The 72,089-nt window shown below is 44.0% G+C and overlaps 1 protein-coding gene across 1 annotated transcript; it reads right to left on the bottom strand.

Moving 5' to 3' along the window:
• Positions 1-49,401: 49,401 nt before the first annotated feature.
• Positions 49,402-60,261, bottom strand: LOC125520187. Its single transcript, XM_048685026.1, has 12 exons — positions 59,171-60,261; positions 58,557-58,841; positions 58,141-58,458; positions 57,747-57,974; positions 55,039-55,139; positions 54,838-54,925; positions 53,980-54,438; positions 53,526-53,722; positions 50,787-52,595; positions 50,039-50,647; positions 49,802-49,946; positions 49,402-49,711 (listed from the first exon to the last, which is right to left on the bottom strand). Exons 1-9 carry the CDS (start codon positions 59,717-59,719, stop codon positions 50,837-50,839), a joined length of 3,984 nt encoding a protein of 1,327 aa, XP_048540983.1. The 5' UTR covers positions 59,720-60,261; the 3' UTR covers positions 49,402-49,711; positions 49,802-49,946; positions 50,039-50,647; positions 50,787-50,836.
• Between the last annotated feature and the right edge of the window lie 11,828 nt (positions 60,262-72,089).

Raw genomic sequence — 72,089 nt, 5'->3', positions numbered from 1 at the left:
ACTCAAGTAGAACAAGTACTTAAGGCTCAAAAAGAAGTGCTTGATGAAATGAATGGTAAGAAAAATGATTATGTTGTTAGAGTGGCTACTAGAACTGGTAGAATGACTTAGGAACCTTTGTATCCTGAAGGCCACCCTAAGAGAATCGAGCAAGATTCTCAAAGAAATAATATTGATGTTCCTAGTTCTTCTAAAAAGAAGAAGAAGAATATGATAGAACTGTGCAAACTTCTAGTGAACCTATTGTTGAACCACCTGATAATCCAAATGATATATCTATGTCTGATGCTGAAACACAATCTGGTAATGAACATGAACCTAATGAAAATATTAATGATGATATTCATGATGATGCTCAACCTAGTAATGACAATGATGTAGAAATTGAACCTGATGTTGATCTTGATAACCCACAATCAAAGAATCAACGTTATGATAAAAGAGACTTTGTTGCTAGGAAACGTGGTAAATAAAGGGAACCTTGGGTTCAGAAACCCATGCCTTTTCCTCCGAAACCATCCAAGAAAAAGGATGATGAGGATTTTGAGCGCTTTGCTGAAATGATTAGGCCTATCTTTTTGCGTATGTGATTAACTGATGTGCTCAAAACAAATCCCTATGCTAAATATATGAAGGATATCATTACTAATAAAAGAAAGATACCGGAAGCTGAGATTTCCACCATGCTTGCTAATTATACTTTTAAGGGTGGAATACCAAAGAAACTTGGAGATCCCAGAGTACCTACTATACCTTGCTCCCTTAAAAGAAATTATATTAAAACTGCTTTATGTGATCTTGGAGCCAGTGTTACTGTTATGCCTCTCTCTTTATATCGTAGACTTGACTTGAATAAGTTGACACCTACTGAAATATCTTTGCAAATGGCTGATAAATCAACTGCTATACCTGTCGGTATTTGTGAGGATGTGCCTGTTGTGGTTGCAAACGTTACTATTTTAACGGACTTTGTTATTCTTGATATTCCCGAGGATGATAGTATGTCTATTATTCTTGGAAGACCTTTTCTTAATACTGCAGGGGCTGTTATTGATTGCAACAAAGGCAATGTCACTTTTCATGTTAATGGTAATGAGCATATGGTACACTTTCCGAGGAAACAACCTCAAGTTCATAGTATCAATTCTATCGAAAAATTTCCATCGATTATATTTGGAGGTTTTGAATTTCCTCTCCCTACTGTCAAGAAGAAATATGATATACTTATTATTGGGGATGTGCATATCCCTGTTGAGGTAACTTAGTGTTATTCGAAATTTCTCCGGTTTCATGATTATCGGAATGAGTTTGTTAACAAGACTTGATCAACCTTGTTAGTGGATTCTTTTTGATGAGCATGAGATGGATGAAACTAGAAGCACAAACTTCTGTACCCTCTCTATACTTTCTGTTAATTAGTAGAAATAAAGTAAAAATAGTATTTTTCTGTCTGTTTCCTGGCTTATCCGTGCAATATAAAAATATCCCGAAAATAAAAGTCCTCAGAATGACATGCCAATTTAATATGATTTTTTCGGGAATATTTGAGGATTTACTGTGCAAAAATTACCGCGGGAGGAGCTGCCACCTAGCCACCAGGGTGGTGGGTGCCCCCCTAGGGCGTGCCCCCTGCCTCGTGGGCCCACGGTGGCCCTCCTCCACTTATCCCAGCACCCATCTTCTTCCTCTGTCTCACACAAACCCGAAAAACCAACTCAAGCATGAGTTCCAGCCACTTTTGCTGTAATTTTCGATCTCCTTGCTCAAAGCACCTCTCGCAAAACTGCTTGGGGAGATTGTTCCTTGGTATGTGACTCCTCCATTGGTCCAATTTGTTTTTGTTCTAGTGCTTTATTCTTTGCAAATTTGTGCTGCATAGGTGACCATGTTCTTGAGCTTGCATGTCAAATTTGTATGGTTCCAAGTAGTTCTAATGCTTGATATAGGCTCTAGGCACTTGTAGGAGTAGTTGCTATCGGTTTTATTGAAGTTGGTTCACTTTTGTTTGAAGTTACTAAAAATTTCAAAAAAATTCAGAGAAAAACAATATGCTTAGGAAGATGTTCCAAGGTGGTTCTTCTAAGAAGCAAGGACCCAGGATTGCTATGCGCGATGCTGACGAGGATCCACCAAGAGACGCTCCAGTACGGCCTTGCGAATGGCCGTCAGAAAATTTTATGGACCGTGCGGGAATAAAGAAGAATTCAAAGCATATTTGCGCAATGCCGGTCTTGAGGATTTTGAGGCTAACAAATGCCCCCAGTATCATGATCTCACAAGTTCCTTTGTGAGGAGGTTTGAGTATTCATCTTCGCGTAATTCTCCTTCAGTCATGTTTGATCTCTACGACAAATCTTATACCATGGACTTAGAGGATTTCACTTCTGCTTGCAAACTTCCATCATGGGGTAGTGTTAAGGATCCCCCTAAATCTGAATTTAGAAACTTTCTTGCTAGTATAACTATGGGGGAATCTAGAGATATAACGCAGGCTACCATAGGGAGCATTCACTTTCCTGCTATACATTATTTTGCTCTCTTCATCGGTAGATGCATAAATGCTAAAGATGAAGCATGTCACATGTGTGTCCCTGATCTGAGCATTCTTAGGAGTGCTGTGTTTGGAGACCAATCTTATCATATGGGAGCCATTGTAGCTCGTAGATTGCATCATAATAGACTTAATGGAGATTTCTTTGGAGGAATTTATGCAACCCGCTTAGCTCATTTTCTTGAGATAGACATTCATGAGGGTGATACGGAGTTGCCTCCTGCATATTTAGATTATAACTCTATGGCTTCGCACCAGTTTGTCGAGAGGCCTGAATCACCTCTCTTATATCGTTTAATTTTTGATAAACGACGTGTTTTCCATATTACTCTCCCTGCTCCTGCCTTGTTTGATTCACAGACAAAAATAATATATGTTATTACCAGAGAGGAGGCAGAAGAGTACGAGAGGAGAGCGGAGGCAGCTCGACTCCACGCTGCAGCTCAGCAGGCGATAACCGCTGCACATCAGTATGATCCCAACTATTCTTCATCGCAGTACGACCCCAGCTACACTTACGGGTATCCGCCAGGCTATCCCTAGCAATAAACCAACTTAGGCCAAAAGCCTAAGCTTGGGGGAGTACGTATTTCTCACCTACATTACATTTATGCTCACACACACTCATTACTAGATGTCGGTGCTCATACTCTTTCACTGTAATATCCATGCTAGTTTATTTTCTTTTTCTTGCTTTCTTCTTGTGTGTTTGTTAAACGTTAAGAAAAACAAAAAAAATTAGTTGTAGTTTACTTTTCTGCTGTAGTAGTAGTAATAATTAAAAAGAAAACCCAAAAATATTTCCCGTTCTTCTTTTGCTTGTTGGGAGCTTTCCCGTGTAAATAGTTTTATTTCTTTTCTTTTCTTTGGGGGTCAGCAGGAGAAGACCATAATTAAATTGTTGAAGTGGCTCTTATATGCATTATTGTTGATTTAACCAAGAGCCCATATTGCCTTGTCTTCTCCTGTTTATTGAATGCTCGCAGATTCCAGCTTAGTCCAATGCACGTGCACTCTTATTATTATTCACATCGTTCGGTCGTGCAAGTGAAAGGCAATTATGATGATATATGATGGGCTGACTGAGATAAGAAAAGCTGGTATGAACTCAAACTCTTTTGTTTTTGTAAATATGATGAGTCCCTCGTTCTTGATTCAGCTTATTATGAATAAACATGTTTGCAATGACAATTAGAGATCATAGTTGCTTGTGCCATGCTTGATTAGCTATGAGTTATAATGATTTACCTTGTGTGCCAACATGCTATTGAGATGATTATGATGTGGTATGATGGGGTGGTATCCTCCTTTGAATGATTTAAGTGACTTGACTTGGCGCATGTTCACGCATGTAGTTGAAACAAAATCAACATAGCCTTCACGATATTTATGTTCATGGTGGATTATATCCTACTAATGCTTGCATCCAATGTTTATTAATTTTAATGCATATACATTGTTGTTGTCACTCTCTAGTTGGTCGCTTCCCAGTCTTTTGGTAGCCTTCACTTGTACTAAGCAGGAATATTGCTTGTGCATCCAATCCCTTAAACCCCAAAGTTATTCCAGATGAGTCCACTATACCTTCCTATATGCGGTATCTACCTGCCGTTCCAAGTAAATTTGTATGTGCCAAACTCTAAACCTTCAAATAAACATTCTGTTTTGTATGCTCGAATAGCTCATGTATCAAACAAGGATGTCCTTATCTTCCGTGTTAGGAGGGTTATTCTCAAGAGGAGTGGACTCCGCTCCTCACTCACGAGAAAATGGCTGGTAACCAGGATACCCAGTCCCATGCTTTATGCAAACTAAATCAAAATTAATTGCAAACAAAACTCCCCCTGGGACCTGATGTATGTTGGAGACACTCGTTGTTTCGAGCAAGTCATGGATTGATGCTTGTTGGTGGAGGGGGAGTATAAACTTTACCATTCTATTTGGGAACCGCCTATAATGTGTTTAGCATGGAAGATATTGCCATCTCTTAGTTGTTACGTAGACAATGAAAGTATACCGCTCAAAATACAATTTACCTCTATTTCAAAACCGAGCTCTGGCACCTCTACAAATCCCTGCTTCCCTCTGTGAAGGGCCTATCCATTTACTTTTATGTTGAGTCATCACCCTCTTATTAAAAAGCACTAGCTGGAGAGCACAGCTGTCATTTGCATTCATCACTATTAATCTATGTTGGGTGTGACTATGATTGGATCTCTTTTACCATGAGTTACAATGTCTAGTCAATCCTTGATCTTTAAAGGTGCTCTGCATTTATGTTTTGCGGTCTCAGAAAGGGCTAGCGAGATACCATCTTATTATATCATATTATGATTGTTTTGAGAAAGTGTTGTCATCCGAGATTTATTATTATGACTTGCTAGTTGATTATGCTATTGATATGAGTAATTATGAGACCTGAGAATTATTGCAAATGTGGTTAGTTATGATCTATGCTGAAAACTTGAATACTGGCTTGACATAGTTACAACAACAAGAGCAAACGGAGTTTGTAAAAGTTTTTCTTTCTTTCTTTCAGTTTGTCAACTGAATTGCTTGAGGACAAGCAAGGGTTTAAGCTTGGGGGAGTTGATACGTCTTCGTCGTATCTACTTTTCCAAACACTTTTGCCCTTGTTTTGGACTCTAACTTGTATGATTTGAATGAACTAACCCGGACTGACGTTGTTTTCAGCAGAATTCCCATTGTGTTGTTTTATGTGCAGAAAACAAATATTCTCGGAATGACCTGAAACTCCACGGAACATCTTAGAAAAAATAATAAAAAATCATCGCCAAAGATGAAGACTAGGGGGCCCACACCCTGTCCACGAGGGTGGGCCCCCCCCCTCTAGGGCGCACCCCCCTACCTCGTGGGCCCCCTGGATGCCCTCCGACGCCAACTCCAACTCTATATATTTGCTTTCGGAGAGAAAAAAAATCAGAGAGAAGAAATCATTGCGTTTTACGATACGGAGCCGCCGCCAAGCCCTAAAACCTCTTGGGAGGGCTGATCTGGAGTCCGTTTGGGGCTCCGGAGAGGGGGATTCGTCGCCATTGTCATCATCAACCATACTCCATCACAAATTTCATGATGCTCACCGCCGTGTGTGAGTAATTCCATTGTAGGCTTACTGGACGATGATGGGTTGGATGAGATTTATCATGTAATCGAGTTAGTTTTGTTAGGGTTTGATCCCTAGTATCCACTTTGTTCTGAGATTGATGTTGCTATGACTTTGCTATGCTTAATGCTTGTCACTAGGGCCCGAGTGCCATGATTTCAGATCTGAACCTATTATGTTTTCATGAATATATGTGAGTTCTTGATCCTATCTTGCAAGTCTATGGCCACCTACTATGTGTTATGATCCGGCAACCCCGAAGTGACAATAATCGGGACCACTCCCGGTGATGACCATAGTTTGAGGAGTTCATGTATTCACTATGTGCTAATGCTTTGTTCCAGTTCTCTATTAAAAGGAGGCCTTAATATCCCTTAGTTTCCAATAGGACCCCGCTGCCACGGGAGGGTAGGACAAAAGATGGCATGCAAGTTCTTTTCCATAAGCACATATGACTATATACGGAATACATGCCTACATTACATTGACGAATTGGAGCTAGTTCTGTGTCACCCTACGTTATGACTAATACATAATGAACCGCATCCGGCATAATTATCCATCACTGATCCGGTGCCTACGAGTTTTCCATATACTGGTTCTCGCTTATTTACTTTCCCGCTGCTACTGTTACAATCACTACAAAATACCAAAAACATTACTTTTGTTGTCTTTACTTTTGTTGCCGCTACCACCACTATCATATTACTTTGCTACTAAACACTTTGCTGCAGATACTAAGTTTCCAGGTGTGGTTGAATTAACAACTCAGCTGCTAATACTTGAGAATATTCTTTGGCTCCCCTTGTGTCGATCAATAAATTTGGGTTGAATACTCTACCCTCGAAAGCTGTTGTGATCCCTATACTTGTGGGTTATCAGCATGCATCTAGAGTATTAAGTTAAAAACAGAGTAACGCCTTAAGCAAGATGACATGATGTAGAGGGATAGACTCATGCAATATGAAGAAAACCCCATCTTGTTATCCTCGATGGCAACAATACAATACGTGCCTTGCTGCCCTTACTGTCACCGGGAAAGGACACCGCAAGATTGAACCCAAAGCTAAGCACTTCTCCCATTGCAAGAAAGATCAATCTAGTAGGCCAAACCAAACTGATAATTCGAAGAGACTTGCAAAGATAACCAATCATACATAAAAGAATTTAGAGAAGATTCAAATATTATTCATAGATAGACTTGATCATAAACCCACAATTCATCGGTCTCAACAAACACACCGCAAAAAGAAGATTACATCGAATAGTTCTCTACAAGAGAGGGGGAGAACATTGTATTGAGATCCAAAAAGTGAGAAGAAGCCATCTAGCTACTAACTATGGACCCGTAGGTCTGAGTTAAACTACTCACACTTCATCGGAGATGCTATGGTGCTGATGTAGAAGCCCTCTGTGATCGATGCCCCCTCCGGTGGAGCTCCGGAACAGGCCCCAAGATGGGATCTCGTGGATACAAAAAGTTACGGCGGTGGAATTAGGGTTTTGGCTCCGTCTCTGATCGTTTGGGGGTACATGGATATATATAGGAGGAAGGAGTACGTCGGTGGAGCAACAACGGGGCCACGAGGGTGGAGGGCACGCCTGGTGGGGGTGGGCGCGCCCCCCTACCTCGTGGCCTCCTGTTTTATTTCTTGACGTAGGGTCCAAGTCTCTCTGGTCTTATTCGTTGAGAAAATCACGTTCCCGACGGTTTCATTCTGTTTGGATTCCGTTTGATATTCCTTTTCTTCGAAACCCTAAAACAGGCAAAAAACAACAATTCTGGGTTGGGCCTCCGGTTAATAGGTTAGTCCCAAAAAAAATATAAAAGTGGATAATAAAGCCCAATAATGTCCAAAACAGTAGATAATATAGCATGGAGCAATCAAAAATTATAGATACGTTGGAGACGTATCAAGCATCCCCTAGCTTAATTCCTGCTCGTCCTCGAGTAGGTAAATGATAAAAACAGAATTTTTGATGCAGAGTGCTACTTGGCGTAATTTTAATGTAATTCTTCTTAATTGTGGTATGAATATTCACATCCGAAAGATTCAAGACAAAAGTTCATATTGATATAAAAATAATAATACTTCAAGCATACTAATAAAGCAATTATGTCTTCTCAAAATAACATGGCTAAAGAAAGTTATCCCTACAAAATCATATAGCCTGGCTATGCTCTATCTTCACCACACAAAATATTTAAATCATGCACAACCCCGATGACAAGCCAAGCAATTGTTTCATACTTTTGACATTCTCAAAACTTTTTCAATCTTCACGAAATACATGAGTGTGAGCCATGGATATAGCACTATAGGTGGAATAGAGAGGTGGTTGTGGAGAAGACAAAAAGGGAGAAGATAGTCTCACATCAACTAGGCGTATCAACGGGCTATGGAGATGCCCACCAATAGATATCAATGTGAGTGAGTAGGGATTGCCATGCAACGGATGCACTAGAGCTATAAGTATATGAAAGCTCAAAAAGAAACTACGTGGGTGTGCATCCAACTTGCTTGCTCATGAAGACCTAGGGCAATTTGAGGAAGCCCATCATTGGAATATACAAGCCAAGTTCTATAATGAAAGATTCCCACTAGTATATGGAAGTGATAACATGAGAGACTCTCTACTATGAAGATCATGGTGCTACTTTGAAGCACAAGTGTGGTAAAAGGATAGTAACATTGTCCCTTCTCTCTTTTTCTCTCATTTTTTCTTTTTTTTATTTTTTTTATTTGGGCCTTTTCTCTTTTTTTATGGCCTCTTTTCTTTCTTTCTTTTATTTTTCGTCCGGAGTCTCATCCCGACTTGTGGGGGAATCATAGTCTCCATCATCCTTTCCTCACTGGGACAATGCTCTAATAATGATGATCATCACACTTTTATTTTTCTTACAACTCAACAATTACAAGTCGATACTTAGAACAAAATATGACTCTATATGAATGCCTCCGCCGGTGTACCGGGATATGCAATGACTTATGAGTGACATGTATGAAAGAATTATGAATGGTGGCTTTGCCACAAATACGATGTCAACTACATGATCATGCTAAGCAATATGACAATGATGGAATGTGTCATAATAAATGGAACGGTGGAAAGTTGCATGGCAATATATCTCGAAATGGCTATGGAAATGCCATAATAGGTAGGTATGGTGGCTGTTTTGAGGAAGGTATATGGTGGGTGTATGATACCGGCGAAAGGTGCGTGGTATTAGAGAGGCTAGCAAAGGTGGAAGGGTGAGAAAGGTGCGTATAATCCATGGACTCAACATTAGTCATAAATAACTCATATACTTATTGCAAAACTCTACAAGTTATCAAAGCAAATTATTACGCGCATGCTCCTAGGGGGATAGATTGGTAGGAAAAGACCATCGCTCGTCCCCGACCGCCAATCATAAGGAAGGCAATCAAAAAATAAATCATGCTCCGACTTCATCACATAACGGTTCACCATACGTGCATGCTATGGGAATGTGAAAGCACAAGTGCTCCCTGGGTGGTTTTGGTAATTAATGTCAACATATCTCTTGTTGGACTAACACTTTTACCTAGTATGTTTCACATAAGTTCAACAATGGAGTGGCATGGACTAGAGGATGTGGACCCCCTTCAAGATGCTAAGGACAAAGGATTGGCTCAAGCTTCAAGATCAAGATTCTACATTTTCTATTTTAGTGATCCAAGATCACATTGAGTCTATAGGAAAAGCCAATACTATCAAGAGGGGATGAGGTGTTGCTTAACGGCTTGCTTGCTCAAAGTGCTTAGTGATATGCTCCAAAACCCTCAACTACCTTCCCACATCCACATATGACCTAAACCAAAAGTAAAACTCGGCCCCACCGATTCTTTCTATCCGGCGCCATCGAGTTTCAAATGTCATAGCCACTGCCACAAACCCTAGGAAAATCGGTCTCACCGATAGGGATCTCGGTCTCACCGAGATGGGATTGTAATCTCTCTGTTTCCATTCCTAACGTTTCGGTCTTACCGAGATGAGCGATCGGTCCCACCAAGATTGCAATGTAAACTCTCTGTTTCCCTTTTGTAACATTTCGATCTCACCGAGATGAGCGAATCGGTCCCACCGAGTTTACCTGACCAACTCTCTGGTTATCTTATTACCAAAATCGGTCCCACCGAGTTTGTGTAATCGGTCACACCGAGATTACGTTATGCCCTAACCCTAACCATATCGGTCGTACCGAGTTGCATCTCAGTCCCACCGAAAATCCTAACGGTCACTAGGTTTGCTGAATCGGTCCGACCGAGTTTAACCATTCTGTCCCACCGAGTTTGGCAAATTGTGTGTAACGGTTAGATTTTGTGTGGAGGCTACATATACCCCTCCACCCACTCTTCATTTGTGGAGAGAGCCATCAGAACATACCTACACTTCCAATACACATTTTCTGAGAGAGAACCACCTACACTTGTGTTGAGGTCAAGATATTCCATTCCAACCATATGAATCTTGATCTCTAGCCTTCCCCGAGTTGCTTTCCACTCAAATCTTCTTTCCACCAAATCCAAATCATGTGAGAGAGAGTTGAGTGTTGGGGAAACTATCATTTGAAGCACAAGAGCAAGGAGTTCATCATCAACACACCATTTGTTACTTCTTGGAGAGTGGTGTCTCCTAGATTGGCTAGGTGTCACTTGGGAGCCTCCGATAAGATTGTGGAGTTGAACCAAGGAGTTTGTAAGGGCAAGGGGGTCGCCTACTTCGTGAAGATCTACCGCTAGTGAGGCAAGTCCTTCGTGGGCGACGGCCGTGATGGAATAGACAAGGTTGCTTCTTCGTGGACCCTTCGTGGGTGGAGCCCTCCGTGGACTCGCGCAACCGTTACCCTCCGTTGGTTGAAGTCTCCATCAACGTGGATGTACGATAGCACCACCTATCGGAACCACGACAAAAACATCCGTGTCTCCAATTGCGTTTGAATACTCCAAACCCTTCTCTTTACATTCTTGCAAGTTGCATGCTTTACTTTCCGCTGCTCATATACTCATTGCATGCTTGCTTGATATGTATTGTGTTTGTTAAACTTGTGCTTAAACTCCACTTAAACTTAAGAATATTAAAAACTGCAACTTTTGGTACTTAGTGTCTAATCACCCCCCCTCTAGACACCTCTTCTCAATCCTTTCAATTGGTATCAGAGCATTGGTCTCCATTGCCTTGGTTTAAACACCATTGCCTTGGTCTACTTTGGGGAGTCTTAGACATAGAGTGCCTATTCTTGATGGGGAGTATTTTCATGAGTGGAAAAATGAAATGCTTGAGATTTTCAATGAATATCACTTGAACAAGTATATTGCTAGCCCTTGTGCACCTCCTGTTGATCCTTTGCACCCTACCCTAGATGAAGATATTGACATGATTCGCAATCTTAGAACTGTTAATCTTATCACTAGAGGCTTGCCTAGAAACTTGATTGGATGTTTGCTGACTCTTAAGTGTGCCTACACCGTATGGAAATTTCTTGAGGAACTCTTTCCTAATTACTCCTTGAAAGATCTAGATGAAATCCTCCATAAGTCTATTGCTTTGATTAAGATGAGTTCCAATGATCCCAAATTTGGTGACTGCTTATTTGAGCTTACTAATCTTACGAGTGCCAAAGGAGATGTTGGAATCATTAGCAATATCATTTCTAGAGCTATTAGAATTCATAAAGGTAAACATTGTGATGATCATTTATCTAATGAATTACCCTCTCTAGGAATTGATCAATCACAAGATGATGTTGAACATGGATGATATGATGAAGATGATGATAGTGACTATGATCTTGACGATGCAATGAGGCATTTTGGTCTTATGTAAATCTTCGCGGCTACATGGCTGGAGGAAAGGAATGGGTCCTTGATAGTGGATGTACTGATCATATGACCGGAGATAAAGATATGTTCCGTGAGCTTGCTGAAAACGACGGCCCTCGAAAATATGTCACTTTTGGTGATAATTCAAAGGGTAAGGTGGTTGGCCTTGGTAAGGTGGCCATCTCACATGATAGCTCCATACAAAATGTCATGCTCGTTGAATCCCTTGGATACAATTTACTTTCAGTTTCTAGACTTGCGGATTTCGGTTTCAATGTCTTATTCACTGAAGTAGATTGCCAAGTGTTTCGTAGAGACAATCATAAAATGGTCTTTACCGGTATACATAGAGGAGATCTTTACATTGTTGATTTCACTAAAAAGGCTCAACCTAGAACTTGCTTAATTACCAAATCTTCTAAAGGCTGGTTGTGGCATAGAAGACTAGGTCATGTTGGTATGCGAAATCTTGATAAGCTTATTAAAGGTGATCATATCCTTGGAATAAAAGATGTCATATTTGACAAGGATAGACTCTGTAGTGCTTGTCAAGCAGGGAAACAAGTTGGAGGAAGTCACCGCGCGAAGAACATCATGACCACAAGAAGACCACTCGAGCTACTTCACATGGATCTCTTTGGTCCAAATGCCTACAAGAGTCTCGGTGGTAACTCATTTGGTCTAGTCATAGTTGATGATTTTTCAAGATTTACGTGGGTGTTCTTTCTTGATGACAAATCACAGGTCCAAAAGATCTTCAAAAACTTCGCTAGGAAGGCCCAAAATCAGTTTGACGTGAAGATCAAGAAGGTTCGGAGCGACAACGGAATGGAGTTCAAGAACGCAAATGTGGACACCTTTCTTGACGAAGAAGGGATTTCACACGAGTTCTCGGCTACGTACACACCTCAACAAAATGGAGTTGTTGAAAGGAAGAACTGGACTCTTATCGAGATGGAAAGAACGATGCTTGATGAGTACAAAACGCCAAAGCACTTTTGGGCGGAAGCGGTTGAGACAGCTTGTCATGCAACAAATCGCTTGTATCTTCACAAGCTACTCGGCAAGACGGCATATGAGCTCCTCACCGGTAACAAACCCCAAGTTGGATACTTTTGAGTATTCGGCTTAAAGTGCTACATTCTTGATAAGCATCGTCGTTCTAAATTTGCTCCTAAATCTCATGAAGGTTTCCTACTTGGTTATGGCTCAAACTCTCACACTTACCGTGTCTACAACAATTTCACCCGAAAGGTTGAAGAGACGGTAGATGTGAAGTTTGATGAATCTAACGGCTCGCAAGTAGAGCAATTGCCAATTGATGTAGGAGACAAAGACCCTTCGGAAGCAATTCAAGACTTGTCCATTGGCAAGATTCGTCCAACGGAAGTGAAGGAGAGTACCTCGTCCGTCCAGTGGAAGCTTCTACCTCACGACAAGGTGAACCAAGAGTTGATACGGAAGCATCCACAAGTGGGACACGCCAAGATAAAGAAAATGAGGAAGCGGACCAAGATGAACATCAACAACCTCCTTCTCCACCACGACAAGAGAACGACAACGTCAACAATGAAGAAGGCCAAGAAGAAGCACAAGATGAAGAGGATGTTCCACCCCGACCCAAGCAAAAGCTTTCACGAGTTCGAGCAAGAATTGCTAAGGATCATCCTGTCGAGCAAATCTACAATGATATCCAAACCGGGAGAATCACTCGCTCTAAAACTCGTTTAGCTAACTTTTGTGAACATTACTCATTCATCCCTAGCATTGAACCTATGAAGGTTGAAGAAGCATTGGAGGATCCGGACTGGATAAACACTATGCATGAAGAGCTACACAACTTTGAGAGAAATCAAGTGTGGACATTGGTCGAGAAGCCCGACAACAACCACAACATCATTGGTACCAAATGGGTGTTTCACAACAAGCAAGATGAAGATGGACAAGTGGTTCGCAACAAAGCACGTCTCGTCGCCCAAGGCTACACACAAGTTGAAGGTATGGACTATGGTGAGACATATGCTCCTGTTGCTAGACTTGAGTCCATTCGCATCTTACTTGCTTATGCTAATCACCATGATATCACCTTGTACCAAATGGACATTAAAAGTGCTTTTCTAAATGGCAAAATCGAGGAGGAAGTTTATGTTAAGCAACCTCCCGGCTTTGTCAATCCTAAGAAACCTAATCATGTTTATAAACTTCACAAAGCCCTTTATGGTCTTAAACAATCTCCTAGAGCATGGTATAAATGCTTGACCAAGTTCCTTATTGAAAAAGGCTTTGAAATTGGTACAATTGATTCTACTCTTTTTACTAAAAGGGTTAATGGAGAACTATTTGTGTGCCAAATTTATGTTGATGATATCATATTTGGTTCAACTAACCCTCATTTTAGTGAGAAGTTTGGAAAGCTGATGTCAGAGAAGTTTGAGATGTCTATGATGAGTGAACTCAAATTCTTTCTCAGTTTGCAAATCAAGCAAACTAAGGAAGGTACCTTTGTCTCTCAAACGAAGTACACCAAGGACTTATTCAAGAAGTTCAATATGCAAGAATGCAAAGGTATGACTACCCCCATGCCTACTAGTGGACATCTTGATTTGACCAAAGATGGTGAACCGGTTGATCAAAAGGTTTATCGCTCTATGATTGGTTCATTATTATATCTATGTGCCTCTCGTCCCGATATTATGCTAAGTGTGTGCATGTGTGCACGATATCAAGCTGCTCCTAAAGAGTGTCATCTTAAGGCTGTGAAAATGATAGTGAGATACCTAATCCATACACCAAATTTTGGCATTTGGTATCCTAAGAGGTCCTCTTTTGATCTTGTTGGCTACTCCGATTCGGACTATGCCGGAGACAAGGTTGATAGAAAATCCACTTCGGGTACTTTTCAATTCCTTGGTAGATCTCTTGTGTCTTGGTCTTCCAAGAAACAAAACTCGGTATCCTTATCCACCGCCGAAGCGGAATACATTGTCGCTGGTTCATGTTGCGCTCAATTACTTTGGATGACCCAAACTCTTAAAGATTATGGGATATATATGAAACATGTTCCATTGCTATGTGACAATGAAAGTGCTATTAAGATTGCTCACAATCCCGTGCAACATTCTCGAACTAAGCATATTGAAGTTCGTCATCATTTCGTTCGAGATCATGTTGCAAAAGGGGACATTAACCTTAAGCACGTTCGCACCAATAAACAATTGGCGGATATATTCACTAAACCACTTGATGAGAAAGTGTTTTGCAGGTTGAGAGGTGAATTGAACATCATTGACGCTTCAAACTTGGAGTAGGAACTCCATTTGATACATGCGGGGCATGAGCTTATGACTAATCCTCGATATTTCTCTTATGATGTTATTCATATGTCTTGGATATATTTATACCTTGCATGTTATCTAACCCGTGTAGGTACTTGGTTGAATCTAAATCTATGAGATTGCAACTCACTCACATCTTGAGCAATCTCTACATCACCAAGTCTCTACACAATGGTGGTTGAAGACAAGGAAGCACAAAACCATTCAAACATATCCTTTGGCAAATTCTATGTTGAGTCTCATGATTGTCATTTTGGATACACAAGTGCTCTTCCTTGCAAAACTAACCCATGTTGGTAGATGAACTCAAACTCCAAGTGGTGCTCCCAACTCTTGATGAACTACATCAATCTTGAGCAACCCACACAAGTTCAACTACATGATCAAGATCAACACCACCACCCAAGGTATGTTATTCCATCTTAGAGAAGCTTTACTCCAAGTCATGGGCCAAAGCAACTCGACAAGGTGTGAATACATCAAGATGCTTAAACGAAAAATGGTAACCCCATTTTGAGCTTAAACGATGAGTATGACCTATGATCAAGTGCTCTCACTTGACTCCTAAGTCAATATACTCTAACATAGGTGACTTTGTCACCGACCATTTCTAGATGAAGTTCTCTAGTGTTTCTCCGTGCTTTTGCATTTGCATATTTGTTTCCCCTTTCAAACTTCATCTAGAACTTTTAGTTTCCTTTCTTTCCTTTTTGTTCTGCATTTTTTGCATCCAATTCATTGCAAATCTTTCAGTAAATTCCTTGCATATCCTTGTGAGATCTTACTTGTCTAGTGAGCTGAGGTGACAAGTGGTTTCACTCTAATGAACTCGGTCACACCGGTTTGTTCTCTTCGGCCCAACCGAAATCTTTCGGTGCAACCAAAGCACACAACTCGGAGTCACCGATTCCATCACAGGAAACCAACTTGTCACTTATTCCTGATTTATGTTTGCTCCAGCTCCACTCAATGATTCTTGTCCTCTACCAGCATCATATTAGACATGCTGCTTTGCTCTGTGACTCAAGGACCAACCCATTTGTATCACATGTACAGAAGAGCCCTTCTTGGAAATTGATGTCAAAGGGGGAGAGAGAGATCACATCAAAGCTTAATCCTTCCTATAGGGGGAGAAAGAGAGAATACTCAGGGGGAGAGAGTTTCTCAACTAGGAGAAAGTAATATCATCAAAGACCCCAGATGCAGCTTGGTGTTCAAGAGGAGAGATGTCACATGTCTTTAAGAGGGGAAAGACATGTTTGGTTGCTTGCTTTAGCTCAAGCTCTGTTGTTTTCCTTTTTGTTGCTCTGATTTTCTGTTCCCTATCTTCTCCCAATATCCCATGCAGATTCAGGGGGAGCAAGACATCTAAGGGAAGGAAATCTCTGATTTTATTGCATATCTTTACCTTTGGGGACATGTCTATATCCAATGTGGTACTTAGTACTCACTCTACGTGTCATCCCAGTCTTGGTTCTCTTGTGGTTTCTCTTGCTTGCTCTGGTCAGTAGGTGTATCTGTGTTATTTAACCTTGTTTGCGCAGGTTCATCCCATCCTAAGCCAACTCAAGACCACAAGGTAAGTATATGCATCACAGTCATGTGCATGAGAAGTTCTTGCTGATGTACATACTGTTTGCAAGAAGGACTCATGAGCATGAAGGTACATTTCTCACATTCACATCATTTTCTCTGATGCATATAGCCAAGATACATGTAACACATTGCTTACTCTGTCATGTTTACGCATTCACATGCTCCTATATTCAATATTCACATGATTGCATACATGTAGGGGGAGCCTATGCATGTTACATGTCTTTCCAAAGCTTTACTTGATATTCTATATATCTTTATCTAAAGCTTTGATGTATGTTGTCATCAATTACCAAAAAGGGGGAGATTTAAAGCACAAGTGCTCCCTGGGTGGTTTTGGTAATTAATGTCAACATATCTCTTGTTGGACTAACACTTTTACCTAGTATGTTTCACATAAGTTCAACAATGGAGTGGCATGGACTAGAGGATGTGGAACCCCTTCAAGATGCTAAGGACAAAGGATTGGCTCAAGCTTCAAGATCAAGACTCTAGATTTTCTATTTTAGTGATCCAAGATCACATTGAGTCTATAGGAAAAGCCAATACTATCAAGAGGGGATGAGGTGTTGCTTAATGGCTTGCTTGCTCAAAGTGCTTAGTGATATGCTCCAAAACCCTCAACTACCTTCCCACATCCACATATGACCTAAACCAGAAGTCAAACTCGGCCCCGCCGATTCTTTCTATCCGGCGCCACCGAGTTTCAAATGTCATAGCCACTGCCACAAACCCTAGGCAAATCGGTCTCACCGAGATGGGATTGTAATCTCTCTGTTTCCCTTTGTAATGTTTCGGTCTTACCGAGATGAGCGATCGGTCCCACCGAGATTGCAATGTAAACTCTTTGTTTCCCTTTTGTAACATTTCGGTCTCATCGAGATGAGCGAATCGGTCCCACCGAGTTTACCTGACCAACTCTCTGGTTAGCTTATTACCAAAATCGGTCCCACCGAGTTTGTGTAATCGGTCACACCGAGATTACGTTATGCCCTAACCCTAACCATATCGGTCCTACCGAGTTGCATCTCAGTCCCACCGAAAATCCTAACGGTCACTAGGTTTGCTGAATCGGTCCGACCGAGTTTAACCATTCGGTCCCACCGAGTTTGGCAAATTGTGTGAAATGGTTAGATTTTGTGTGGAGGCTATATATACCCCTCCACCCACTCTTCATTCGTGGAGAGAGCCATCAGAACATACCTACACTTCCAATACACATTTTCTGAGAGAGAACCACCTACACTTGTGTTGAGGTCAAGATATTCCATTCCAACCATATGAATCTTGATCTCTAGCCTTCCCCAAGTTGCTTTCCACTCAAATCTTCTTTCCACCAAATCCTAATCCTGTGAGAGAGAGTTGAGTGTTGGGGAGACTATCATTTGAAGCACAAGAGCAAGGAGTTCATCATCAACACACCATTTGTTACTTCTTGGAGAGTGGTGTCTCCTAGATTGGCTAGGTGTCACTTGGGAGCCTCCGACAAGATTGTGGAGTTGAACCAAGGAGTTTGTAAGGGCAAGGAGATCGCCTACTTCGTGAAGATCTACCGCTAGTGAGGCAAGTCCTTCGTGGGCGACGGCCGTGATGGAATAGACAAGGTTGCTTCTTCGTGGACCCTTCGTGGGTGGAGCCCTCCGTGGACTCGCGCAACCGTTACCCTCCGTTGGTTGAAGTCTCCATCAACGTGGATGTACGATAGCACCACCTATCGGAACCACGACGAAAACATCCGTGTCTCCAATTGCGTTTGAATACTCCAAACCCTTCTCTTTACATTATTGCAAGTTGCATGCTTTACTTTCCGCTGCTCATATACTCATTGCATGCTTGCTTGATATGTATTGTGTTTGTTAAACTTGTGCTTAAACTCCACTTAAACTTAAGAATATTAAAAACTGCAACTTTTGGCACTTAGTGTCTAATCACCCCCCTCTAGACACCTCTTCTCGATCCTTTCAGAATGACAAACTTCAACACAAGTATTTCTCAAATTCACAACTACTCAACTAGCACAACTTTAATATCACCATCTTTATATCTCAAAACAATTATCAAGTATCAAACTTATCATAGTATTCGACACACTCATAAGAAAGTTTTTATTATTAATCTTGTATACCAAGCATATTAGGATTTTAGAGCAAATTACCATGCTATTAAGACTCTCAAAATAATATAAGTGAAGCATGAGAGATCAATAGTTTCTATAAAACAAATCCAGCACCGTGCTCTAAAAGATATAAGTGAAGTACTAGAGCAAAATTATATAACTCAAAAGATATAAGCGAAGCACATAGAGTATTCTAACAAATTCTAAATCATGTATGGCTCTCTCAAAAGGTGTGTACAGCAAGGATGATTGTGGTAAACTAACAAATAAAGACTCAAATCATACAATACGCTCCAAGCAAAACACATATCATGTGGCGAATAAAAATATAGCTCCAAGTAAAGTTACCGATAGAAGTAGACGAAAGAGGGGATGCCTTCCGGGGCATCCCCAAGCTTTGGCTTTTAGGTGTCCTTAGATTATATTGGGGGTGCCATGGGAATCCCCAAGCCTAGGCTCTTGCCACTCCTTGTTCCATAATCCATCAAATCTTTACCTAAAACTTGAAAACTTCACAACACAAAACTTAAAGTAGAAAATCTCGTGAGCTCCGTTAGCGAAAGAAAAAAAAAAGACCACTTCAAGGTACTGTAATGAACTCATTATTTATTTATATTGGTGTTATACCTACTGTATTCCAACTTCTCTATGGTTTATAAACTATTTTACTAGCCATAGATTCATCAAAATAAGCAAACAACACACGAAAAACAGAATCTATCAAAAACAGAACCGTCTGTAGTAATCTGTATCTAGAGCAAGATCTGGAACCCCAAAAATTCTAAAATAAATTTCTTGACGTGAGTAATTTATCTATTAATCATCTTCAAATAGAATTAACTAAATATAACTTTCCAAATAAAAATGGCAGTAGTTCTCGTGAGCACTAAAGTTTCTGTTTTTTTACAGCAAGTTCAACAAGACTTTCCCCAAGTCTTCCCAACGGTTCTACTTGGCACAAACACTAATTAAACACAAAAAACACAACAAAAACAGAGTATAGGTAAATTATTTATTACTAAACAGGAGCAAAAAGCAAGGGATAAAAAAAAATTGGGTTTCCTCCCAACAAGCGCTATCATTTAACGCCCCTAGCTAGGCATAACAAGCAAGAATAGATCTAGGTATTGCCATCTTTGGTAGGCAATCCATAAGTGGCTCTCATAATAGATTCATAAGGTAATTTAATTTTATTTCTAGGGATAAAAATGGAAATTTGAATCTAATATTTCCTTCCTTCATATCAATAATTGCACCAATCGTTCTAAGGAAAGGTCTACCAAGAATAATAGGACATGAAGGATTGCGATCTATGTCAAGAACAATAAAATCTACGGGCACATAATTCCTATTTGCAACAATAAGAACATCATTAGTTCTTCCCATAGGTTTCTTAATAGTGGAATCCGCAAGGTGCAAGTTTAGAGAGCAATCATCAAAATCACGGAAACCTAACAAATCACACAAAGTCTTTGGAATCGTGGAAACACTAGCACCCAAATCACATAAAGCATAGCATTCATGATCTTTAATTTTAATTTTAATAGTTGGTTCCCACTCATCATAAAGTTTTCTAGGGATAGAAACTTCCAATTCAAGTTTTTCTTCATAAGATTGCATCAAAGCATCAACGATATGTTTAGTAATTGCTTTATTTTGACTATAAGCATGAGGAGAATTTAGCACAGATTGCAACAAGGAAATACAATCAATCAAAGAACAATTTTCATAGTTAAATTCCTTGAAATCCATAATAGTGGGTTTAGCAACATCTAGGGTTTTAATTTCTTCAATCCCACTTTTATCAAATTTAGCATCAAGATCAACAAATTCCGAATTCTTGGAATGCCTTCTAGGTAAAGGTGGATCATATTAAGTCCCATAATTATCAAGATTCATATTGCAAAACAAAGATTTAATACGGGACACATCAATAACTTTTAGATCTTCATCTTTATTTTCATAGCAACTATAAGAACACGCTCTTATAAAGGCATCTTTCTTAGCACGCATCCTAGCGGTTCTTTCTTTGCACTCATCAATGGAAATTCTCATGGCTTTGAGAGACTCATTGATATCATGCTTAGGTGGAATAGATCTAAGTTTCAAAGAATCAATATCAAGAGAAATTCTATCAACGTTCCTAGCCAAATCATCAATCTTAAGCAATTTTTCTTCAATCATAGCATTAAAATTCTTTTGTGAAGTGATAAATTCTTTAATATTAGATTCAAAATCAAAGGGCATCTTATTATAATTTCCATAAGAATTGTTGTAGGAATTACCATAATTATTAGAGCGATTACTAGGATAAGGCCTAGAGTTGAAATTTCCTCTATACGCGTTGTTACCAAAATTGTTCCTACCAAAAAAATTCACATCCATAGATTCATTATTATTCTCAATCAAAGTAGACAAGGGCATATCATTAGGATCAGAAGAAACACTCTTATTAGCAAATAATTTCATAAGTTCATCCATCTTCCCACTCAAAACATTAATTTCTTCTATCGCATGCACCTTTTTAGTAGTAGATCTTTTAGTATGCCATTGAGAATAATTAACCATAATATTATCTAGTAGTTTAGTAGCTTCTCCTAAAGTGATTTCCATAAAAGTGCCTCCCGCGGCCGAATCTAAAAGATTTCTAGAAGCAAAATTCAATCCGGCATAAAAAATTTGTATAATCATCCACAAATTTAAACCATGAGTAGGGCAATTACGTATCATTAATTTCATTCTCTCCCAAGCTTGTGCAACATGTTCATGATCAAGTTGCTTAAAATTCATAATATCATTTCTAAGAGAGATAATCTTAGCGGGAGAAAAATACTTAGAGATAAAAGCATCTTTGCACTTATTCCATGAATCAATACTATTTTTAGGCAAAGACGAAAACCAAGCTTCAGCGCGATCTCTAAGCGAAAAAGGAAATAGCTTCAATTTAACAATATCATTATCCACATCTTTATTCTTTTGCATATCACACAAATCAACGAATCTATTTAGATGGGTAGCAGCATCTTCACTAGGAAGGCCGGAGAACGGATCTTTCATGACAAGATTCAGCAAAGCAGCATTAATTTCACAAGATTCAGCATCGGTAAGAGGAGCAATCGAAGTGCTAATAAACTCATTGTTGTTGGTATTGGTGAAGTCACACAATTTAGTATTATCTTGAGCCATCGTGACAAGCAAGAAAACTAACACACAAGCAAACAAAAAGCAAGCAAACAAAAAGAGGCAAATAGAGAGGGAGGATAGAGAGAGAGGGTGAATAAAACGGCAAGGGTGAAGTGGGGGAGAGGAAAACGAGAGGCAAATGGCAAATAATGTAATGCGGGAGATAAGGGTATGTGATGGGTACTTGGTATGTTGACTTTTGCGTAGGCCTCCCCGGCAACAGCGCCAGAAATCCTTCTTGCTACCTCTTGAGCACTGCGTTAGCATTCCCCGAAGAGGAAGGGATGATGCAGCAAAGTAGCGTAAGTATTTCCCTTAGTTTTTGAGAACCAAGGTATCAATCCAGTAGGAGGCTACGCGCGAGTCCCTCGCACCTGCACAAAACAAATAAATCCTCGCAACCAACGCAAATAGGGGTTGTCAATCCCTATAGGGCCACTTACGAGAGTGAGATCTATAGATATGATAAGATAATATTTTTTGGTATTTTTGTGATAAAAGATGCAAAGTAAAATAAAGGCAAAATAAATAGCAAAGGAAATAACTAAGTAGTAGGAGATCAATATGATAAAGATAGACCCAGGGGCCATAGGTTTCACTAGTGGCTTCTCTCGAGAGCATAAGTATTCTACGGTGGGTGAACAAATTACTGTTGAGCAATTGACAGAATTGAGCATAGTTATGAGAATATCTAGGTATGATCATGTATATAGGCATCACGTCCGAGACAAGTAGACCGACTCCTGCCTGCATCTACTACTATTACTCCACTCATCAAGCGCTATCCAGCATGCATCTAGAGTATTAAGTTAAAAACAGAGTAACGCCTTAAGCAAGATGACATGATGTAGAGGGATACACTCATGCAATATGAAGAAAACCCCATCTTGTTATCCTCTATGGCAACAATACAATACGTGCCTTGCTGCCCTTACTGTCACCGGGAAAGGACACCGCAAGATTGAACCCAAAGCTAAGCACTTCTCCCATTGCAAGAAAGATCAATCTAGTAGGCCAAACCAAACTAATAATTCGAAGAGACTTGCAAAGATAACCAATCATACATAAAAGAATTCAGAGAAGATTCAAATATTATTCATAGATAAACTCGATCATAAACCCACAATTCATCGGTCTCAACAAACACACCGCAAAAAGAAGATTACATCGAATAGTTCTCCATAAGAGAGGGGGAGAACATTGTATTGAGATCCAAAAAGAGAGAAGAAGCCATCTAGCTACTAACTATGGACCCGTAGGTCTGAGGTAAACTACTCATACTTCATCGGAGAGGCTATGGTGTTGATGTAGAAGCCCTTCGTGATCGATGCCCCCTCTGGCAGAGCTCCGGAACAGGCCCCAAGATGGGATCTCGTGGATACAGAAAGTTACGGCGGTGGAATTAGGGTTTTGGCTCCGTCTCTGGTTGTTTGGGGGTACGTGGATATATATAGGAGGAAGGAGTACATCGGTGGAGCAACAGGGGGCCCACGAGGGTGGAGGGCGCGCCCCCTACCTCGTGGCCTCCTGTTTTATTTCTTGACGTAGGGTCCAAGTCTCTCTGGTCTTATTCGTTGAGAAAATCACGTTCCAGATGGTTTCATTCCGTTTGGACTTCATTTGATATTCCTTTTCTTCGAAACCCTAAAACAGGCAAAAAATAGCAATTCTGTGTTGGGCCTCTGGTTAATAGGTAAGTCCCAAAAATAATGTAAAAGTGGATAATAAAGCCCAATAATGTCCAAAACAATAGATAGTTGTAGCGACCAGACCTCAAATGGTCCAATCTCTGTGCTCCGATGTCATCCCTGGATCAGTAATGCTGACACCACACAGTACTCGGAGGATTTATAACAGAGTAGCAATCACACACTTATTACATCAAGTGTCTCAATAGAGAACTTATTACAATAAATATGGCTTAAGGCCATCTAATAACAATAACAGCGGAAGGCTTGGAAGATAAGTGAGTCCATCAACTCCAACGGCATCACTGAGTATAGAACCACGACCTAAAAACTCCTTAATCGTCGTCTGAAAAGTCTGCAACATTAACGTTGCAGCCCGAAATGGGTCAGCACATGGAATATGCTGGCAAAGTAACACATAGAGAGTAATGGAATGAAACAGCTATACTATATGCATATTTGGCTGGTGGAAAGCTCTATGGTTACAGTTTTACGTAAAGCCAATTTTTCCCTACTACAAAGGAATAAAATTTATTTAACTATCATGGTAGTTGTTAAACATTGAGAATGGTTGACAGCATCCTCAATCCCAATTAAATATCATCATTATCAAAACCTAACAAAATTAATTTAGAGTAACATGTTGAGATTCACACGATAATCCAGGTACTAGATACTCAAGATGTCCATAACCGGGGACACGGCTAATCATGATTAGTTTAATACACTCTGCAGAGGTTTGCGCACTTTTCCCCACAAGAATCGATCGCCTCCGTTTGGTTTCTCGCACTACATGGTGTTTGAGAAGACGGATGACCGAGACACAGTCTTTCAGAAGCGCTAGCACCTTACGATCGGGTAGACCGTACCACCTACATCCCCTACATCTGCTAGTCTACCCTGTAAGAGTTCGCACGACTTAATCAACTATGCTAGAGCCCATAATAGCTTGTCATTGCACACGGAAGTTTCTAGTATGAATAATCTCATGATCCCTTTGAGCCTGGGTGGCGGTCCATAAAAAAACAGGCAAATCCTGGAATACCCAGGTACCTCAATCCACCCAGATGTGTGTTTAAGTTGCCATCTTAGATAAACCATTAATTAACAAACTCACATCTGTCATGGATATCACTCACCCAATCCACGTCTACTAGCATAGCATGGCATAATAGGCAAATGTAGAAGTAATTCCCAAGGGTTTGATAATATAACAGGTGATAGGTACTACCTCATCTACTTCCCATCCCACAATTTAATTAGATCCTAATCATGCAATGTTTGAGGATTGAACTAATGCAATAAAACTGGGTAGTAGAAAAGGTATGATCAAAGTGTTACTTGCCTTGCTGATGATCCGTGAAACCTAGCGATTCGAAGTAACAGGTGGCGCACTCCGGGTATTCTATTGCAGACAAACAAATAAGCATACAATAAGCACTCATCTAATGCACAGGTAAAAGTCAAATAAGAGATCTAACCAGAAAGTTCAACTTAAGAACTCCAGTTTGCAAAAAGAATCAAATCAAACGAAGCAACGAAAGTCAAACGGCGAAAGAAAACAACTTCGTTCTACTAATCTGGATCTAAGTCAAATTTTACAGTAGCAAAAACTTGTTTAAGTTGGTTAAACGGATAGAGGGTTTCGAGACGAAACTCCAGGCGCTTGAATCGCCTGATTCTGATAAACGAGCGAAAAGTTATACTAAAACGAAAATCGGATCAGAAATCGCGATCAGAAAAATCGCGGATTTAATCCAAGAAAAAGAAGAAAATTACGAACGTTCGCTAGAACGAACGAACGGACGAACGCTCGCTAAAAAAAATAAACCGGAAAAACCGATCTATTAGAAAAAACCGAAACTAAACTAAAAACGAAAACTAAAAAAACCGACGAAAACCGATCGGTTTTAAAAAAACGGCGGCGCGGATTACGAGGCGAACCTCGGGCGGCGTGCGGCGAGGCGGCGGCGTCGGCGGCGGGGCGCCGGCGGGCGGCGCAGCGGGCGGCGGGCGGCGGCGCTGGCGGCGGAGGCGCGGGGTTCGAGGGGCGGCGGGCTAGGGTTTGGCTCGGGGGTTGGGCTGCCCCGGCTTTTAAAGCCTGCCGGGCCAGAGTCCCAGGCGGACACGGCCCGGTTAGGTCGGTGCGCGTTTTTTTAATAAGTACGCGCGGAAGAAAAATAAAAAGAAATACTAAACGGACTCCAAAAATTCCGAAATAAATTTTGTCGGGCTTCTAAAATCAAGCCGCACAAGGTGAACATTTATTTGGGGCCTAAATGCAATTTTGAAAAACACACATTTTTCCTAAATTCAAATAAAATAACGAAAAACTCCGAAATAAAATCTTATTTGATTTTATTATTAAATCCTCAATATTTCTTTATTTTGGGAAAGTCATTTTATTCCCTCTCTCATATTTTTGTAATAGAAATAATTGATGATAAAATAATAAAAATCAAATGATCCTATTCTCAAAATTTGAGAAAACTCAAATATGAAAATAATGAATTCCCCAACTCTCTCCGTGGGTCCTTGAGTTGCGTAGAAATTTTTAGGATCAACCAAAAGCAAAATAAAATATGATATGCATTGATGATCTAATGTATAACATTCCAAATTGAGAATTTGGGATGTTACAATAGTATAGCATGGAGCAATCAAAAATTATAGATACGTTGGAGACGTATTAGGGGGCACCCTAGAACACACAAGATCAATTGTCTTAGCCGTATGTGGTGCCCCCCTCCATAGTTACACACCTCGGTCATATTGTCATAGTGCTTAGGCAAAGCCCTGTGCCGGTAACTTCATCATCACCGTCGCCACGCCGTCGTGCTGACGGAACTCTCCCTCGTCCTCAACTGGATCAAGAGATCTAGGGACGTCATCGAGCTGAACGTGTGCTGAACGCCGAGGTGCCGTATGTTTGGTACTTGGATTTGTTGGATCACAAAGACGTTCGACTACATCAACCGCGTTACTAAACGCTTCCGCTTTCGGTCTACGAGGGTACATGGACACACTCTCCCCGCTCGTTGCTATGCATCTCCTAGATAGATCTTGCGTGATCGTAGGAATTTTTTTTGAAATACTGCGTTCCCCAACATGCACATCATAATAAGCCTTGCAAGAAATGTGACTAATGAGTTAGTTGCGGGATGATGCATTACGATATTGAACTAGGAAGATACCGACAATCGGATCTCAGGCAAGTAACATACCAATGACAAAGGGAATAACGTATGTTGTCATAATGGTTCGACCGATAAAGATCTTCGTAGAATATGTAGGAGCCAATATGAGAATCCAGGTTCCACTATTGGTTATTGACCGGAGAAGTGTCTCGGTCATGTCTACATAGTTCTCGAACTAGTAGGGTCCGCACGCTTAACGTTCGATGACGATTTTGTATTATGTGAGTTATGTGATTTGGTGACCGAATGTTGTTCGGAGTCCCGAATGAGATCACGGACATGACGAGGAGTCTCGAAATGGTCGAGAGTTAAAGATTGATATATAGGATGATGGTATTCAGACATCGGAAGTGTTCCGGGTACATATTGGGTCACCAGAAGGGGTTCAGGGCACCCCCGGCAAAAGATATGGGCCTTATGGGCCAAGAGGGGAAACGCACCAGCCACAAAGGGGCTGGTGCGCCCCCCCCCCCATATGGGATGGCCAAATTGGAGTAGAAAATGGGAAGGAGGAAAGGAAAATGGGAATAGGATTCCCCCTTTCCCCTCTTCCCTTCCTACTCCGAATAGGAATAGGAAAGGGGGGAGGCCGAATTAGGAGGACCCCAAGTAGGATTCCTCCTACTTGGGGTGCCCCCTTGGCTACCTCTCCTCCCCTCGAACCTATATATATGAGGGGGGGCACCGCTAGAACACACATCAATTGTTCCAAGCCGTGTGTGGCGTCCCCCTCCACATACGCCTCCGGTCATATTCACGCAGTGGTTAGGTGAAGCCCTGCGTGGATCACTTCACCATCACCGTCACCATGTCGTCGTGCTGACGGAACTCTCCCTCGACACTTTGCTGGATCAAGAGTTCGAGGGACGTCATTGAACTGAACATGTGCAGAACTCGGAGGTGACGTACGTTCGGTGCTTGATCGGTCGGAACAAGAAGAAGTTTGACTACATTGACCGCGTTAACAAACGCTTCCGCTTTCTATCTACGAGGGTACGTGGACACAATCCCCCCCCTCTCATTGATATGCATCTCCTAGATAGATCTTGCGTGAGCGTAGGATTTTTTTTGAAATTGCATGCTACGTTCCCTAACAGTGGCATCCGAGCCAGGTATATGCGTAAATGATATGCACGAGTAGAACACAAAGAGTTGTGGGTAGTGATAGTCATACTGCTTACCACCAACGTCTTATTTTGATTTGGCGGTATTGTTGGATGAGGCGGCCTGGACCAACTTTACATGACCACGTTCATGAGACCGGTTCCACCGACAGACATGCAACTAGTTTTGCATAAAGGTGGCTGGCGGGTGTCTGTTTCTCCAACTTTAGTTGAATCGAATTTGACTATGACCGGTCCTTGTTGAAGGTTAAAACAGCAAACTTGATGAAACACCGTTGTGGTTTTGATGCGTAGGTAAGAACAGTTCTTACTAGAAGCCCGTAGCAGCCACGTAAAACTTGCAACAACAAAGTAGAGGACGTCTAACTTGTTTTTGCGAGGCATGTTGTGATGTGATATGGTCAAGACATGATGTGATATACGTTGTTGTATGAGATGATCATGTTTTGTAGAAGTTATCGGCAACTGGCAGGAGCCTTATGGTTGTCGCATTATTGTATGAAATGCAAATGCCATGTAATTGCTTTACTTTATCACTATGCGTTAGCGATAGTTGTAAAAGCAATAGTTAGCGAGACGACCACGACGCTACGATGGAGATCAAGGTGTCAAGTCGGTGACGATGGAGATCATGACGGTGCATTGGAGATGGAGATCAAAGGCACAAGATGATGATGGCCATATCATGTCACATATATTGATTGCATGTGATGTTTATCTTTTATGCATCTTATTTTGCTTAGTACGGCGGTAGCATTATAAGATTATCCCTTACTAAAATTTCAAGGTATAAGTTTTCTCCCTGAGTATGCACCGTTGCGACAGTTCGTCGTTCCGAGACACCTCGTGATGATCAGGTGTGATAAGCTCTATGTTCACATACAACGGGTGCAAGACAGTTTTGCACATGCGGAACACTCGGGTTAAACTTGACAAGCCTAGCATGTACAAAGATGGCCTGAACGTGAATCATATAGTAGATAACATAGAGATGTTCACCATTGAAAACTACTCCATCTCACGTGATGATCGGACATGGTTTAGTTGATATGGATCACGTGATCATTTAGATGACTCGAGGGATCTCTATCTAAGTGGGAGTTCTTAAGTAATATGATTAATTGAACTTAATTTATCATGAACTTAGTCCTGATAGTATTTGCATATCTATGTTGTAGATCAATAGCTTGCGATGTAGCTCCCCGTTTATTTTTGATATGTTCCTAGAGAAAAATAAGTTGAAAGATGATAGTAGCAATGATGCAGACTGGATCCATGATCTGAGGATTATCCTTATTGTTGCAAAGAAGAATTATGTCCTTAATGCACCGCTAGGTGACGGACCTATTGCAGGAGTAGATGCAGACGTTATGAACGTTTGGCAAGCTCGGTGTGATGACTACTTGATAGTTTAGTGCGTCATGCTTTACAGCTTAGAACCGGGACTTCAAAAATGTTTCGAACGCCATGGAGCATATAAGATGTTCCAAGAGCTGAAATTGGTATTTCAAACTCATGCCCGAGTCGAGAGGTATGAGACCTCTAACAAGTACTTTGCCTGCAAGATGGAGGAGAATAGCTCAACCAGTGAGCATGTGCTCAGAATGTCTGAGTACTACAATCGCTTGAATCAAGTAGGAGTTAATCTTCCAGATAAGATAGTGATTGGCAGAGTTCTCTAGTCACTATCACAAAGTTACTGGAACTTCGTGATGAACTATAATATGCAAGGGATGACAAAAACGATTCCCGAGTTCTCCGTGATGCTAAAATCGGCGAAGGTAGAAATCAAGAAAGAGCATCAAGTGTTGATGGTTAATAAGACCACTAGTTTTAAGAAAAGGGGCAAAGGAAAAGAAAGGGAACTTCAAGAAGAATGGCAAGCAAGTTGCCACTCCCGTTAATAAACCCAAAGCTAGACCTAAGCCTGAAACTGAGTGCTTCTACTGCAAAGGGAATGGTCACTGGAAGCGGAACTACCCCAAATACTTGGCGGATAAGAAGGATGGCCAAGTGAACAAAGGTATATTTGATATACATGTTATTGATGTGTACTTTACTAGTGTTCATAGTAACCCCAGGGTATTTGATACCGGTTCAGTTGCTAAGATTAGTAACTCGAAACAGGAATTGCAAAATGAAGAGAGACTAGTTAAGGGCAAGGTGACGATGTGTGTTGGAAGTGATTTCAAGGTTGATAAGATCACCATCGCACACTCCCTCTACCTTTGAGATTAGTGTTGGACCAAAATAAATGTTATTTGGTGTGTGCGTTCAGCATGAATATGATTGGATCATGTTTATTGTAATACGGTTATTCATTTAAGTCAGAGAATAATTGGTGTTCTATTTACATGAATAAAACCTTCTATGGTCATACACCAATGTAAATGGTTTATTGAATCTTGATTGTAGTGATACACATATTCATAATATTGATGCCAAAAGATGCAAAGTTTATAATGATAGTGCAACATATTTGTGGCACTGCCGTTTAGGTCATATTGGTGTAAAGCGCATGAAGAAACTCCATAAAGATGGATTTTTGGAATCACTTGATTATGAATCATTTGATACTTGTGAACCATGCCTCATGGGCAAGATGACTAAAACTCCGTTCTCCGGAACAATGGAGCGAGCCACTGACTTATTGGAAATTATACATACCGATGTATGCGGTCCGATGAGTGTTGAGACTCACGGCGGGTATCATTATTTTCTAACCTTCACAGATGATTTGAGCAGATATGGTTATATCTACTTGATGAAATACAAGTCTGAAACATTTGAAAAGTTCAAAGAATTTCAGAGTGAAGTGGAGAATCATCGTAACAAGAAAATAAAGTTTCTACGATCTGATCGCGGAGGCGAATATTTGAGTTACGAGTTTGTCCTTCGTAACCGTACTTTATTAGATATAGTGCGATCTATGATGTCTCTTACCGATTTACCACTATCATTTTGGGGTTATGAAGTAGAGACAGCTGCATTCACGTTAAATAGGGCACCTTATAAATCCGTTGAGACGACACCGTATGAACTATGGTTTGGCAAGAAACCTAAGCTGTCGTTTCTTAAAGTTTGGAGTTGCGACGCTTATGTGAAAAAGTTTCAGCCTGATAAGCTCGAACCCAAATCGGAGAAGTGTATCTTCATAGGATACCCAAAATAAATTGTTGGGTACACCTTCTACCACAGATCCGAAGGCAAAATCTTTGTTGCTAAGAATGGATCCTTTCTAGAGAAGGAGTTTCTCTCGAAAGAAGTGAGTGGGGGGAAAGTAAAACTTGATGAGTAATTGTACCTTGTCTCGAATTGGAAAGTATCTCATCACAGAAAACCGTTCCCGTGATGCCTACACCAACTAGAGAGGAAGTTAATGATAATGATCATGAAACTTCAGATCAAGTTACTACCGAACCTCGTAGGTCAACAAGAGCATGTTCCGCACCAGAATGGTACGGTAATCCTATCCTGGAAGTCATGTTATTAGACCATGACGAACCTACGAACTATGAGGAAGCGATGATGAGCCCAGATTTCGATAAATGGCTTAAGGCCATGAAATCTGAGATAGCATCCATGTATGAGAACAAAGTATGGACTTTGATTGACTTGCCCGATGATCGGCGAGCCATTGAGAATAAATGGATCTTCAAGAGGAAGACGGACGTTGATAGTAGTGTTAGTATCTACAAAACTCGAATTGTCGCAAAAGGTTTTTGACAAGTTCAAGGTGTTGACTATGATGAGATTTTCTCACTCGTATCGATGCTTAAAGTCTGTCTGAATCATTTTAGCAATTGCCGCATTTTATGAAATCTGGCAAATGGATGTCAAAACTGCATTCCTTAATGGATTTATTAAAGAAGAGTTGTATATGATGCAACCAGAGGGTTTTCTCAATTCTAAATATGCTAACAAAGTGTGCAAGCTCCAACGATCCATCTATGGACTGGTGCAAGCATCTCGGAGTTGGAATATACGCTTTGATGAGTTGGTCCATATAGTTTTATACAGACTTGCGGTGAAGTCTGTATTTACAAGAAAGTGAGTGGGAGCACTACAGCCTTTCTGATAAGTATATGTGAATGACATATTATTGATCGAAAATGATGTAGAATTTTCTGGAAAGCATAAAGGAGCGTTTGAAAGGAGTTTTTCAAAGAAAGAACTCGGTGAAGCTACTTACATATTGGGCATCAAGATCTATAAAGATAGATCAAGACACTTGATAAGACTTTCTATGAGTACATACCTTGATAAGATTTTGAAGGAGTTCAAAATGGATCAGACAAAGGAGTTCTTGCCTGAGTTGTAAGGTATGAAGTTGAGTAAGCCTCAAAACCCGACCACGGCAGAAGATAGAGAGAGAATGAAAGTCATTCCCTATGCCTCAGCCATAGGTTCTATAAAGTATGACATGTTGTATACCAGACCTATTGTGTACCTTGTCATGAGTTTGGCAAAGGGGTACAATAGTGATTCAGGAGTAGATCACTGAACAGCGGTCAAAATTATCCTTAGAGGACTAAGGAAATATTTCTTGGTTAGGGAGGTGATAAAGAGTTCATCGTAAAGAGTTATATCGATGCAAGCTTTAACATCAATCTGGATGACTCTGAGTCCCAATCTGGATACATACTGAAAGTGAGAGAAATTAGCTAGAGTAGCTCCATGCATAGCATTGTAGACATAGAAATTTGCAAAATACCTACGTCCTTAACACGAATCTAAGAAAACAAAAACAGGGAGCACAACTTGCTAAAGATGTTGCACGCCACGCATTTTCACTGAAGAAATCTTGGTTGTAGAAGCAAAGCAAGGCACAACCGGCATTCATAGGGGAATTGTGATCTAGAAAGCCCCTTGGGGTTGGAGGGATCTCAGCACCTTCCTTCTCTAGCACCGAAGGGAGACCCTACCCTCTCGCCTTGGATCAAAAGGCACCGCTCCGTCAAGGTGCAGAGATGCTCACCCGAGAGCTAGAAGAATGCGAGCCTTGGAACCCGAATTAGCCACTGAACAACCACCTAGATTGTTGGTGTGGCTCCTTATGCACTGATTGCTTTGTGTAATACGAAATGAATACTACAAGGAGAAATACTCAACATGTGATATACACTGCTTACGGTATGAATACAACACGAATCTCAGAGAAATGAGGGATGAGATATAGACCTTGCGTAGCACCATGTCACCTACATTTTCGAACACATGGATATCTTGCTCTCTTTCTAGTTTTTATTTTATAAGACCCCCTTAAGCATAAAGAATGGAAGTTGAAAACGGCATTACCCCATCTACTAGTACCAGATTAATCAAAACAATGTCATAAAAGATTCTTCACGTACGAACAAATGTTTTCAAGACAGTTGCAGCCTGCAGGTGCATGTCCTGAATTCAACAACAAATAAAAATCCATTGTGCGACAAATAGTACTACATGTAGGGATGTAAACGGCGCGTCGTTTAAACCGGTTTAAGCCTATCTATCGGTCTAACAGTTTGAGAAAGTTGTTTTTCTTGGAAAAATAAACTATCGAGCTAACTAAGCGAGCCTTGCGGCGCCTATTTATCGCGTCATTTACATCCTTCCACGCACTTATCCTGAGTTGACTGTCACACCCTCGATGCGACTATAGCTCCCACGTGTCGAGGCACGACTTAGAGACATAATCGCATTGAAGGCATATGTCGCAAGTTAGGCAATCTTCACAAACATCCCATGTAATATAATAATAAAAGGGGAGATAACATAGTTGGCTTACACTCGCCACGTCAATCAAGTACATAAATAACATTACATCAACCAAACACTCATGGCCCGACTACGGCGCCAAAATAAAAGAGAACCCAACATGCGACAACGGTCCCGTTCACCCCCAACTGGGCACCACTACTGATCATCGGGAAAGGAAACATAGTATCGTTGAGAGTCCTCGTCGAACTCCCACTTGAGCTCATACGCGTCTCCTGGAGCGGAATCATCAGGCCCTGCATCTGGTGTAATAGTAATCTGTGAGCCACAGGGACTCAGCAATCTCGCACCCTCACGATCAAGACTATTTAAGCTTATAGGTAAGGCAAGGCAAAATATGAGTGGAGCTGCAGCAAGCGACTAGCAAGTAAGGTGGCTAACTTATTCGCAAAAGAGAGCGAGAAGAGGAGGCAAGCACGAGCGAGAAACTAGAGAAACTGCGCAAACATTAACAAGACCCGTGTCCACTTCCGGACTGCCGACAAGAGGCATCACGGTAACACACTCAGTTGTTCATTTTAATTAAGTTAAGGTTCAAGTTATCTATAACCGGACATTAACAAATTCCCATCTGCACATAACCGCGGGCACGGCTTTCGAAAGTTCAAATCCCTGCAGGGGAGTCCCAACTTAGCCCATGACAAGCTCTCACGGTCAACGAAGGAATAGACCTCCTCCCAAGATGTTCCGATCAGACTCGGTATCTCGGTTATTCAAGACACTTCGACAGGTTAAAACAAGACCAGCAACACCCCCCGAATGTGCCGACAAATCCCGATAAGAGCTGCACATATCTCGTTCTCAGGGCACACTCAGATAGGTCAAGCTACGAGTAAAACCAACACTCGAGTTTCCCCGAGGTGGCCCCGGGCTGCCCGGTTCGGACCAACACTCAGAGGAGCACTGGCCGCGGGGGGTTAAATAAGATGACCCTGGGCTCCGGAAACCCAAGGGAAAAAGAGGCTAGGTGGCAAATGGTAAAACCAAGGTTGGGCATTGCTGGAAAAGCTTTAATCAAGGCGAACTATCAAGGGGTTCCCATTATAACCCAACCGCGTAAGGAACGCAAAATCCGGGAACATAACACCGATATGACGGAAACTAGGGCGGCAAGAGTGGAACAAAACACTAGGCGAGAGGCCGAGCCTTCCACCCTTTACCAAGTATATAGATGCATTAAGATAACAAGATAATATAATGATATCCCAACAAGTAAAATAATGTTCCAACAAGGAACGGCCTCCAATCTTCACCTGCAACTAGCAACGCTATAAGAGGGGCTGAGCAAAGCGGTAACATAGCCAATCAACGGTTTGCTAGGACATGGTGGGTTAGAGGTTTGACATGGCAATTTGGGAGGCTTGAGCAAGTGGTAGGCATCGTAGCATTGGCATAGCAAAAGAGCGAGCAAACTAGCATAGCAAAGATAGTAGTGATTTCGAGGGTATGATCATCTTGCCTGCACAGTTGTCAGAGTTGACTGGATCTCGAAAGCAAACTCAACGGGCTCCTCGTTAGCGAACTCGTCTCCCAGGCTCTACCCAAACAAGACAAACAAGCAACAAGGATACAATCAACCACGTGCAACAAGCAATATGATGAAATGATGATATGCTATGCGGGATGCGATGCGGGATGCAAAATGCAAGATATGACAGGAAATGCATGAACCTGGCCTCAACTTGGAATCCAAGTGTGCCACTGGAAAGATGAGATGAAATCGCTTGAAAATGATATAAAGAACGCCGGAATCGGAGTTACGGTTTGGAAATGGCAAGCGATTCAAAATGACACCGGTCTGCGATTTACAGCAAGTAGCCAACTAAATGCAATGAGATGAACATGCTACAGCACCAAACATGAAAAAATACATGGCAGGGATGCACACAAGATGCTTAACAAAAGTCTAGCACTGAGCTACGGCCAATTCATCCATTAACAGGTTCAAACAAGCATGGCAAAAATGCATATGGCAAACAGATCTCAGACTTAGTGAAATTAACACTTGTCTGGAATTTCAGATCAGGTAGCCCTCTTCGGAGCAACAAAACTACATGCTACAGGACCTGAACATGGCAAAGTAAAGCATGGCATGGAGCTACTCAAAGAGCTTAACAAAAGTCCCTTAGTGACCTTGAGCCAAAAGGGATCAGAAAATACAATTGCAAGCATGTGAACATAGCAAAAACATAATCAGTTTTCAGACTTAGTGAAAACTGGACATGCTGAAATATAACTCAAGTAGGCATGTTTACGAGCTCGATGCACTCACTACGGTGCAAGTCATGGCAAGACAAGCATACTCATCAAGAAGGCACAAAATGCAAGCTAGACATGGCAAGAACAATAGCATAGCATGCACGGATCAACTACAACATCATCGGCAAAATTGCAAACAAGTTGACAATCTGCCCAGATTCACAAAGTAGCAAAAGTAGAGCTCGATTGACTCAAGCTAGGGTGCTCCATAATTGCAAACAAAGACATGGATGGATAGAGAACTACAAGATTAACAAAACATCCTTACTGATCATCCTCAAAAGAGGCACGGATCACTAGGAAACAACATGAACATATGGCATCATGAGATAAAACAGCTCAGGACTTAGTGGATTACTAAGTCCCTGAAAACAGAATTAGCAAGTGCACCACTTTGCAAGCTTGCACAAGTCACCACACACATCACAAAAATACATGGGTTGCACCTCTGGAAAGATGACAAAACCCTTAACAAAACACATGTAGAGCATCAGGGCATATCATGCACACATTAATCATGGCAAAAATGACAAAAACCTAAATGGAGTAGCAGATCTGACAATTAACTCAAGTAGCCCTCTTCTAACAGCATTTCGGGCATCAAGATGAACTCAAATGAAAATGATGCAATGGAATGAAATGATGTACTCTCTGAGATGAACATTTTGATATGCTATATGCATGAATCGGAGCTACGGATGCAAAGTTACGGAGCTATGAACAGGGCATGGATCTGGAATTCTGGGACTTAGACAAAAAAAAATCAACCTCTAGGGTTACTGTTCACGGATCTGGATCGGATCTCGCGAAGGCACTGTAGCACGGCGGCGTGGAAGCCGAGGGACGACGGTGCCGGAGTTGGAGGTCGTCGGCGAGGTGGAAGCGGCGCGGGGCGGCGGTCGGAGGGCGCGGTGGAGGCGGCGCGGGGCGGCGGTCGGAGGCGGTCGGGGCGGCGCGGCCGCGGCGACGAGGTGGCGGTCGGGGCGGCCGGCGACGACGAAGAACGGCGGCGGCGGCGAGCTCCCATGGCAGAGCGCGGCCGGCTCGGGAGGAGAAGGGTGCGCGGCGCGCGGCTCCTCTGCCCCGTGCGCGGGCGCGGGCGGGCCGGCCACGGGCCGCGGCGGGCTCCGACGGCGGCGGTGGAGAGAGAGGGAGGCGGCGAATGGGAGGCTGCCACGTGGCGGCGGACACGTCCGTCGGCAGGGAAAGTGTCCGGCGGCGCGCGAGGTGGATTTTAGGGTTTCGGACGAGGGAGGATCCGGATTTCGGGGAAGGGGTCTTTAAATAGGCATAGAGGGAGTTAGGAGAGTCCAAATGAGGTGCGGTTTTCGGCCACGCGATCGTGATCGAACGCTCTAGATGATGGAGCAGAGTTAGGTGGGTTTTGGGCCAAATTGAAGGGGTGTTGGGCTGCAACACACACGAGGCTTTTTCGGTCCCTCGGTTAACCGTTGGAGTATCAAACGAAGTCCAAATTGTACGAAACTTGACAGGCGGTCTACCGGTAGTAAACCAAGGCCGCTTGGCAAGTCTCGGTCGAATCCGAAAATATTTAATCCCCACACACGAAAGAAAGCTAGAAATGACCACCGGAGGAGAACGAAGCGCCGGAATGCAAAACGGACAACGGGGAAAATGCTCGAATGCATGAGATGAACACGTATGCAAATGCAATGCACAAGATGACATGATATGAGATGCATGACAATGATAACAACACACGGAGACAAAAACCCGAACCCGAGAAAATAAATTAACTTAACGCCGGAAACGGCAAGAGTTGGAGTACAAATTGGGAAAGTTACATCCGGGGTGTTACAACACTCCACCACTACGAAAGGATCTCGTCCCGAGATCTAGGACTGAAAGAACGCCGGGTACTCAGAACGGAGGTGATCCTCGCGTTCCCAGGTAGCTTCACGATCGGAATGGTGTGACCACTTGACTTTGAGAAATTTAATTGACTTGTTGCGAGTCTTGCGTTCAGTCTCTTCAAGAATAGCAACTGGGTGCTCACGATAAAAGAGATCTTCTTGGAGCTCAATGTCCTCAAAGTTGATGGTGCGGTCAGGAGTCTTGAAGCACTTTCGGAGCTGAGAGACATGGAACATGTCATGAACATTTGCAAAGTTTGAACGAAGCTCAAGTTGATAGGCGAGGTCGCCTCTCTTGCTGACGATCTTGAAAGCTCCCACGTATCTAGGGGCAAGCTTCCCTTTGATACCGAAGCGACGAGTACCTTTCATAGGAGAGACGCGGAGGTAAACATGATCTCCGATCTCGAAAGCCAAATCACGGTGCTTACTATCATAGTAGCTCTTCTGGCGGGATTGGGCTGCTTTGAGGTTATCTCGAATGACTTTGCACATTTCTTCTGCCTCTGTGATTAAGTCATTACCCAAAAGCTGACGTTCACCGGTTTCAGACCAGTTGAGAGGGGTACGGCACTTCCTGCCATACAGAATTTCAAATGGGGCCTTGCCCGAACATGCTTGAAAACTGTTGTTGTAGGAGAATTCAGCATAAGGAAGACAATCCTCCCACTTCATGCTGAAAGAGATCACACAAGCCCTGAGGATATCTTCAAGAATCTGGTTGACACGCTCGACTTGACCGCTAGTTTGAGGATGGAAAGCTGTGCTGAAGCGGATGTTGGTGCCCATGGCCTTCTGAAAAGAATCCCAAAAGTTGGATGTAAAGATGCTACCATGGTCTGAAGAGATCACTTGAGGAATACCATGCAGAGAGACAATTCGAGAGGTATAGAGTTCCGCCAATTGAGCGGAAGTGATCGACTCTTTGATAGGCAGAAAGTGAGCCACTTTGGTGAGTTTGTCAATGACAACGAATATAGCATCATTGCCACGCTTGGACTTTGGAAACCCAGTCACGAAGTCCATCTCAATGTGGTCAAACTTCCATTCTGGAATGGCAAGAGGTTGGAGGAGACCTGCTAGCCTTTGGTGTTCTGCCTTCACTCTTCTGCAGACATCACATTCATTCACGAATTGAGCGATCTCACGCTTCATTCGAGTCCACCAATAAGCTTGCTTAAGGTCCTGATACATCTTCATGCTCCCAGGGTGGATGGAGAGGAGAGAATTGTGAGCCTCGTTCATGACCACTTTACGGAGGTCACCTTTGGGTACAACAATACGATCCTCGAAGAAAAGAGTGTCCTTGTCATCAAGGCGGTAGCACTTGTACTTGGGTTGACTCTTGGCAATCCCAATCTTCACCTTTTTCACCATAGCATCAAGAAGCTGGGCTTGGCGAATCTGGTCTTCTAAGGTAGGAGAGACTTGAAGGTTGGCGAGGAAACCTTGAGGAACAACTTGCAGATTAAGTTTGTGGAAAGCTTCACAAAGCTCGGGTTGATAAGGCTTGAGAATCAGACTGTTGCAGTAAGCTTTCCTTCTCAATGCGTCAGCAATCACATTGGCCTTGCCTGGAGTATACTCAATACTCGGATTATACTCTTGAATCATTTCGACCCATCGAGTTTGCCTGAGGTTGAGATTAGGCTGAGTGAAGATGTACTTGAGACTCTTGTGATCAATGAAAATGTCCATTTTTCTTCCCAATAGAAGATGTCTCCAAGTTAAAAGAGCATGCACAACTGCCGCCAACTCGAGATCATGAGTGGGGTAGTTCTTCTCATTAGGCTTCAACTGACGAGATGTATAAGCAACAACTTTCTTCTCTTGCATCAATACTGTGCCAAGACCTTGGAGAGAGGCATCACAAAAGACCTCGTACGGCTTGGATTCATCAGGCAGAGTCAGAACTGGAGCAGTGATCAATTTCTCTTTCAAAGTGTTAAAAGCAATGTCACACTCCGGAGACCAAACGTACTTGACGTGCTTCTGGAGAAGATTAGAGAGAGGCTTCGCGATCTTAGAGAAGTTTTCAACGAATCTTCGGCAATAGCTTGCGAGACCGAGGAAGCTACGGAGTTGCTTCACGTTCTGAGGAGGTTCCCAATTCACAATTGCAGACACCTTCTCAGGATTCACGGCAATGCCCTTGGTAGAGATGATATGACCAAGATAAAGAACCTCATCAAGCCAAAATTCACACTTGGAGAACTTGGCGTAGAACTTGTGTTCTCTGAGCTTATCAAGAACCAAACGCAAGTGCTTGGCATGATCTTCCTTGTTCTTGGAGAAAACCAGAATGTCGTCGAGATAGACCAAAACGAAGTCATTGGTGTAGGCGTTGAAGATGAAGTTCATCATGTGAGAGAACGTCGGAGGAGCGTTGACGAGACCAAAAGACATGACAGTGTATTCATATGAACCAAAGCTTGTCCTGAAAGCCGTCTTGGGAATATCTTGCTCACGGATTCGAATCTGATGATAACCCATACAGAGATCAAGCTTGGAGAATACTCGAGCACCTTTGAGTTCTTCGAACAGCTCATTGATGTTGGGAAGTGGGTATTTGTTCTTGATGGTCTTCTTGTTCACTGGACGGTAATCAACACAAAGTCGGTCCGTTCCATCCTTCTTCTTCACAAAAAGAACACCACAACCCCACGGAGAAGAACTAGGCCGGATGAGACCCATTTTTTCTTGAATATCGAGTTGCTTCTTCAGCTCCTTCAACTCTTCAGGTCCGAGCTTGTAAGGACGTTTGCACACAGGTTCTGTGCCAGGCTCAAGATCAATAACGAATTCAACTGGCCGGTGCGGAGGCATTCCTGGAAGCTCTTCTGGAAAGACGTCTTGATATTCGCAAACGACTGGAATTTGAGAGATAGCATCCAATTCACCCTTCTCATTGAGAGAAAATAGACGGATGGTATCATCATGAGCGGCAAAGACAATTATATCCTCAGACGAATGAGTCAATTGAATCTGCCTGGCTGCACAATCAAGTTGAGCCTTGTGCTTAGAAAGCCAATCCATTCCGAGAATAAGATCAATATCCGAGTTACCAAGAACCATTGGGGAAGAAAGGAACTTGTAGTCACCCAAGGTGATAGTAACATCTGGCACCTCCAGACTTGCACTCAAACGTTTGCCAGGAGAAACGATATCCATTTGTTTACCCAAATGAGAAGAAACAAACTCATGCTTGGTAAAAATGGCTTTGACATGAAACAATGCGATGCACCCGTGTCAAAAAGAACTCTTGCAGGAATATCATTAACAGGAAGGTTACCCATGATGACATCTGAAGAATCTTCTGCCTGAGCTGCATTCATCAAATTGACCTTGGCGTGCTTGGGGTTATGCTTGACCACAGCTGTACTTGCCGATCTGACAGGAGGAGGAGGAGGAGGAAGACGCCTCTGGTTGAAACACTTGTTGGCATAGTGACCCTTCTGTTGGCACTTGTTGCATGTGACCTCTGAAAGCGGACGGTGATACGGAGCACTCGATCTTGGAGCTTGAGACGAAGTCTTGTTCTGAAAGCCAGGGTTGGGTGGGTGGGAAGAACCACTGCCACCTTTACTCTTCTGCTGATACGGCTGACGAAACGGAGGAGGAGGAAGCCAATACTTCTGCTGCTTGGCCACTTGAGTAGAGGAAGAAGGAGTAACGTCTCTGACTCGCTTCTTGGAAGCATCACACCTCAACTGAGTAGCCTCTTGCCTCAGTGCCATGTTGTAGAACTCATCGTACCTCAAGGGCTCTAAGAGAACAAGAGCTAGCTGAATTTCTTCTCTGAGACCACCCCTGAACTGGTATATCATGCTCTTCTCATCAGGGACGTCCTGCTTGGCAAAGCGGGCGAGCTTCTGGAACAACTTGTTGTAGTCATAGACAGACAAAGAGCCTTGCTTCAGATTGCGGAATTCCTCACGCTTGCTTTCAACCACGCTCTGAGGAATATGATGAGCTCGGAAATCTCGACGGAAATCATCCCAAGTTATAACACGTCCACCTCTGGAATCCTTGTACTGCTGGAACCATTCTGCAGCTTGATCTTTGAGTTGGAAGGAAGCGAACTTAACAAAGTCCTCAGGCCTGACGTTACTACACTCGAAATGCTTGCACAGATCCACAAGCCAATCGTCAGCATCGGTTGCCTCAACACAATTGCTGAAAGTCTTTGGCCCGTTAGCAAGGAACTGGTTGAGTGTAGCAAAGTGATTCTGATTGCTGCCTTGATTCCCTTGGTTGCCTTGATTGCGCTCTTGAAGAATTTGCATGATCAACTGTGTGTTTGCGTTGGTTGCGGCCATCACAGCTTGCCATGCCTCCGGAGGAGGTGGAGGTGGTGGCGGATCAGGATTCGGAGTCGTGCGCGTTGGAGGAGCCATCCTGAAGAGGTTGACCACCATTAGCACATTGACAGACAAATATTGAAGTTGAATCCAACGGAATGAAAATTGCAACATATAGTCTTCACATCCGAACAAAATGAACGAATGCATTCCTCTTGAAATGGTCACATATCCATAAATTGAGAAGCCACGTAGAATTAAGGTAGAGAAATAAATCAACAAGGTACGGATCAAGAACGAATAATTGGTAAGAAATCTCAATCTCAAACCAATATCCGTGGAAGAAGAACTAGAGCTACTAGAATTCCCACCTATGAAACTCTCGAACCTTTCCGGTTATGCAATCAGGTATTGGGGATACAGGGGAAGCATAATATCTCACCCAAACTAGCAAATCCTACATCCAGCTGTATCCATCCTTCAACACATAACCAAGAAACCTTCGGAAACCATCTACCTCAACCTTCGAAAAGCATCCGTTATACAAGTTATGGCGATACTCCCGAACTCCCGCCCCAGTACTGGGTGGCGTCGAGGTTATCTCACCAACGAACTGCATAAAAGAGATTTTTGATGTCGGTGTACTAAACTCAGGTATTCCAGAACTACAACGATAAAATTATGATGACAACACCTCAGAGCTCAACTCCCCGGGACACTTCCACTAAACCCCTGACAGGAGGCACCAAGACAATGTTCTCATCATAAAACCATCGGAACGATTCCAAGATACCCGCGTGATCCTAAAAAAAATTTAGTGAAATTTGAAAAGAGAAGAGTCAAAACTCTACGTCAGGATGCCTTACCAGAACGATGAGGAGACTGGGAAGTAAAAAGAATTCCTAATCTCTCCGATATATAATTCCTAAAAGACTCAAAATATTTTTCTAGACACAACTCGGCTGCTAAAAACGATCAAGCAATGGGGCTCCTAAGGTCGGGGAAGGCTCTGATACCAACTTGTCACACCCTCGATGCGACTATAGCTCCCACGTGTCGAGGCATGACTTAGAGACATAATCGCATTGAAGGCATATGTCGCAAGTTAGGCAATCTTCACAAACATCCCATGTAATATAATAATAAAAGGGGAGATAACATAGTTGGCTTACACTCGCCACGTCAATCAAGTACATAAATAACATTACATCAACCAAACACTCATGGCCCGACTACGGCGCCAAAATAAAAGAGAACCCAACATGCGACAACGGTCCCGTTCACCCCCAACTGGGCACCACTACTGATCATCGGGAAAGGAAACATAGTATCGTTGAGAGTCCTCGTCGAACTCCCACTTGAGCTCATACGCGTCTCCTGGAGCGGAATCATCAGGCCCTGCATCTGGTGTAATAGTAATCTGTGAGCCACAGGGACTCAGCAATCTCGCACCCTCGCGATCAAGACTATTTAAGCTTATAGGTAAGGCAAGGTAAATATATGTGGAGCTGCAGCAAGCGACTAGCAAGGATGGTGGCTAACTTATTCGCAAAAGAGAGCGAGAAGAGGAGGCAAAGCACGAGCGAGAAACTAGAGAGCAACCTGCGCAAACATTACTCCAACACCGTGTCTACTTCCCGGACTCCGCCGAGAAGAGGCCATCACGGTAACACACTCAGTTGATTCATTTTAATTAAGTTAAGGTTCAAGTTATCCACAACCGGACATTAACAAATTCCCATCTGCCCATAACCGCGGGCACGGCTTTCGAAAGTTCAGTCCCTGCAGGGGAGTCCCAACTTAGCCCATGACAAGCTCTCACGGTCAACGAAGGAATAGACCTCCTCCCAAGACGTTCCGATCAGACTCGGTATCTCGGTTACTCAAGACACTTCGACAGGTTAAAACAAGACCAGCAACACCGCCCGAATGTGCCGACAAATCCCGATAGGAGCTGCACATATCTCGTTCTCAGGGCAAACTCAGATAGGTCAAGCTACGAGTAAAACCAACCCTCAAGTTTCCCCGAGGTGGCCCCGCAGGCTGCCCGGTTCGGACCAGCACTCAGAGGGAGCACTGGCCCGGGGGGGTTAAAATAAGATGACCCTTGGGCTCCGGTAACCCAAGGGAAAAAGAGGCTAGGTGGCGAATGGTAAAACCAAGGTTGGGCATTGCTGGAAAAGCTTTAATCAAGGCGAACTATCAAGGGGTTCCCATTATAACCCAACCGCGTAAGGAATGCAAAATCCGGGAACATAACACCGATATGACGGAAACTAGGGCGGCAAGAGTGGAACAAAACACTAGGCGAGAGGCCGAGCCTTCCACCCTTTCCCAAGTATATAGATGCATTAAGATAACAAGATAATATAATGATATCCCAACAAGTAAATAAATGTTCCAACAAGGAACGGCCTTCAATCTTCACCTGCAACTAGCAATGCTATAAGAGGGGCTGAGCAAAGCGGTAACATAGCCAATCAACGGTTTGCTAGGACATGGTGGGTTAGAGGTTTGACATGGCAATTTGGGAGGCTTGCAAGCAAGTGGTAGGCATCGTAGCATTGGCATAGCAAAAGAGCGAGCAAACTAGCATAGCAAAGATAGTAGTGATTTCGAGGGTATGATCATCTTGCCTGCATAGTTGTCAGAGTTGACTGGATCCTCGAAAGCAAACTCAATGGGCTCCTCGTTAGTGAACTCGTCTCCCAGTTCTACCCAAACAAGACAAACAAGCAACAAGGATACAATCAACCACGTGCAAGACCAAGCAATATGATGCAATGATGATATGTTATGCGGAATGCGATGCGGGATGCAAAATGCAAGATATGACAGGAAATGCATGAACCTGGACTCAACTTGGAAATCCAAGTGTGCCACTGGAAAGATGAGACGAAATCGCTTGAAAATGATATAAAGAACGCCGGAATCAGAGTTGCGGTTTGGAAATGGCAAGCGATTTAAATATGACACCGGCCTGCGATTTACAGCAAGTAGCCAACTAAATGCAATGAGATGAACATGCTACAGCAACCAAACATGACAACAAAATACATGGCAGGGATGCACACAAGATGCTTAACAAAAGTCTAGCACTGAGCTACGGCTAATTCATCCATTGACAGGTTCAAACAAGCATGGCAAAAATGCATATGGCAAACAGATCTCAGACTTAGTGAAATCAACACTTGTCTGGAATTTCAGATCAGGTAGCCCTCTTCGGAGCAACAAAACTACATGCTACAGGACCTGAACATGGCAAAGTAAAGCATGACATGGAGCTACTCAAAGAGCTTAACAAAAGTCCCTTAGTGACCTTGAGCCAAAAGGGATCAGAAAATACAATTGCAAGCATGTGAACATAGCAAAAACATAATCAGTTTTCATACTTGGTGAAAACTGGAGCAAGCTGAAATATAACTCAAGTAGGCATGTTTACGAGCTCGATGCACTCACTACGGTGCAAGTCATGGCAAGACAAGCATACATCTATCAAGAAGACACAAAATGCAAGCTAGACATGGCAAGAACAATAGCATAGCATGCATGGATCAACTACAACATCACCGGCAAAATTGCAAACAAGTTGACAATCTGCCCAGATTCACAAAGTAGCAGAAGTAGAGCTCTATTGACTCAAGCTAGGGTGATCCATAATTGCAAACAAAGACATGGATGGATAGAGAACTACAAGATTAACAAAACATCCTTACTGATCATCCCCAAAAGAGGCACGAATCACTAGGAAACAACAAGAACATATGGCATCATGAGATAAAAAGCTCCAGGACTTGGTGAAATTACTAAGTCCCTGAAAACAGAATTAGCAAGTGCACCACTTTGCAAGCTTGCACAAGTCACCACACACATCACAAAAATACATGGGTTGCACCTCTGGAAAGATGACAAAACCCTTAACAAAACACATGTAGAGCATCAGGGCATATCATGCACACATTAATCATGGCAAAAATGACAAAAACCTAAATGGAGTAGCAGATCTGACAATTAACTCAAGTAGCCCTCTTCTAACAGCATTTCGGGCATCAAGATGAACTCAAATGAAAATGATGCAATGGAACGAAATGATGTACTCTCTGAGGCGAACATTTTGATATGCTATATGCATGAATCGGAGCTACGGATGCAAAGTTACGAGGCTATGAAGAAGGGCACATGGATCTGGAATTCTGGGACTTAGACAAAAAAAATCAACCTCTAGGGTTACTGTTCACGGATCTGGATCGGATCTCGCGAAGGCACTGTAGCACGGCGGCGTGGAAGCCGAGGGACGACGGTGCCGGAGTTGGAGGTCGTCGGCGAGGTGGAAGCGGCGCGGGGCGGCGGTCGGAGGGCGCGGTGGAGGCGGCGCGGGGCGGCGGTCGGAGGCGGTCGGGGCGGCGCGGCCGCGGCGACGAGGTGGCGGTCGGGGCGGCCGGCGACGACGAAGAACGGCGGCGGCGGCGAGCTCCCATGGCAGAGCGCGGCCGGCTCGGGAGGAGAAGGGTGCGCGGCGCGCGGCTCCTCTGGCCCGTGCGCGGGCGCGGGCGGGCCGGCCACGGGCCGCGGCGGGCTCCGACGGCGGCGGTGGAGAGAGAGGGAGGCGGCGAATGGGAGGCTGCCACGTGGCGGCGGACACGTCCGTCGGCAGGGAAAGTGTCCGGCGGCGCGCGAGGTGGATTTTAGGGTTTCGGACGAGGGAGGATCCGGATTTCGGGGAAGGGGTCTTTAAATAGGCATAGAGGGAGTTAGGAGAGTCCAAATGAGGTGCGGTTTTCGGCCACGCGATCGTGATTGAACGCTCTAGATGATGGAGCAGAGTTAGGTGGGTTTTGGGCCAAATTGAAGGGGTGTTGGGCTGCAACACACACGAGGCTTTTTCGGTCCCTCGGTTAACCGTCGGAGTATCAAACGAAGTCCAAATTGTACGAAACTTGACAGGCGGTCTACCGGTAGTAAACCAAGGCCGCTTGGCAAGTCTCGGTCGAATCCGAAAATATTTAATCCCCACACACGAAAGAAAGCTAGAAATGACCACCGGAGGAGAACGAAGCGCCGGAATGCAAAACGGACAACGGGGAAAATGCTCGAATGCATGAGATGAACACGTATGCAAATGCAATGCACAAGATGACATGATATGAGATGCATGACAACGATAACAACACACGGAGACAAAAACCCGAACCCGAGAAAATAAATTAACTTAACGCCGGAAACGGCAAGAGTTGGAGTACAAATTGGGAAAGTTACATCCGGGGTGTTACATTGACGCCCAAACACAAATCATTTTAAAGTTTCGGATTCTCCACTTGGTTCTACCTCACTTGTCAATTCTAGGCTCCTAGCTAGCTTGTGCCAAGATATGCACATTTTGTTTGTCATGTGCACTAGCTAGCGGGCAAGCAAGTGTGCACATGTTTTCATCTTGCGTTGGTACACACCTTTAACTATGTGTTGCATAGAGAGTCATCGTCTTTGGCAAGAAGTTTTGCAAAAGATAAAATGAACTAGATTCATTTAGTTGTCACCTAAAGAGATGGTAACAAATATATCTATACAGGTGTTCAAAAAAATCTACATAGACATGCCCTCCCCTGACCGCGGTGTATTCCCTACCTTCCAGCAGTATTCCCTCTAATGCCACTGTGGCCAGGCGACACCTCATTCTAGCCACGGGCAAACTCTTCCTGTACTTCAACCTCGATATCGACGAAGAGCATCGCCTAAATTTCCAAAACCTTGTGGGGGGTCACGGTCGCCAGTGGCCATGGACGCACACGCATGGGCGCTAGGCAGAACCACGATGGTGTACAAGCACGAGGGCAGAAGATTTTCTCTTTTTTCTTAGGGCATCTCTCGGTAGGCTTGTGTCATCACCTAGCTTTTAAAGCTTTGCTCCACTTGATCAGGACGTATTTCCCTCAAAAAAACTTTTTCCTCTAAAAAATTTTTTGAGGGACAAACCATTATGACTAGCTTTATTAAATTAAAGGATAATTACATCGTTTGCAAGTTCTGGGATCATCCAAACCAAAGGGTCCTCAGTCCAAGAACAAGACAGTTTATTCAAATAACTATGCTTAGCTAGCTCATGAGCAACGCCATTAGCTTTCCTATCATCAGTGCTTCCTATTATCAGTGCTTAAACTTGACCTTCCCTAATAGACTTGTAGTACTCCCTCTGTAAACATATATAAAAGCGTTTAGATCACTACTTTAATGATCTAAATGCTCTTATATTTCTTTACGGAGGGAGTATCTAGAGACTCGGCATAAATGGTCGCCGCTGGTCCCACCATTGAGTAGTGCCGGTGCAAAAGTTAATCACCTCCATCGAGTCTCATTCGGCCTCAACAGTGTTGAAACCAAGAGAGTTGGCAAGAACTAGCCCATCTCTCATCGCCATGGCTTCTGTGGTACAAGCATCTGCAGCAAATGGAACAAATGAACATTGTGGCGCCAGAAAATTTCCTCTATGATCACGGATAACTGCTGCTGTAGCTCCACTTCCCTCGTCAATATGAAAGGCCGCATATACATTCAGTTTCACAGATCTGACTTCAGGCTTTGTCCATTTTGCTTCTGGTTCAGTCCCACTAACTTTTTTCAGTCGCCAGGATAGAAGTAGCATTGCGTCCCAGGTGGTGAACAATTCCTTCGTGAGTAATCTGGCGTCGAAGCCACCAAAGGTACCAGCATGTCGCCGCAATTGTTTCTCGTACCCCTATTGCATCAGTGCCCGGCATCACTCCCTGCGGACCTCGTAGGGGAGTTTCCAATAGTTCAGAACCTGATATATCTGTCCCATCGGCTTCAGTTATCAGAACCTGATATATCTATCTCAGAGCATGATTGGTTTAACTGTTGTAAACAAGTACGTGAATGGGCAAAACCGTGCTTTAAGATTAAGCAAATTACGAGGTATATGTAACCATGCCCTCTCCATCAAATCAAATGAAAATGCTCCATCCATTCTGAAAGCAGGAGCAGAGAAGGGTGGTACACAAAACAAAAGAACAAAAGACATTATCTCAACCAGATCACAGGTGGGCCCGGTTCCACCTATACAATACCCAAGGAGTTAAGATAGATCAACATTTGGTTCACCGGTACGAGTTGTGTCAAGTTATTTCCCCTATAATAAAAGGATCATTAACATTGGCTGGGCTGTCATCATCTGTTCTGTGAATGCTTCCTACAATAACATCATTAGTAAAGAGCCCCTCTTTCTCTATCAGCATGAAGGATCGTGCATGTGAGTTAGACATGTAGATTTTCTGTATATGAGGCCCTTGATGGCATAATCATAAGCTCTGAAAGATACCCAAACTCTGGCCGTGAAGAGATTAGAGATCATGCTGCTAGCAAAAAAAGAAAAAACTAACTGTGTGGCAGTATGAACCATTCTGATTCTGAGAACACAGAATAGTATTTAGGTTGCTTTTGTCAAATGAAGTGGGATTATTAGCTTGTTAAAATTAGGGATATCGGTCAGAATGTACGGCCATATGAACAACATTTGTGTACGTATGAAAATGCAGCGATTCCATTGCAGACTCCCTGGCTTCACAGTGTATTGCATATATACATACCCAAGGGAAACTTTCAATTTTTTACAGCATATACTGGCGAGGCCTATTTTAGTAGGACGGAATGATCTGATTAAACCCACGCAGATTTCTAATCCTTCACCAAAGGATCGTATCCTCTCCAGGTTAGGCAAGACAAAGGATCAACCAAACGGTGTGTGCCTGCGAAATAATGGGATGGAAATCATCACTACAATATCAAGCGATTCACTTGATTTGTCCTATTCTATGATACCTAGAGATTCACTTTACCTTGCTGCTGGCAGCTAACGCAGAACAATATCAAGACCTTCCAAGGCTTTTTGATCCTCTACCTCCTCCGGCTAAAATTTGCTCAAGACGGTGCAGATCAGCTGTTGCAGCGAACTTAATCACTGCCTTTGCAGTTTGCTGGCTCCTAGATCATAGAAAAGACCATCAGTACTATCAAAACATTATGCTTCTCCCTACCCATCAAATGATGTTGATGTGCAAGTCTCAAGGGCAGACCTCTCCAAATCAGAATCATCTTCATCAAGTGATGTGATATTTTCTTTAGTAAATGACAATGGGCCGGCCATGTATATGCTCATCATAGGCTGAAAGCCTCCTTCCCATATATAATACATTCTACAGCTTCACCAACTCTTAAATCACCGCATGGCTTACAGTTCATGACATTACTTCTAGGGTGACTGGAGCCTATGAAGAAACCATACCATTGCAAAATCTTTAAGAAGTTAACATGGTCTGAGAAGAGCATCGACCAAAAGCTTCACTGCACTTCATTTCCTCTCTAATAAAGGGATCAGTACCTGTCATGTGGTCAAACAAGCCACGATGCATACCATGCTTAAGCAATCATCTTGCCAGCTAGGCATGTATCATATTCCAGTTCTAGCAAGGAATGACTTGGGACCATAATAGGCTTCAACATACTGATTAATGCTCTAACTTTAGATGGCTCTGGCAAAAAGTTTGCTAATGTATAAGTGTTTGAGGTCAATTTTAAGTGATCGGTATTGTTTGTCCTCATTGTCATCAGCTTCTTTGCAGATCACTCCCCAAATAAGGGAGTCCACTAAAGTTCCAAATATACAGTCATTGTAGAGTTTCAAGCTGGGAAAAGAGATAAAAATACCCGGTGCGTTAATACAAAAATAATTTCCAGCTAGTAGTTCAATGTGAGCATGCATGCAAAAAAAATTATCCTATGTTATAAGATGTGGTAGTATCAGTTTGTAAATCAATATGTTACCTCTGGAAACCTTGGCCTTAACAGGAAGATGGTCCAAGAGGAACCAACTATTATCCACCAAAAGCTTCGCTGCTTTTCACTTCCTCACTACTAGACGAATCAGTATCCGTTATGCGGTCAGACAAGTCACAATGTGCACCATGATTTAAGCCATCATCTTGCTCAACTAGGCATATGTCATATTCTGATTCTAGCAAGGAATGGCTTGGAACCATAGTTAAATCCATCATACTCATCAATGATCTAACTTTAGCTAGCTCTGGCCAACATTTTGCTGATATATACGTGTTTGAGATCAATTTGTAGTGACCAGGATTGTTTGTCCTCATTGCCAGCAGCTTCTTTGCAGTTCGTTTGCCAATTTCTGTATTACCATGGATCAGGCAAGCCTCAATAAGAGTCGCTAACATTGCAGCAGTTGGCTGGAACGGCATCTTGTCAATTATCTCCTCGGACACCTTCAGCAAACCTTCACGGCTGTACAAATCAACCATGCAAGAAAAATGCTCCACTCTTAGTGCAATACCAAACACAGCAAACATATTGGCAAATAGTAGCTGCCCTTGAGTGACCAGTCCAGAGTAGCTACATGCTGAAAGAACAGCAACCATGGTTACATGGTCGGGCTCTATACTGTTGGCGATCATTTCATCAAAGAGCTTCAGTGATAGATGGCCCTCTCTTTGCATTCCATATCCCAAAATCAATGAAGTGTAGGCATGCTTGTCTCGACATTCCATCTGATCAAATACTATCCGTGAAGCTCTCATGTGTCTAGACTTTGAGTACATGTCGACAAGTGAGTTTTGCAATAATTTAGAACCACCCAATCCATGTCTAAGGATGTAGCAGTGCAGCTCCCTTCCATGACAGAGGTGTCCAAACCGAGCAACAACGGAGAGCATTGTCAAGACAGTAACATCATTGGGACAGACACCTGAGCCAATCATCTCTCTGAAGAGCAAAGAAGCTTCCTCAACCTGGTCCATGAATGCAAATCCTGCTAACAATGAATTCCAAGCTGTGATGCTCCGAATTGAGTACACTGTAAACAGAAGTACAGCAGAGCTCATCATCCTGCATCTTGAATACATTGTTATCAACGAGTTTACCACACACTCGAGCCTGTCGAAGTATAGACGAACAGCCACCCCATGCAACTCCCTGCCAATCCTCAGATACCCACTCTTAGCACACGCCTTGAGGCCAATCAGCACGCTCACAGAGTCCACCCCTGGCCCGTGGCGATTCCTCGTCTGAGACAACAACCTGATCACTTCATCATAGTTCCCTGCCTTCAAATTCCCTGCTGCAACTGCATTCCACGTCACAATGTTTTCCCCAGGAACCCGCTGAAGCAGCTGAAACGCCTCGGCCCACATCCCCGCCGATGCATAGCCAGACACCATTGTGTTCCAGCTGACAACATCCCTGACAGACATTTCATCAAACACCCTCCGCGCATCCTCTAGCTCCCCGCACTTGACATACATCCCGACCAAAGCGTTCCAGACATACATGTCCAGATCATATCTACTCCTCCGAATACGGTGGTCAATTTTGCGGCCAATGGTGACCTCTCCGAGCTCGCCGCAAGCGCGCAGCAGAGACGGATACGTGTACCTGTCGGCGTCCACGCCCAGCGCCAGCATCCTGTCATACGCCATGACCACGTCTTTCCACAGCCTGTCGCCGGCGTAGCTCCATATGAGCAGGTTCCAGGGGAAAGCTCGCGCCTTCCCAGCCGCCTGCTCGACGGCAGAACGCGCGGCCGGGATGTCGCCGACGGCTATGTACAAGGAGGCGATCCTGGGGAGGACGGAAGGATGCGCGCCCAGGCCGAGCGTGAATGCGCGCGCATGGACCTGCTCGCCGGGGCGGAGCGCGCGGTGCGCGGCGCAGGAGAAGAGGATGGAGGCGAGGGAGGAGGGGGAGAAGGACGAGGCGGGCGGCGGCGGCGGTTCTTGGGCAGGTGCGGCGTTTCTCCAAACGGGTGGGAGACAGCGCTGGATGCGGAGGAGTTGCTGCCTGGAGAGCGAGGCGGCGGCGGCGGCGCAGGTGGGAGAAGGGCGCATCAAACGGCCGCCGCTCTCGCCGTCGCATCACACCGCGGCGGCGGCGGCGAAGCTGGTGGGGAGCGAGAGCGAGAGGCTAATGGTAGGAGGAGGCTCTCGGCGTCTGGGCGCGCCAATGTTTCGTCCGGGGTTTACCATGAGTGCACGCCAAGAGAAATCGGTCACTTATTTTGGAACGTCCGATTCGCATCCAACGTCCCGGATTACCCGCCCAGACAGCACGCAAAATTGTTGATTTTTTTTTTGAAACTGGATTGAAAGGCAAGACAATGGAAGGGAGAGAGAGAGAGAGGCAGCAGACACAGAAGTATAATTTGATTATATTTCTCTTGGCACCTACCAAAACACAGGTGTAAGAATCATCAATCCTCAAGAGGGTGGGTACTCATCTCTGAGATATACAATTGGTGACTGTGTGGGCAACAAATTTTTCCAGCGAATATCTTTCTTGCTAAACTTGGCGAAAATCTCTACATGAGTGAAGAGCAGGCCTTCTTCTTCTTCTTGCTGCCAGGAACTACCAGTCCACTGGCGCAATGGTGTGGGAGCTGCCGGCAGAACAAACCTCTCCGCTCGACGGGGGCGTAAAAATAAGGGGATCATACACTACTTTCCATTGCCGAAGCCATCAAGAATGCCGAGCCGAGCTTCGCGGCGCTATGACCTGCCATTATGGGCAGCGTACAGCAGCGACTCTGACTGGTCTCTCTCGGCGTGCTTGCCCTTTCCCTTGTCCAGACGAGCCCTTCGCACGGCTTGCTGGATTTGCCGCTCGTGCTCTTTAAGGATCTCTTCCATGTTTACCCCAGGAGGCATCAATGGTCCTGAGTACTGGATTCGGTTCTTCCTCGTGCCATTCACCTGAAATTATCAGCATGTTACACTACTGACTGAAAAGAATATATAGACGGGAAATTATCAGCCACATTATTTGCAGAACATCCACTACGAAGTCTAGACCCAATAAGAACCAACCAGAAATGCTAATGAATGGATTTTTCGGATTTTATTGAAACTAATCACGGCTCTTAAAGGCTAGGGTCATGCTTTGCTTTGCTCTCTACAAATGTTATGAATTAAGACCAGCTAAAGCTAATTAGAAGAATTAAGTAACTCACCCCTGTAGGCTCCTTATCTGCCACCACTTCATCCTTCCGATGGGAAGATGACGGTCTTTCTTGGAATTGATGCGATTGCGACCATTTGGGTTTGTCAGACTGGTCGGCAGCAGCGAGTTGACTGTATCTTGAACTCGACCGATGCTCTCTTAAATACTGTTTCCTGGCGCTGTCCCCAAGGTTAGACAGCTTACCAGTATTGCCTCGCTGCCCAGTTGCAGTAGATGGGTTAGACATCTCAGCAGCAGCAATCTGAGAGGTGTAGAATCTCTGGCCGTTTGGATCTGTGCCACTTGATCGACCCAAAGTGGAGGATGAACGACCAGCATTCATCAAAGGAACACGGCGAGCATGACCATTGTCTACTACCAGAGGATCCATTGGAAAGCCGGTAACACCATCCTCCTTTGGAGTAAACTTATTACTACTGCTTTTAGGATTAACCGGAACTCGCCGTTGCTGCAAAGCCATGAAACAAGAGAGATTTGAGTAATATGAAACGGCAAACTGTTCATATGTAGCAGTATGACATCAGATTAGTTGTCATATATACAGTATAGTTGCCTCTGGAGCTGGAAACAATGTGTGTGCATTACAGATTGGTTGCTGCATGGTTAGTTGGTTACAATAAAACAGTTGTGTAAATTAACTTCCAAACAAATAGAGAAGCAATTGCATTGCATCCCGATAATGAATCATGTATATAATGCATTCACCGAACTGCTAGCATCGGGTATTGAATGGCATGTTTCAAAGCTCAAAAGTGCAGATTGTGGCACCAGAAAAAAAATCACTGAGGAGACCCTTGGTATGCCAATTATCAGACTATACTAAGATCGGATTAATTCTGCAAAATACCTGTAAATCGATAGTGCCATTTTGTGCTGCAAGTTGCTTCCTGCGTCCAGTTTCAGATTCATGTCCTTTGGCTGCAGCTGCTCTTTGCCTGTGGACCAAAACGGATATAATTAGTTAAATACAGAAATGCCAATGATAAAACCCATCTGTCGAAATTGCAGATTGCATAATATTTGTCTTAGGTTCTATAGAGAATATTACCTCCTAGCTTCTTCATCTCGAAGCTTAGCGTCATATTCCTTACTTGGAGGATATTTCGGCAGACTTGATGGATCACAAGCATAAGGCTTCGTTGTAAAGAACTGTTGTATAATGTACAAGTACAGATTACAAACCAGAAGTTAAGGGCAGTCACTTCAGATATACAGAGGCAACCAAATCAGTTATCAACTAATCCCATAAAGTGAAAAGGCTAATATAAAATAGCATCTCTTAAGTTTTAATATTAAGATCAAAAGATATTGTTCACTTTTGAAAATCAGTGTCTCAAATTCACAATATATGAGCTGAAAATAACACAGAAGTCCATATTTTCAGGGGACTTATTCACATTTGCCACAACTCTTACTTGTATCCTGCCATTACTTTTCAGGGGTTGTTTGGATACTGGGATTTTACAAAACCAGTTTGGCCTACACTCGTTTTCGGTTACAACAAACTAAAACTATGTTTGGTTAACATAACAAATCCAAGGATAAGTAAATCTTGGTTTTACTAAAACTGAAAAACTGAGTTTATGGAAAAACGACAATTAGACGTTTTTTGACGTTTTTCTATAAACGAGTTCATCATCCGCCGCTGGCGACCGGCATACAGCGCAGCTGGCCTGCGTGTTGCCGTCACCGACGAGTCCTTTCCCAGCAACAACTCATCAACGCATACCGCACCACCCGCGGCCCTCGCCGTCGACGTTGCCGCCGGCCGCCGCCGTCACCGTCGAACACTGGTCCTGCCCCAACGACAACTGATCTCGCGTCGCTCGCGACCGTCGCCATCGTCGGACCATCGTCATCGCCGTCGACCATCGGTCCTTCCCCGGCGAGCCCTCATCCCGCATCACCGGCGGCCGCCGCCAACTCGCCATCACAGTCGACCATTGATCCCTCTCGCGTCTTCCTCGCCGATGGCGGTCTCTTATAAATTTGATCTTGAGTTAGTGTGGCAGCAAAAGATTCCTTGTATGCTCGTTCTTGTTCTTGAATGATTGGTCATTCTCATTACTGTCACTCATGCAAACGATTCACGTGTGAGCATTCAGATTGCTTTTGATGATGGATGGGTATGGCAGGAAGGACTAGTAGTAATTTGGCTGTTAACATGATCTTGTGCTCAAGCAGGCTGGCTTCCTCAAGACCACAACGGTGCATCTTCGTCGGTCCTCACCTTCACCGCTGCCCAAGGAACCATCACCGGCGATGATGTCGACCAACCCGGCCAACTGCAGCGCTACTCTCTCTTCGGCCGCGACAATGATGGACCCCATCCAGGAAGTATGACGAGAGTGCCGGCATCGAAACTGGACGCATTCATCTCTTACGGGGCGGCGATGGCGCAGCCTCGTGTTTAAACATGTTTTATCATCCAAACAAGGTTTTGTGTATACTTGTTCCTAACTGAATTATTGGTAAAACTAGTTTTCTGAAAGAAAAAAATCCAACTAAAACGTGTTTTGTTAAAACTAGGCGTTAATCCTACTTATCCAAACAACCACTTAGAGCTACTCACTACTCACTCTTCTGTTAACCTTATTTGCAGTTGCCACTGCTCCTTTTCCATCCAACTTGCAGTTAGTGAGATATTAAAGGACCAAAATGCCCATGGACATTCTGTCCGATGCTTCTTCCTTCTAAGCCACTTTACCTCCTCCATCCCCTCTCTCCACTACAGAGATCTGGCATTTCATCCCTCTCTCCCTCTACCTCCACCTTGTGGCCGGCATGTCCAGCTCGTGTCAACATTGGGCTCATGTTCCCACCAAAGCACACAATCGCCATATGGGGCCAACTGGCAAGATCCGGACGGCCCTCCAGCTCAAAGAGTCGAGCTGAGCCTCATCCCTGCAAACAACAGGGACTGGGAGCTCAAGTGTGGCAAAGCTTGCGTCGGTGTTTGGGCCGCCTTACCGGCTGACTCCGTCCAACACGACAAGGTGAACTTGGAGGCCACGTCTCACGCGGAGGAGGCTGAGCGACAGCAGCAGGCATGACCCTATGCATGATCTGCTTGATTGATTGTACAGAAGAGAGAGAGAGACCAAGATATGATCATTTGTTTTGTTTAACTATAAAACGTTTTGCCTGTAATTATTGCAGCTCAAGATGGCTTCTAAATTGGCATGCAACTTATACTTAACATGTATCCTTGATGGTCCTTTTCCAAATGGGGTGGGTGCCCTAAGTTCAGCAATTCCATTCCAAGGAGCTGCATGCAGGCCACCATTGTGTCATCCTGTAGCAACTAGCAAGGGAGGTTCACTACTGCATCTAGGCTGATGGGAGAGACGAATCAGAGGAGATATCGAATAGGAAGAAGCCAGGAGGAAGAATATGACATGTGGGACCATCAAACGGTGCTTATGGGCATTGTGCAACCCTCAAAAGGTGCTAATGGGTGTTGACCGAATCAGAAACAGAGCTGCATGACAAATGTACATCTAACAGGAGAGTAGCAAAAGTCAGCAACCCTGAAAAGTAGAGGTAGAATGCACGTATGAGGTTGTACTAGTTGTAAATGTACTCACTATTTTCAGATCCACCAAATGGCACGCCAATTATGTTTATATGTGATTGCAAGGACATAAAGCACTTTTAGCTAACATTTTATACATATCTGACCATAGATTCTCTTTATGACAGGCAATACAGCAGCCATATAATGGATCAATGAATGTAAGGGCAGACAGAACTTACTTCACTTTCAAGGGCAGAAGCCGCAGTACCCCTATTATCAGGTTCTACAGCAAGTAAACGGTCCAGAAGTGACAAAGCTGAAGGAGGGAAGTCCTTATATACATCATTCACACAACGACGATACGGATGTTGTGGTTTGAAGATGGTAGCACGTGATAACTTCAAATTAGCCCAGAACTCCTCTGATGGTGAACCACAAAGCTTGAATATTTTGTGCAACTGTTCCACCTGAAAGAGTTTAGACAACAAAAATTGCCCTTAAGTGTCATAAAGTTAACAACATAGATTCACAGAACTATTCAAGACTAACGTAAGTACACAAGTAGGATTAATCCAAAGAAGCAACAGTCTTGAGTTTGAGCAAATTATGACTGCGGCAGTAGTCAAACAGTACCTCAGTTCGTCCTGGCATGATAGGCTTCCCTGACAGCAATTCCGCAAGGATGCAACCAGCACTCCAGAGATCAACCGTGGCACCATAGTTAGTAGCACCCAACAAAAGTTCCGGGGGCCGGTACCATAAAGTTACAACACGACTTGTCAAATTCTGCTTTTGGTTCGGATTAAAGAATGTAGCTAGACCAAAATCTGCTATTTTGAGGGCACCATTATTGTCAAGCAGAAGATTAGCACCCTTTATATCCCGATGCAAAACACCACGACTATGACAGTGACCAAGTCCAGACAGTAGCTGGTGCATGTAACACTTGACCTGAATGGGTCATTTTCCGAAGTCAGCATGGAATGAAAACTAAAGGCACAATAGAAAACCTTTGAATGGAGATCAAAGAAAATGTCCAGAAGGAAAACCTGAGCCTCTGTGAATTTTATGCCAGGTGTAGCAGCAAGCCCCGCAAGATCATGCTCCATGTATTCGAACACGAGATACAAGCTACTAGACATGCGTGATGTCACCAAACCTTCGAGCTTAATAACATTTGGATTATCAAGTCTTCTTAAGATGTGAATTTCCCTCGCCATAAATCGAACACTCTCAGGATCCATATTGGCAAATCTAACTTTCTTAAGTGCCACAATTTTTCCATTCTCAAGATCGCGTGCTTTGTAAACGCTGCTGTAGGTACCTTGCCCTATCTGAAATATTTAAAAGGCGAGGGTGAGAAAAAGCGTAGTAGCACAGAATCAGCAGTTCTAATCAATCAGATTGCTTTAAAGGACTAGGAGCTGCGTGTGGGCTCTATTTTTCTACCTGCACCACGATATTGAGAATGATATTCCAAAGCTTATGGGATCTAGATGTATTTACACTATTACAACTGACAGAATGCCCTATGCCATTAGAAAATGTTCAAGCGCTTTGAAACATTCACACTAAATCACACCTAAACACAATTCAGAACATAGATGGCTAATGAAGGTCTTGAAAAGAGAAACAAGATGATGAATTTGTGGTAAGGATGAACCTTGTCCAACTTCTCGAAGGACTCTGCCTTGCGAGGCTGCCACCCACGGACCGCCTCTGTTGCCACCTCCGTGAGCCACCTCGGCCAGCCAGCCGCCACATGCTCCCCCACCACTCCATTCGGCACATCTATGATCCTTGGCTTCACCTCACCCCTGATGCCACCACTCCTTGGTTCTTGCTCTGCCACGCCATTCGGAGCACGCCTGCGATTCACAGGGGCAGCAACCGCCCTCTCCACATCGACGACGCTAGCGGCAGTTGCGGCCACTTCCTCTGGCAGCGGCACCACTGCATCGACCACCGGCGCAGGGGGCTTCCGAATCAGCCTGGCCGTGCTGGCATCTTTGGCAACACGGTGCCCCACGCTCGAGGACGTGGCTGCCACAACTCCCCCTTCTTCTTCATCCTCCTCCAAGTCCTCGTGCCTCTTGCTGGAGTTGTAACTAACCAGACGCCTCAGCGAGTTGCTGGATGGGCGGCGGCGAGGCTTCCCCTCGCCGCCACACTCGTCGCCGCCATGGAATTGCTTCGAACTGACGCATCCCATGGGACAAGGATCCCGGCAGGAAACCCTACTCCAAGAGAATCAAGACGACGACTTGAAGAGACTTTCTCCCGCATCAGGCCCTCATTGCTCCCCGAATTGGAGCGCCAATCCGGGCTCCTCCGCAGATCCAAATCAGAAGGCAGACACTCGGGAGCCGGAGGAACTCCCCCTCCGCTCCAGCAACTTCCGAATCAGGGAGCGCGCGGCCAGGAACCGGCGCCAACGACGACTGGAACTGAGACTCCACAACTGCAACCGAAATCGGGATCTTCTTGGAGCACTCGAGTGGAAGCGGCGCGAGTTGGGCAGGGCAGGGACGAACCGGGGCGGGGAATCCGGGGTGGGCTGGGATCAAAATCGAACCTTGCCGCCGGAAAACCGCAACGCGTCGCCCCGCAGATCTCCCTCCCTCCCAACCTCTCTCCTTCCCGAGTGCTGGCCTTTTTCTTGGGTCCTTTTGTTTGGTCTGTTGCAAGTACCCGGTCTTCTGCTTCCCTTCCCTTCTCTTTTCTGGTTGGTGAAAAAAGGGAGAGGGCAGAGGGAGAGAAATTGTCAGCGAGAGGGAGGGAGGGAGACGTTAGTTCCTGTTTTATTTTATTTTTATGTGAAGAAAGAAATTGGGAATCAAGGGCGCAGACAGTTTTTGGAAAATCGGGAAACTCGAATCTCTATTCAATTGCTTAGCCATGTGATCTTTGATTCCCTATGGTTCTGTCAAACTTAGCCGTGTCAAAAGCATCCAAGAACATTGGGAGGAAATTAGAAGAAGTCAACAGATGAATAGCACACGTACACCTATGGTGAGGAGGGCGTGATTAGAGATATGATAAATTAGTGGTAGCTGTGAAGAAAAGAAGTGACAAGCTGTATATAGCGAGAGAAATCAAAGTTGGTTCAAGGTTCAATTATTTTGTTGCAAGGTCGAGTCCACGTGCTAACTTTGTGATTAATTACCTACTTGATTTTTGTGAAACGGTTTTGTTTTTCTCATTAATAACGTACGAGACAGCTAGACCCAAGTATATTGTATTTGCCATCAAAAAGTAGTATAAGAGCATCTACACATGGACGTCTTAAACAAGCCTCAAACGCCCGAAAGGCCCGCCTGGTCACTGACTGATCACTACTCCCTCCGTTCTAAAATAGATGAACCAACTTCGTACTAAAGTTAGTATAAAGTTGAGTCATCTATTTTGAAACGGAGGGAGTAAAATCTGGCCCAGATGGGCGCCTCAACCGGGCCTCAAACGCCCGGGTTGTCTAGTGCCCCTTATATCCAGTCCAAATATAAGGCGGATATGAGTCTGCCCGGGCGCGTCCGTTACGTCAAACCCGGCCCACCCCGACCCCATAAATATCCCCAATCCTAAAACCTTAGCTCACTCCACTCTTGATTCATCTCTTTTCTTCCCTCCGATTTCTCCGATTCGATCCACTCCTGCGACTGTCGCAACCATGTCGAGCGCCGGTAGTCGCTCCTCCTCCGACTACGACAAGGAGTTGGCCCTCCGCATTGCCCTCGAGAAGTCGAAGGTGGACATGGGTGGCAGTTCCCGACCGGCCGCCTCGCCTCTCCCCGCCGGCGCAGGCTCCTTCCAGCCCATGTTTGGCTCCGCGCGGGGCTGGGGAGTCCATGCCTCCCCCACGCCATCCTCTGCCCCCATCGTCTGCTGCTCCCCCCACGTCAGCAGTGGTGGGTGCTTGTGCCCGCCTAGCCGGCCGGGACACGCACACCAAAGTCAGAGGCGTGTGTCGCCAGCCGCGAGAGGCAGCGGGCAAGGGATAGGGACGCGGCAGAGAGCTCTGTCCTCCGCCGCTGCGGGTTATCGACGGAGCCCGATGAGAACGAGTGGCTCCTCGCATGGGTCTACCGCCGGTCGCTTACAATTGCGGAGACGGATGCTCGGCAGCTCCGCGGGAAGAATGTGAACGCTCTCCAGCTTGCCATCGAGCAATCCGAGTGCGAGCCAAGGAGAAGGCGACGAAGGCTGCTTGGCTGGCAAAGCTCAAGCGCCAGTAGGACATGGCCGTCCGGCGCCTCAAGGGCCTCATCATCATCTCCTCCAGTGACGACGACGGCGGGGGCTCCTCGTCTAACGAATCAGACGATCCTCCACCAGCCGCCGACAGCTCTGGCGACTGGAAAGTGAAGGGTTGGCCCGAAAGTGGTGAAGATCTGCTTCTTTAATTAAATTTTAAGTTTTAGATGTAGTCGTTGGGAAAAGAACGTGTTGGGATCATGATCGTTACCGTCACCGAGTTGCAGCGGAAGAAGAACGTGTCGGTGTAGATCATACTTGGAGTCCCTCAAACCGTCGATGAACGATCCCTCGTACCGCCCATGAACGATCCCTCGAACCGAAGACCGAAAGCACGGCCTCTCTACTTGGTTGCAAACATGCAGCCTTCACGATCCAGCAGCGCTTCATCGTCCAGAGCTAATCGCCATCGGATATTTAGAGGAAGGATAATAGAACCACACTGGACTTCTAATTTTGAGGACAAGAAGATTAGCCAAGCTCTAATCAGTGAACTAGGACAAACTAGGACAATAACTAGAAGAAGTAGAGGAGGCTCCAAAACTTGTATATAGGTGACGTTTGAGCAACCCCAAAGCCCATCGTACGGTAAGAAGTGACCATGATGCTCGAGCAGTATCAGACATTAACACTATGTGTTATTACAATTGAATGCAGATGATATTAACTCAATTCATAACAAATAAGATTGGGTCATCGTTCTTCTAACATCATAATCTCAATATTGTTTTAGGATCATCATTACACTTAATGATATCCTAAGATCTGAAAAACATGATAACCAACAATACTTGAGCTAGCTAGTCTTAGAGGTGAGACTAGGAACCTTTTATTTACCGTTTATCATTCCACAAGTGCATATGAGTTTTCCACTGAATCGCATATTCCAAGATCATAGTAGTTATAACATAGAATATAAACTCTTAATTATGAATATGAAAATATAATAATACAAATATTATTGTCTCTAGGGCATATTTCCAACAGTCTCCCACTTGCACTAGAGTCAATAATCTAGTTTACATAGTCTCTTTAACACCTATGGCTATCTGGTGTTGCTCATGCTTTGCTCGTGGTAGAGCCTTCGTCATCGGGTCTAACACATTCAAATCCGTGTGAATCTTGAGAATCTTCAGATAGCCCTTCTCAACATATTGTTGAACAATGTGATACTTGCGTTCAATGTGTCTGGTCTTCATGTGTGATCTTGGTTCCTTTGCTTGAGCAAGGGCACCACTATTATCACAATAGAGAGCCATTGGATTCATCACACTTGGGACAACACCAATTTCTTCAAGAAACATCTTGATCCAGAATGCCTCCTTTGAAGCTTCCGAAGCTGCAATATACTCTGCTTCTGTCGTAGAATCCACATCAGTGTTCTCTTTGAAACTCTTCCAAACGACCGCACCACCATTAACTATAAAAGCATAACCTGATTGAGATTTATAGTCATCTATGTCAGCTATGAAGCTAGCATCGGTTTAACCATTTACAACGAGTTCTTCATCTCCTCCATAAACAAGGAGCATATCATTTGTTCTTCTCAGGTACTTACGAATATTCTTTACTATTATCCAGTGAGACACTCCTAGATCACTGTGGTATCTGCTACTAACACTTAGTGCATACGAAACATCTAGTCTTGTACAAATCATGGCATACATAATGGAGCCAATAGCAGAGGCATATGGTACTCCACTTATTTGCACTCGTTCATCAACTGTCTTTGGACATTGATTTTTGCTAAGTGTTATGCCATGTGACATTGGGAGAAATCCTTCCTTTGCATTCTCCATTTTTAAACCTTTTTAAAACCTTATCAATGTACGTGCTTTGGCTTAGTGCTATTAGATGTATTGATATATCTCTATGCTAGATCTTTATACCCAATATATATGCAGCTTCACCTAAGTCTTTCGTTGAAAACACACTCTTCAGTTAGTCCTTTATTGTGCCAAGATATTTAGTATCATTCCCAATCAATAATATGTCATCTACATATAATATTAGCAATGCTACATAGCTCCCGCTAAACTTCTTGTATACACAAGCTTCTTCATCATTTTTAATGAAGCCAAACTCTTTTACAACTTCATCAAAACATTGATTCTAGCTCCTTGATGCTTGCTTCAAACCATAGATTGACCTTTGAAGCTTGCATACCTTTCTAGCATCCTTCGGAACAACAAAATCTTCTGGTTGTATCATGTATACATCTTCATTTAGATTACCATTTAGGAAAGCAGTTTTGACATCCATCTACCATATCTCATAATTGAAATATGTAGCTATAACCATCATAATCCGTACAGACTTTAGCATTGCTACCGGAGAGAAAGTTTCGTCATAATCAACTCCATCAACTTGCGAAAATCCTTTTGCAACTAGCCTTGCTTTATAGATGGTGGGATTACCATCGGGATCTATTTTTCTCTTGAAGATCCATTTACATTGTATGGGTTTTACTCCTTCTGGAGGATCAACCAAGTTCCAAACTTGATTCTCATACATGGACTCCATTTCAGATTGCATAGCTTTGAGCCATTCTTTTGAGTTGGGCGTCGCCATCGCTTTCTTGTAATGTGCAGGTTCATCTTCCTCTAAGATGAATATTTCATTGTCAGACCGTTTAGGAGGCTCATCTTCCTCTAAGATGAATATGTCATTGTCAGACTGTTCAGGAGGTTCGATAACTCTTCCTAACCTATGCGGTTCAGTTACAGTCTTAACTAGAGTTTCTACAACTGGTGTAGTAATTTCCGGTTCAGTCATGTAGACAGTTTCTGGAATAGATTTTGTTTCGCTAGTCCTCACTTTCGGAGATTCAACAATCTCATCGAGCTGTATTGTCCTCCCACTTACTTCTTTAGTGAGAAACTCCTTCTCGAGAAAGTGTCCGTTCTTAGCGGCAAACACTTTGCCTTCGAACTTTTGGTGGAAGGAATACCCAATTGTTTATTTGGGATAACCTACAAGTAACATTTGTCTGCTTTAGGGTCTAGCTTATTTGGCTGTAAACTTTTTACATATGTCTCGCAACCCCAAATCTCGAGATGCAACAAATTGGGTTTCTTCCCATTCTATAACTCATATGGTGTCGTCTCTATAGACTTAGACGGTGCTCTGTTTTGTGTATATGTTGTTGTTTCAAGTGCATACCCCATAATGATAAAGGTAGGTCGATAAATGACATTATTGACCTAACCATGTACAACAAACACTACAAAAAAAGACACATCCATGACATTTTGGGCCGAACGAAAAAAATTATGTCATATTTATGACACTTCTATGACGATAATTGTGACAAAACCCGGTATCATCATAGATGTGGTGGGCTCCTACTTCTATGACAAAAAATCATGACAGAAAATGGGTTTTTCGTCCTGGGCGGGCCGGAGATGCAGTTGCATGACATTCTTTGGGCCGTCCATGACGGAAAAAACCGTGGTAGAAGCGAGGGTGAGGAAAATATCGGGGTGTTCCCGGTTGCGGTGGGTGGTCGGGGCCGAGCGATGCATGGAGATTTCCGCGTTTCTCTCGTACACACACACACGTGGGTATAAGGCGTTGGGCTCTAACTAAAACCGAGCAAGGCGTTCGCCTAGTGAACCCGAGCGATTGCACTGCAGGCTACGCGTTACTGAATCCGAGCGATCGATCGATGGCTGTTAACTGAACCCGATCGAGCGATTCCTTCGCTACTACTGCTAACTGAAGTCGATCGATGCTGCCTTTGGATGAACAGTGAGCGTTGCTGGGGGGGTTTGGATGAACAGTTTCCGGTGACGTTGATGAACAGGACCCCGTGGTGTTGTCTCTGGATGAATAGGACCCCGATCGATCGAGCCGGTTGGGGTTGGATGAACAGGACCCCGTGGAGGGCTGGATGAACAGGACCACCCCATGGAGGGTTGGATGAACAGTAGACGGTGGAGGGCATGATGAACAGTAGCTCGTGGAGGGATGGTTGAACAGGAGCCCGTGTAGAGGGCTGGTTGAACAGTAGCCGGTGGAGTAGCGCATGGTGGAGGCTGGATGAACAGGAGCTCGTGGATGAACAGTCGCAGGTGGAGGCTGGAGGAGGTCGACGGTGGATGAACAGTAGCCCGTGGAGGCTGGAGGGGGGCGACGGTGGAGATGAACAATATCCCGTGGAGTCCCATTATGCGGTACGCCACACCCCTCCCGATGAACAGGACCCCCGTTTCGACCGTAGCGCTCCAACACAAGTCCGTTTCCTTCGTTTTGCGGTACGCCACACCCCTCTCGATCAACAGGACCCCATTTCGACCATAGGAGGTCCGTTTCCTCCGTTTTGCGATACATTGGACCCCTCCCGATGAACATAACCCCGTTTCGAACGTGGTCGGTCGAACACAAGGCCATTTCCTCCGTTCTGCGGTATGCCAGGCCTCGTTTTCATCGGCTATTCCGTCCAAGCCGGTTGGCTCCCACGCGTTCCGTTGCCTCCCGATGAACACGACGCATTCCGTTGCCTCCCCATGAACACGACGACGACGTTGTTGTTTTTTTGCGGGCGACGACGACGTTGTTTCTCTGTTCCGACCCAGCCATGTACACGAGCCCTGACCGTACGTATGCGCGAGTAGGCGTTCGAGACCCCGCTCGTATATACATACGTGGCCGTATTTTCTTTCTTACACACTGGGCGCTGTACGTACGTGTACATGCTACTTGCGCACCTCTACTATGGCACGTGCGTGCCTCTACATCGACCAGTATGTACGTACACGTTCGCGACCAAAATGACAACGCTACGTGCGCTTCGACCAGGTGGGTCCCGACTGTCAGACACTTCCGTGCGTCCGAAGATGTAGCTGGTGGGTCCCAGCAGTCAGGGGGGCGAATCGTTTTTTTTTGCCCGGGCGCACTTCCTTGCGTGCGAAGATGTAGCTGGTAGGTCCTAACAGTCAGGGGGAAACATTTTTTCACGAAATACGGTTGCCTGTCCGGTGGGTCCCTGATGTCAGGTGGAGGAATCATTATTTTCCGTGTAATAAGGAGGCACTTCCTTGCTGTGGCCGTGGACCCAGCTGTCAGCCTCTCCACGTACAGTCCACGTCCGATGGAAGCCGTTCCTTGACCACGTTGACCACGCCACGCCGAGAGCACCAGGGCGGTGGACGATGGCGAGGCATAGGAAGGGGACGACGAGGAGCCGGGGAAGACACGATAGTGGATGCCCACGCGTAGAGGAGTATGAGGGTTCACTGGTTCGCTGCGGTGTGTGGCTGCCGTCGCCGCAGAATAACAGGAGTTGTGGGTGAGTAGAGGGATGGCCTGGCCAGCGGTGGGAGTAGTAGGGGCGGTGAGGCCTCCGCGGCATCACAGCCGGCCACGGGAGGCAGGAGCACGCAGCACGACTGGCGCTGCTTTGGGCGGCTGGAGCAAGAAGACCAGAGGTTGAAGAAGCACTACGGCCGTTGGATGGACATCGTACGGTCACTGCAGCTAGAATCGTTTATATTGACTAAGTTAACAAAGCCATTGGTACGCATCAACTTAGTAGGCCCACAAGTCAGCCTCCGAAACGGTGCGCCCCAGATGTCAGGGGGAGGATGTGAGGAGGAGGAATCATTTTTGGGCGGCTGAAGTAAGAATATCCGAGATTGAAGAAGAAGCACGACATCCTTTGGATGGACATCCAACCTCCACAGCTGCCAGAACCGTGTGTTGTTGACAAACCTTGCATACGCGTCAACTTAGTTTTTTTAGGGGACGCGTCAACTTAGAAAGCCCACAAGTGTGTGATAGAGAACATATAGCCCATTTGCGATTTGTAAGAATGCACAACCCATTTTTTAATTCTAATGGAATTACTATAGCCCATTTACAGTTTGTTAAAAGTACAGCTCATTTTCTAGTTAGGACAACGATTGATAATTTCAACCATTCCTCAAAAAAAAGATTAATAATTTCAACCAGCTGCTCAAAACAGAATTCAAAAAAAAATTCCCACATTTTTATGGGATCCGAAATATTTTTATCTAAAATTTCTAGTCAGATTGAATATAATTTCAAAATAAAGTTGTATTACATTAAAATCCAATGAAATATTGCGCGCGCAACAAGTAATGAAATTAAAATTTTCAAATTCCAAAAATAATATATTTTTTAAACTAATTACGCGTTTGGTGCATTTTTTATAGTTACTGCCCATTTATTATAATTACATCCCATTTATTATTTCTTAAAGTTCATTTTCTTGTTAAGCCTAATGCATACCTCCTAGGAAAGTTTGCAGCCCAGCGGGGCAGAGAATAACAAATTAACCCGGATATCGTGTACAACTGTCGGCCCAGTTGCATTGCTGATGTTGAAAAAAGGCTTATATAGTACAGTACAATCTAACATGGCTACTCAGCCCACATTCAGCGACGTCGGAAAGGCCCAAACAAGGCTTCTGTACAACTTTTTGAAGTCACTGAGATCAATTAATAACTTAAGAAAAAAAGTTAGATTACAGTGGAACCTAATTAAAAGTTGTCATGAGCAAAGAAATAATTCAACGGGTCCCACGTGTGCGTGTGTGCGTGTGTGTGTGTGTGAGAGAGAGGGAGAGAGAGAGAGACCCATCAGTCGATGCTTGTAAATACATCTTTCAGCCATATGCATTGTTGATGCTCAGTAAAAACTTATATAGTTGACACAATCATATAGAACATCATAGCACACTGAACTTGCATACAAAAATTTCACGCATGCGGCACAATCAGGATGGAATCAGTGGATCACTACGGATAGGGCTATGTTGAAACCAACGAACTCGTACATAATGGTTCATCGTCTTTATCAATGACGGGGAAATATCTTGAATGTTGTGTAAAGAAAACGTACAGACAACACAATAAGTTTTGCTAGCACATTAAGTTGACGTACATCCCTTTCTAAAAAAAGTTCAGATACAAAATTAGAACAGGTTACAATCAAATGTACTGGCACATCAGTGCTTCACTTCCACATCTCGGATTTAACTAGTATCTGACAAGATTCAGTTGTTACCTCAAATTAGAGCACATCTAGGCAGCCAGCCCTGCCTCTTCTCCCAAAGAAGCAGTGGCCTCCGCCGCGTGATGGAGTAGGCCCTGTGCCATCCATCGTTCCGAGCAACACGGAAAAAGTGACGTTGACTCCTGTAATGGACGTCGTCGGCGGACCCTGGCACCAGCAGCGGCGGCAGGACTTCGATTGATGGATTGACCACTTCTTCGACATGCATGAACACTCGATACAGGTACATCCCTAATGTGGTCCGCGGCGACCTTGGTGGTGATGAATAGTACAACCCCGGTTCATGCACCGGTATCTCAACACCAATCACCTTTGGTGTGGTGGACGGCTTCTTCATCCATGCCATAACCGTCAAAGCCTAGCTGTCTAGAGGAACAAACATACTTACGAGCTCACCTTCAAGGTCGTTGATAAGCTCATTCATGGACTCGCTGTTCCAAGCACGTCGAGGCATGCCATGGAAGGTAAGCTTTGTTAAAAACTCAAGCTCAAAGGGCACCGAGCCCCGTCCTGGGTGCCACCGATCAAAGCTCTCCAGCGCGCCATCACAGAACAAACGCCGGGAAGATTCGAACACACAACTGCAGTCGAAAGTTGTCCAGAACCTGAAGAAGAAATCAGCCGGTGGCGGACAGACTTCGACGAGCAAGTCACTTATTTGGATGCCGTGCGCAATGCCAAGAGCTTTGACAAGGTCGTCCGGTGAGACGGGAGGCCGGTCGCCGTTGATGGTTACCATCGGCACTTTGCCGGCAAACTGGTCGTCAAGCGCCGCCATGCCACTGTTCAGCGACAGCACGCAGCGACCGAAGGCAGGACGGACCTCAGGATCTCCGGCTCGGAGATCCGCGTTGACCGACGACATGATAGTGCGCTTGAGTACAGGGAGTACAAGAGGGGGATTTGGGGGAACTAGAGTAGGAATCGAGATTCCAGAGGTGGGGGAGGGGCGGGAGATTGGGGATGAAAAGGTAGCATGAATTTCGAACATGCGCCAATATGCTCTCGGCGTGCAAGCGCACGAAAACACCGGTGGCGCCCACATGTCGGCCTAAGAGTCCTTGTTCTTTCTTTTTTGGAGAGCCCGGCCTTTTTTACGATCTTTTGAGAGCCCGGCCTGAGAGTCATAATTGACCTGTTTGGCATTGCGTTACTACTCGGCACATATTCAACGACACCTCACTGGCCCAAACAAGTGTACATCATTGAAAAGACACTGAGCTCAAATTATATAACTTGAAAAAAGGAGATACACTCTGAACACTGGAGAATGGTGATGCCCTCATTTAGCCCACCAGTAGTTCGAGACAATAAATAGTTCGAAACAACAATATATACAACATTCAAACAATGACTAGTGACTACTACTGACATAAACAACAAGACATGATAGTTCATAAGAAGTCTTGCTACACCACCAAAACACACCCATTAGCAGCGCTCAGACTCTCATGATCCAGACGAGAATGACATTCTAAACAGAGGCAACTATTACATAATAAGAGTGACATAGACGAGGATGACCAAATGACAAGGAATATGCATAACAAAAGAAAGAACTACCCATCCAGAACAAGCAGCAAAGACAACAAAGTTATTCGAAGAGATGATCCAACACCATCATAATTTGCAGCCCCGTTTCAGCGACCAATGATCCGGAGACACCAGTACTCCACCCTTTCGACGCAACAGCCCAATTACCTATCAACCTGAAGGCTTGAACCACATCACTGCCTATCGTAATTGAGACATCCAAGGATCAAAGTTAATCCGGATGCCTTTGTCATTCTCACGTTCTTTTGGTTGCAGGCTGTATCATTGACAATCAGGGGAGTTTGCTCCCGAACTCCTAGGGCTCGCCGTGTAGACACAGTTTACCATAGCAAACAGAACCTCTCTGCCATCAAGGTCCTTGCCAACGGTGATCTCCTGGTTAATCAGATAATTGAGTCTGAGAAACAGAGAGTGTGAACCAAGGCTGTTTACCCGCCTCCAACTAAAAAATCCTGAAGGCCCAAACAAGCTGGTATCCTGCTCATAGACGTAACAGCCACTATCCGGATACTCACATATTTCACGGTGCTTGTATACAGTGGGGTTTTTGCAATATAACTTTTCCGGCTCATGTGTCCGAATGATCATAAGTCTTTTGCCGTCGTCTTATCGAGCGAGGAACCAGTTGTGCTTCCCTATTTTTGGCAAAGGTGGTGTGATTACAAAGGGCAGTAACTATAGGGACACTACATCATATCGAAAAGGACATGCATTGTTAATGTAAGATCAACATTGTTCAGAGTATGAGTAGGATAATGCAAGAAACAATATTGATATGTCCCTGTTGGAACTGGGAGGAAAATACAGGGAAATGTATACTGGGTTCAAAAATATAGAAGTGCCATGCATGGTTATACTCATGTTATCTCGCAATCGGTTCTTCGCAGGAAACTACCATGTCATGCATGTTATGTAATCATGTTCTGTCCTCACAAAAAATTCTTCAAGGTAACTAACAGACCATGCATTGTTATATACTCATGTTCCGTGGGCAAAATTTTTGTGAGGATATTATTCTAACCATTGATTGATGAAGGGCGAATATAAGTATGTACACATGGTAAGCATTACAAGATTTCACTACTTCCAAATATAGAGTTCTCCATATGCACATTTACTTCCCTAATGTATGGTTAGATGAAACCAACAGTGTGGTGCATGTTTCTACATCATGAAAATGAGGAAACTAACATGACCATTGATACACACTCATATTTAGTAGTAGTATATAGATTACTGTAAAATAAGGAGAATATCCATATATTCCTAACCGTTTGATTATTCAGGGGTACAAATTGGCTGTAATGACATGGTCACAATCGCATGAATTAACTCATTCCAAATATAGCTGATTTACGGCGTCTCTAATACATTGCCATAGTTCTACACAAATTCTGCTCAAACAGGGATATGCCAATCATCACAAAAAGTTCAAACAGTGGCATGGTGTCATCATTAACATGAGACGGAAACAACTTACACACGCCGTCCCAGCAATACGTGGTGCCATCTGCTTTGTTGATTGCGTAGATGATGCCATTGTGTTAAATAGCATCACAAAAGTGTGTATCAGCTTTGACGATGATCCACTGCGAGCTGAGTTGTCTCCAGCTAAAGAAGGCACCAGCGTAAAGATAGGCGAGTCCGCGGTCGAACAAGGCAATTAGCTTGAAGTCTGTGTAATTCGCATGTCGTGTGGGCACTTGGCAGATTACAATCTTCTGCAAAACAAGGTCCGT

This window comes from Triticum urartu, chromosome 7 (genome assembly GCF_003073215.2).
Source record: "Triticum urartu cultivar G1812 chromosome 7, Tu2.1, whole genome shotgun sequence".
NCBI classification, from domain to species: domain Eukaryota; kingdom Viridiplantae; phylum Streptophyta; class Magnoliopsida; order Poales; family Poaceae; genus Triticum; species Triticum urartu.
Note: the sequence above shows the minus strand (reverse complement) of the source record. Positions and strands in the feature narration are given on the sequence as shown.

Excerpts from the sequence above, each read along its gene's own strand:
- LOC125520187 (XM_048685026.1), bottom strand. The coding sequence starts at position 59,719 with ATGGGATGCGTCAGTTCGAAGCAATTCCATGGCGGCGACGAGTGTGGC. Across the intron at positions 58,842-59,170 it reads CCTTCGAGAAGTTGGACAAG|ATAGGGCAAGGTACCTACAG; the intron begins GTTCATCCTTAC and ends TAAATATTTCAG. Across the intron at positions 52,596-53,525 it reads TACGCTGCCCATAATGGCAG|GATCGCCTCCTTGTACATAG; the intron begins GTCATAGCGCCG and ends CGTCCTCCCCAG.